This window comes from Brassica napus, chromosome C8 (genome assembly GCF_020379485.1).
Source record: "Brassica napus cultivar Da-Ae chromosome C8, Da-Ae, whole genome shotgun sequence".
NCBI classification, from domain to species: Eukaryota; Viridiplantae; Streptophyta; class Magnoliopsida; order Brassicales; family Brassicaceae; genus Brassica; species Brassica napus.
Window position 1 is genome coordinate 5,669,789 of NC_063451.1, and position 72,089 is coordinate 5,741,877.

Sequence of the window (72,089 nt, forward strand, 5' to 3'; positions counted from 1 at the left end):
TGGTAATTGCCGTCTTGGGCAGAAGCAGTTAGAAGACACCCAACATATTTTCCTCTTAAATGGGTTCAATCGACAACTAAAACTTTTCTCATGTACTCAAATCCCATAATAGAGGCACCCATAGCTAGAAACATGTATTTAAACATGTTTCCTATGTTGTCCTTGTATTCAGTTTCAATCTCGGCTAAGGTTCCAGGGTTTGCTTCTGCTAGTTTACGGAGGTAATCAGGAAGTAGATTGTAAGAGCCTCGTGAGTTTCCTTTGGCATATTCCAAAGCAATTTCCCTTGAACGCCAAGCCTTCCAGTAGGATATACGGAAATCGTGGTCTCCTTGCATGACTTGACGTATCTCTCCAGGCTTTGGACCACCGCCACTACCATAGAAACGAGCTTTCATTATCTCTCCAACAACATGATGTGTAACTTGAGACTGATAACCGGATTTATCGTCCAAGGAGCAGGTGTGAATGGGATCGAGTTTTCTTATCTGGTAGACGTCCGAGTCTTTTAACTTTGTGGCGTATACCCTCCACTGATAGTTGGAGCTAAAACACCTTAAAACCATTCCATTTGGTGCTGATCTGATGTTAGGAAACCGGAACTTCTTACTAATTGCATATAAGGCCATATGCAATTTAAATTCATTCCGGTTTGTAAATACCATTCCAACATAGAGTTCGTTGTGTTGGTTTGTTGTGACTCCTACATTAATTAGCACGTTCAGATCTTAGAGAATTAATATTGCAAAATCTCACAATATAAACTAATAAATGTTACATTGAAGATTAGATGAAACATATCCGTTGATATTAAACATTAACAAAAAAAGTATTAAACATATCAGTTGACGTTTACACATTACCAAATATTGAAACCGATCACTGTCCATGGAGTCCTCTGATGAAGAATCATCAAGATTGATCACCAGATTATCATCTGCATTAGCCGGATTAGGAATAAGCCTCACGGTTGCTGAGATGGAAGGCGAATTATTAGTTGTGGGAATAAGGTCGACGCTTGCGGAGTTCTAAGGCATAGTTTCGCCATTGTAGATCACGAGAGTATCGTCAAGAACACCTATATCATAAATAGGTTTTATGAATAAATCGAAATATCATTTCTTTTTAGAATAAATACATATAACAATAATACATACCTTCCGAGACAACGGGATTATCATACATTGGTTGGATGTTGGAAAGATTGTCTGAAACATTTTCCCAACTAAGAACGACATTGTTTACTTCATTGAGATCAGGAGTCGAGTCGGTCAACGAGTTGGCATGATCAACGTTGATGGTGCCATTTTGTTGGAGCTGCGAAATATTTTGAGACATGGGAATATCGAGATCCATCTCGTCGGAATGTTCTTCGTCCTTTACATCGTTGTCATTTTATGATGCAATAACTCCTTCCCAAAAACTAATGCCATCATCGATTGGAGGGGAACTTGGCTGGACAATAACCAAATCTTTATCCACAGCAAATTGGAGGGGAATCCCTTCATAGTATTCCATTGGTGAATCTAGAACAAAATTCAAAATATGTCATTTATAGCCGGTTAATTTAAAGATAATCCAGCAAAAGAAAAATTTAATTATATCTTACCGTTAGACACGTTAGGTTGAGGAATGTACTCGGAGTCTAATGCAACATCTGGTGATTTAAATCAATGAAACATTTCGTTAGACCATAGTTATTAAATGTAAGCTACATTTATTATAATAATATGTGAGATAAAAAATTAACATTTTGATATGTTGCGGTAGGTTTCTATATTTATATATTGGAGTAATAAACTATATTTTGTATTAACCGTTGATCTCGTTCGAAATGATGAGTCCATTTGTTGGGAAAGGAGATTCTTGATTTGACGATGAACCTATATCAACAACTCCATAATTAGAATGTTTATAGTGATATATAAACATGTATTCTTCTTACTTGTGTTAAACACGGTTATAGAGAGTTTGTTTGATCCTAATGGTTCGGTTCCGTCGCCGTCGGAGTCAGTATCATCTATGACAATTATTCCGTTGCCATGAACAAGTTCGTAACATCGTTGATTTTCCAAATCCAGTTTTGCTTTTTCCATTTCGAGGTGAACCCTATGAATGACCATCATCTCTTGGTCATTAAAGTACTCATCTAGCATCGCTTGACTTGCAACCACTGCCTCTCCTAAAAAGCCTAAAACAATTGCAAATAATGTACATTATTTAACGAAATTATTGATGAGATTAAACGCAATGTATGTAAAAACTAGATTCTCTCTAATTATAAACAAAAACAACAGAAAACTTAAAATTGACAAAAAGAAAAGTATCAATAAACTAGGATTTATCTTCGAACGACGGATCTTCGTTTCCGTTTCTGAATTTATAAGAAGAGGACCCAATATTAAAGTCAGCTCGGCAAAAGAACTGATAATGTGCAACATCTTCGGCTCCAATAGTTACGCAAAGAGCGAGGTCGGCGAACCAAGCTCTCACAGACATCATGACTTGAACGTCAGGTGTTTGAAGAATGGTTATCGGAGGAGTTTTATTACCATCCGGAATAAGCATCCACTCGGGAAGCCTATATGTCATCGAAATTGGTGTTTCGATTGCGAGGTTATATAGGCTTCGGACAATTCGTTCAAGCTCATCGAAAGTTTATGACGTTCGCACGATAGCTGGAAACCCAAGATCGTTTGTGTTCCTTTCAAAGCTCCACTCTCCATTTTGATGAAGATTCCAAGCTCCGTGAATGACTCTTAGAACTTGTCTAGAGTTCATCTGCAGACCAAATTAAAGAGAAAATTAGTAAACGATCGAACCCTAAAACAATAAACCGTATTAACGACAAACGATTCTGGATCCGTTAAATAAACGACTTCAAAAAGCATTTAAGAAATCATAGGCTTAGATATCAATAGAAAAGAATAAAATGATTCATAAATGTGGTCCTACCGACCGTTTGTTCCCATTTTGTAACCTTAATAGATCAAAAAGTTAAGACAAACCTTTACCGTGATGTTCGGTACTAACCGGATAGATCCGAGATTGTTCTTGCCTCATATGTCTCACCGGATGCTTCTATATATAGCAAAATGTCTTATTGTGCAAAATTGATCTCGTAACTAAATGTATAAATCTGCAAAAACTATATGTCTCATCGCAATTAATGTTGAGCCGGTTATTTTCTATATTTGTAGATATCATGATTCCCGACGTAAGCAGACACGCCGAATCTACATTACTCTGCCCCATAAAATTCTTGTACTTTCTGACACCTCACGCGCCTCAAAAATGCTGAATGTCCAAACGCGCAGGAGAGATTCGACAATTCGCATGTTTAATGTAACCGTTTGCCTAATTTCCAAATGTTATAGTTATTTGCCTAATTACCCGATTCTTCATGTATATTGATCATAATTTCTCAAAAACTTATCCAAACTGTATTCGGAAAATCAAGAAAAGCGATTTTTGAACATTTAATATTCTCAAACAACACTTGTAAGCTAAGAAAATAATTGTAGAAAATAATTTTAAAAATTCAAGAGGTACGTGATTTCAACCAAGAGCCCATGATAATGAAACTCCGGCCAGAGTGACCGCCCTGGGTTCGAGTCACTTTTGCTATCTTTTCACTTGTGCCCGGATAAAAAGTCTCGTAGAGATTAATTTGGGCTTACCGCCTGGAATCCCCACGGATATCAAAAAAAAAAAAGAAAAATGATGTACGTGATAAAATTGAATAACAGATATACATATATATAGGTATATCCGGTACAAAAAAATGGCCATAATAATGAAATTTGACAATAAATTTATGACGACAATTAACAACAATTTTTTTGTCGTTTCACAGGAGTAATCCCAGAATTCCATCTGTTTTTTGGGTTTGGAAAAGTACGAATTTTCAAGAACGGGAATCTTATGATATGTTAGGAATCACTTATGATAGCCATCCGCGGCTGAAACGGATCTTAATGTCCGAAAGTTGGATAGGGTGGCCTTTACGTAAGGATTATAACAACAAATGTTATGCAGAGAGTGAGTGTCAAGCCTGGTACAACGCAAATAAGATGGTGCCACCTATTCCACAAGATCACATTACTGAGGAACCCCAAATCTTAAGTTTGGGTAATATCTCTATTATATTATTTGAGAAGTCAGTTTCCTACGTGTCGCGTTCACGTTAACTCTCACGCTGGTTGATTACGATGATACTCTTAATGAATCAAATATATCTAATTATCATTATTAAATATTTATTCTATTTTTTTTTAGGTTTCCTTTTTCTTTATTTTTTCAAAAAACCAATATAATAAAGAGACTTTATAAATTTTAAAAACGAAAATATGTTTTTATATATAGTGTAATTCATAATAAGGAAAGTTCACAATTAATTTTAAAGTAAAGAAACAATCTTCCCTTTTAAAAGATAATCTTAAAAAATATAATATATATTTTAAAAGTATTAAGCATTTTATTTATATCAATCTATTTCTCAAATTATTACAAAATAATTTAATAACATAAATTAAGATATAGTTAATGAATAAAATTTAATTTAATCTTTCTTTTTAATTTAAGTTCCCTTTTATATTTTTCAAATTAACATATATGATAAATAAAATATTAATAAAATTTAAGAAGAATATATTTTTATATATATAATGTGATTTCATAAAAAGGAAAGTTAAGAAAATTAATCTTGATATCAAAATAAAGAAATAATCTTCCCTTTTAAAATTTATCGGTTATGTTTTATGTAACTTTGTACCTATCATCATTTTATTTTATAAATTTCTTTTTCCAAATTAACACATACTAAATTACTAAAAAATCAAAATATATTTACACATCTAAAATGAACAACCAAACTAATACGATGAATATAAATAGTTATATTTTAATTTGACGGAATATATGTAACACAATATACTCACAAAATGAGTAACTAGACCAATTCAAATTATTTCATACAAAGTCAAACATTAAATTAAAATAATATATTTTATTTATAGTAATTTTTTTATACATATAAATTATAGAACGGCTCAACATATTACAAATAAATATGAAATTTTCAAATAATATTATAAATATATATATTAACCAACTATTACAATTAAGTATTTTGTATAACTTATATATACATATGCATTATAAGGTTTCAAAGGACTATCATTTTTATATTTATTTATGTAACTTTGAATCGTCAACACTTTAGTTTACTTTTACTATTTGGTTCTCAAAACAACATATATTGAATTATACATAACCTTACTAAAATATGTTTACAAATCTAAAACAAGAATCAAACTACATCAAAATAACAAAATTAATCAAAATTTTAAGTTGTACAACAAAAATATTATAGTTGAATCGGAAAACTAAATGTTATCTAATATATCCAAATGATAACCAAACAGTAGAGATATTATATATCCAAAATTATATGTTGAATTAAAATAACCTAATGTTATTTAAAACAATTCATATTGATTACAATATAAATAATAGAATAATTAAAACTAAAATATTAATTAATTATTATAATATTTATACCCGTGCATGAGCACGAGAATATCACCTAGTATGCATGATAGATGGGTCTTGGACATCTACATCACAATTCAGTGGGTGTGGATGGGTTTGGATGGACAGCTTGGGAAAGATTCAACTTATGGAGACACGAAATTACCCACGGCGAGAGTCTGCCTTGCATTAAGAAGTGGAAGCACTACGATGGGCGATGGAGAATATGCTCCAGTATTCAACATGTCAGAGCTTTGTGACGGATTAAAGATCTGATCGCCATGATTAAGGAGCCCCATGCTTGGCCAAGCTCTGCAACATAAGAGGATAGAGACTCTGCAAATATGCTTTCTGGACTTCAAGATCATTCATATTCTATGAGCGCAAAATCATATTTTAGATTCTTTAGCTAGGCATGTGAGGTCTTTCTATAGAGATCTATGTTTTATTGGTTGTTCTATTCCGGTCTGGTTACCTAGACTACGTAAAGTTTGAGTAATAGAATAGCCTTTCGTTGTCAAAAAAAAAAAATTAAATATTGATGATTGGCTGGGTTGTAGTTTTAAAGTATTGTTTTGTGAATTTATGTGTCCATGACCTGCGACATGCGGCTAAGATTACATTCGTTTATGTATCGTGTGATCTGCAACTTGCGACTAAATCTGTGACAAGCGATTAAAATTATGTTTGTTTACGTGTCGCGTGACTTACGATCTTCGATATGCGACCAGTCGCGCGATCAAATTTTTTTTTTGATTTTTGGTTGACGTTTTTTTGGGCAACTTCAATCGATCTGCGACTGGTCGCGCGACATCAAAACTAACAACAACGTGCGATTTACGACTAGCGACCAATCGCACGTCGCAGATTACGCGACAACAAAACGAACAACAACCTGTGGTGGCATATTGCAGGTCGCGCGACAAGTAAATACACATGACCTATGTTCTGTAAATTTAGTCTATAATTTTTTTTTGTAACTGTATCAGCTCTACCTGTAAAATTAAATTAAAAAAGTAAAGTTACTAGGAATATAACAACCATATATTTTTCCTACATCAAAAAAAATACTGCTTTAGTAAATAAAGTAAATAAATAGTTTAGAGTTATTTTCTATATTTTTGATGTAGCTTTAAAAATTGTCTTAAAGCATTATTGATATTTTTAAAGGCTGTAAATAAAAGTTAAAGCTAAATCATGTATCTGCGTTCCAACCAATCACCCTCATTATTAGATTGTCGTCAACTAATAACAACTACGATAAGACCTGCGCCTTGCGCAGTGTAAATTTATATGAAAATTATTTAAGAAATATCGTATGGAAAAAAATTATATTATTGATCGAATTAATATATTTGGCCCTTAAACAATTTTTTAAATTTTTTTTGTTAATTACATAATTTGTTTACTAATGAACTGATCCCATTTTTAAAAATATTTTAGTTCAAAAAATTATTTATCGCATAAAAACCTAACGTTTAGGCCGAAGAATCTCATGCCTACTATTTGGTTACAATGAACCTATGCCAGCTCGGTTTTATATCATGATTTAGCAATTTAAAAGTTAATTATGGTTATGAGAAATTTACGTTCACGTGCCAATCCTATCTATCTTCGATGTTTTTCTCATTTTTGTGTCATTTTGGTTATTGTTTGATATAAATATTGATTTTGAGTTTATTCTCATTTATTTCTTTTAATATTAAAGAATTAAACAAAAATGATAAAAAGCATACAAATTATTAGCAAATCTTCATTATTTAAAATCATTAATTACTATATATATCATAATCACATTAGGTACTTCTGTAAGTTTTATTTAAGGAAATAATATATAATAAATAGCCACCTTACTTTAGTTAATATCATATGTTATCATATAGTTGGTATTAAATATTTCTAGTGAGATATAAAAAATGAATTGGACCAAAATGTTTTTCAATTTCAATGTGAGGCTGACACGTATGACTAATTAACTACCTAATTGATTGACACATAAGCAAGAGGTCTTTTTTAATTATTACAAAATTGAGGTTACATCTTTTCAAATGTTCATCAATTAATATATAGGGGATTAACAATGAATTTTATTGTCTGAATTTAATGACAAATTTCTGACTAAATGTTTTATATCCTCAAATCAAAGAAAAAAAACTTAGTTATCCCCTATATATTAATCGTGAAACATTACAACATATTTTCGAATCAACGTGGCATCACTAAGATGATTATTAGAATCCTTAGAAAAATAAGTTAGTCCATAAAAACATATATTTTATTTTTATTAAACTAACTATTAAATTGATTAATAGTTACGAAAGAATAATCTCAATTATTTCCTTAAATAAAAGTTACAAAATTACATAATATAATTAATATATATATGACAATCAATGATTATGAATAATCATATTTGATAACAATTTTTGTATCTTTTTTTTTTTGTTTTTTTTTGTATTATTAAAATAAATTAAACAATCAGATTAAGCAAATAATATAAAAACATAGATTTTTTCTTATATGTTATATTTTAAATTTCTTAAAACAACTATAAATTACTTAAAACGGTAAAATTCTCACATTGAAAATTTTGTAATCAATGGTTTAACTTTTTTTTGTTCAAGCAAGATTCAAATGATCATATATCGTATGAATATGAAATCTCATTAATAAATAAATAAATATATATATATATATATATATATATTAATATTATTAAAATTAAATTATATACTATATAAAATATAAAAATATGTTGATTTCAAAATTTGCATTGAAATATTATTGAGATCTTAATATTTTAATTTTGAAATTTGTATTGAAAAATTTCACATTAGAAATTTTGTGATTAATGATTTAAATTTTTGTTACAGAGAATATAAAAATGTTAATAAAATCATATGAATAGGAAGTGTTAGTATCACAAAATTTTAATTATATACCATATAAAGTAAATAAAATGATTGTTTTGATTTATTTACCAAAAACATGATTGTAAATAAACAAAAGATATTGGTTTTGATTTATGTGTTTATTCTAATGTATATACTTTTATGTATACACATTATTTTTAAATAGGTGGTTTCTAATATATTATTTGGTTCTGACAATCCCAAAAATACACTTCTTCAAATCGAAGTGATTTTTAATATTGGAATCACTATATATATATATTATTTCATCCAGACTAAATAAATTAGTCTTGATTTTTATTCCTAAAAAACTTTTAATGAAATATCATTACAAGATTCCAGTCACCTACTTTTGAGTTTGTACGAAGAATGAGAGATTTGCTCATTCGTCTAATATTTATTTCTCCCTAATACCCTATCTAGCTATTATAATTGTAAGAATGAAAGATTTGAACTATTTATTATAAGTTTTATAATTTATCATTTAATAAATCAAACAATTCTTAGTTTATACATAGTTTACATATACTAGAATGGTAAAGTATTGTATATATTTTTTATCGATATACTCTTAAGTAACTAAACCTTAAAAGCATAGGTTAATGAAATAAGTAATTTGTTTTGTTGTTCTAGAATTGAATGATTTTTAGACCGAACTAGTGAATATATACTAGACATACATTTATATTTCGAATCCGCACTTATTTTCTATAACAGCTTGATATATTAGATTTGAACACTAACCTATGAATAGGGTTTGCCGGTGATTTTCATCAAAAATTTGATTTTTAGACCAATATTTGTATTTGTCATTTTACAATCGATAAAGATTGCAGTGTTGCAAAATGTTAAAACCATATAATGAACAAACATTAGTCTAAAAAACTCATCCCGCACATGCGAACGGATTATCATCTAGTTGATCTAGTTTATCTATTTTAGGTGAATCTACTTGAAAGAATTTTTGGTGGAGAATCAAACCAACCTACATAAAAGAAATACTTGTAGCAAGGTATACTTTTTTATCACAATAAAGGTACAAAGAAGAATCTTAGAATGAATCCCCAAAGGACGAGTTGCGAGTTTATATCCAGTGTTGCACCACCATGTTAACATATGAGAAAACACGATTACTTGTTCGAGCTTTTCTTGCAAGGAAGTCCGCTTGATTGTTACTGGATCTGGTTTTATAAACCACTTTTCCATCGTTGGAGGACGCCCAAAGAGTTTTAAACTCAGTAAGTTCAGCTGCAAAGGCTGGCCAATCATCAGGTGTGGAGATCGTTTTGACTAATTCTTGGGAATCAGTAACAAATAATTACAGAACCATTGATGGGGAGATAAAAATTTCAATGTCCATACTAAGCTCTTTAGTTTAGTATGTAGTGGCGAAATTTACTTGTAGCAACCTTGGAGACCAAGTAGATCTATTGATCCATCTTGAAGCTGTAAAATCCATCTTACTCCACTCGTGTTTCCATAATTCTTCCATGAACCATCAACACGACAGGTAAAAAATAGGTAGGTCTGGTGGGTTCCTTGGTATAAGTTCTGTGACACTATCACTTGGGTCGATCTCCTCGTTGGCTAGAAACCAAGCTTTACATTCTCGTAGTGGTAGATAAATTGTATACACTGGTGAGAAGTCGCGACCATTATAAAGTTTTTTATTTCATGTTTTCCATATATACCAAATTAGCCAAGGGAAGACTCTGGTTGATTCCTCCATATTTCCACTGATATTGGCCTTTGAAAGAAGGTAGTTGATATTGGTGTAGAGATTTTCTGAAGGAATAATCCCTGGAGCCGACGGAATCGTTGAGAGGGTCCATCATTACATAGCTGGAGGTCATGTAAAAACCATATGATTAATTATTTCCTCCGCATGGCCACATCTTGGGCAGCTAGGGTCATTTCCAATATGTCTCTTGAAGAGCCTTTCTTAACTGATACTGCTTCTGATAAAATCTTCCATAGAAAATAGCTAAATGTTTTTACCCGTTTTGATTTTCCATATTTTTTTCCTTCAGTGGGTTGAGAGAAGGCAGCAGATTCTGAAATTAAATCTCACTATCTGGTTTGGACCTTGCAAGCATATAGTCTGACTTGACCGAATATTTCGCAGATATGGATTGATTCCAGCAGTACCCGTCTGGTTTGGGATTTCTGTTGAGATGTAAACTGTGAACCAATGGAATGTCGTTAGGGTACAGTAGGTTCCCGTGTTTATTGGTATCCCATTCCTTTTTCACAGGATCGATAAGGTCTCTAAGGGTTGAATCAGAGTATTGGGATATCGTAGGAGGTCTGGCTGTCTCGTCCGGTAGCCACAAGTCCTCCCAAACAAGTGTATGTTCCCCTGTTCCGATTGTGCGTCTAAGGCCTTGGTTAACAAGATCTTTTGCAGCCATAATACTTCTCCATCCGTAGGATGGTCTCGATGCTTTTGGTGCTTTGAAGGGATGGGAATTCCTGAAATACCTTCCTTTAAGAACTCTCGTAAGTAAGGAATTCGGATTTTGTTCTAATCGCCAAAGTTGTTTAGCCAATAGAGCTAGATTAAATTCTTCGATCGATCGGAATCCAATTCCTCCTTCCTTCTTAGAGAGACATAGTTGGTCTCATGCTATCCAATGCATACCTTTTGAATTAGAGCCAGAGCTCCACCAAAACTTTGATATTGCACTAGATATTTTTTTACATAGTCCTTTAAAGAGAAGATAACACGACATTGGGCATGTCGGAATAGCTGATGCTACAGATTTGATCATAACTTCTTTACCGGCTCTAGAAAGGTATTTTGCTGTCCAATTGTTAACCTTCTGGTGGAGGTTATCTTGGACATAAGAAAAAGCCTGAGTTTTGGAGCCTTGTAGTTGTTCTGGTATGCCTAGGTACTTGCCATTGCCACCTTCTGAAGTGATTCCTAATATGTTCTATAAATTTTCCACATTTTCTGGAGGTACTTTTTTCCCAAAAGTGATTGCTGATTTATCGAAGTTAATTCTTTGTCCAGAGGCATTTCCATATGAGTCTAGAGCGTTGAGCAAGCTGGTGCATTGCTCTGGAACTGCTCTGTAGAAAAAAAAGACTTCGTCTGCAAATAGAAGATGAGATATCGGAGGACTTGACTGGGCCACTTTGAGACCAGTGATATTTCCTGAATTATCAGCCTTTCTTATATTCGCAATAAGGACTTCTGTACAAAGGATAAATAAATATGGCTACAATGGATCACCCTGATGTAGCCCTCTAGAAGGAGTTATATGGCCCGTAGGGTTTCCGTTAATCAGTACACTGATCGTACGCATCTCATTATCTATTGGATCCATTTTTCCATGAAACCCATTTTTCTCATCATAGCTTCTAAGAAGTCCCATTCCACTCTACCGTACGATTTGCTCATGTCAGTTTTAATTTTCATGAACTCATTCTTACATTTATTATTAGTTCTAAAAGCATGAAAGGCTTCTTGTGCTATGAGAATATTATCAGCTATAGTGCGTCCTGCCACAAAGGCAGATTGAGTTTCCGAGATAATCTTTGGCAGGAACTGGCGCAGTCTCTGACATAACAATTTTAGAAATAATTTTGTAGCACACATTACAGAGATTAATAGGTCGGAAGTTGGTCATATCTCTTGGTCGTTCGGATTTTGGAATTTGACAAATATTAGTCTCATTTAATTGTGGGTCGAATGAATCAGAATTGAAGAATTCTTGAACCATCTCGATTACCTAGGGACCAATGGTGTTCCAATATTTCTGGTAAAAAGTGTTGTCATTCCATCTGGTTCTGGGGCTTTTTCGGGATGGATAGAGAAAACCTCTTTTTAGTTTCGGAAGGTGATATATCTTTACACAGGCTCTCATTCATTTCAGAGAGACAGATCTTTCCAAGTGGTTAAGCGAAACTACGATATCAGAGGGTGTAGATGTTGCAAAGAGTTCACTAAAAAACTCTACTGCAATTGTTTTGATTTTCCTCTCATTTTCACACCAAACTCCTCTGCTATTGTTTAACCCACTGCTATGGTTATGGTTTCGTGCACGCCGATTCTTGATTGTTGCGTGGAAGAATTTCGTATTACGTTCGCCTTTTTTGAACCAGAGATTTCGAATTTTTTGTTGCCATAATTCTTTTTCTTCTTCGTATGCTTTTTGCAACTCGTTTTGTATCGAGGATACTTCAGCTGCCGATAAGGACTGATCCACTTGACTTCTTTCAAGTTTATCTTTGAACTCTTTTAAACTCTTTTGAGTATTGTAATACTCTTCTCTACGCCAGCGAGCAATAGTCGAACGACATTTTTTTTATCCTATGATGTACCAATGGTATACAAGAACCATACTAATCTATAGATGATATCATGTTAATTAATGGCCACAAAATCGATTATATGGAGATTTCTTAAATGATACTAAATGGAAATATTTCCATATTTCAGAATATGGAAATATCTAAAGTAATTCCCAACTAAAGACAACCTATAAAGGGAAATCCAAACCCTAAATAAGAGATTGGCTTTCAAGGTTTCAACTGTAGAGTTAGGCGGTTAAAACTAGGCTTTTCGAACCAATACACTGTACTCCTGGCTCTTTTGATCAATAAAACACGTATTTAATCTTTGAACTTTGTCTTCTATTGCTTTTTTTTTAAGTATCACAAAAAACATGCAGAAATAACCATAACATTTTTAATAAAATAATTAATTTAAGTATAATTTAAAGGTGAGTAGCATTTTGTGTAATATAACACGTGATAACAGATTATTCTCAAATAGTGTTTCCAGTTTAATGTGATACGTGGGAACCGAAATTCGCACTGTCGATTTCCGTTGAATTAGGAAAATCAAGAAATCCTAACTTTCCCAGAGGTCCCGGATTCTCTGCGAGAGCCAACGGTAAGTGACCAAATAAATGCGAAATATATGTAAAAACAATAAACGAGTTTAAAAAAAGTTGATCTTATTTCGAATCCGCGTAAGAGCGTTGCGATCATTACAAAAGATGATAAAAGCTTTGGCCGCAAGAGCTGTCAGCGAGTTACATAGTTCTAGCAACCTAAAACTTTTAAACCTAGTTGAGTCGCAGCTCGATAAGAAAAGACGAAAAAACACATGGAAAAGGTTTTGATTTGATTTTGGATTTAACCTTATGAAAGGCTGCCTACGTACCCCTTTCGAGGATCAAGCCGAACGTAGTTCGATTGAAAGAGTAGAACAAGAGATCGAACTGCCTGGGCGAGTTCGTCTAGTAATCAGGTGTCAGTCATAGAAACAGAGAATGTCGAGAATAATGTCTAAAATTTTCTAAGTGCAGAGAGTTCTAAGTCTAAAAGAATCGTCCCATTGCCTCTTCAACCTCGACGTCCTTATATACTCCTCCTAGAGGCGGTTTTCTCTTTCCCTTTCTGCCCTTGGTCGAGTTTATCGCTTCGCGGGAATATTCCATTTTCCTTCGATCTTCGTGTTTATCTTTGGAAACTTCACATTTATCCTCTGCACTTGACATTTATCTCCTCGTACAGAATAAAAGATAAACCGTCATAACGATTAGGCTTAATTTTGTATAAAATCGTGAGTGGGCTTTTAGCCGCGTTCTAGACCCTTTCGGGCCATTTCCCGACTTAAGCGTTTTTACAGTTTATCGAAATAGCGCTCTCGAAACGACGACGATTCCGAAGAAAGCCTAGATTCCTCATACGATTTAGGCAGTTCAAGGTGTTTAGTTAACCGTCGCCGTTACATACGATAAATCCAAACTTCATACAAGAAAACGAGTTCTTGCGGTTTTAAAGTCGTAAAGTTCCAATGGCACCTCCGATCGAAGTGAGACAAGAGGAAGTTTGATAAAATTTCGGGGAAGAAGCTTTGCGGACGGGACGAGGACAGCACGATCGTTCCAGCTCGGCCATCCGCTTGGTCGATCCAGCTCGGCCATCCGCCGAGCTGGACGGTGTGCTCTGTCCACCCTTCAATAAAACATGCATAACTTCTGCTACATGATGCTGATTGAACTTTGACCAGTGGCATTGGAAAGCTAACTCAAATCTCTATCTTGTGTCAAAAGATGGACTCCATCCCACCATGGGAAGGTCTTCATCTATAGCTAAACATCTGATGTGTCTGTGCAGTTTTATTGACGAACTTTTGTCGAGAGTTTGTCGAGAAAGCTTTCGTACAGAAATTCAATTTTTAGACGTTTATTTCGAGATAACCGTTTTTGATCCCAACAATGTTTGTTTCTTGTTTTAGATATAATAATTCAAGAACTTTTCATATAACATTTTCAATAAAAATTATACGAAATTTTTATTGCGAGAAATATTTTCCGGAGACTTTCAAACATTGATTCCGTCGTGACCGATTTTGACCCCAACATGATAGATGAGATTTTGGTAAAGAACCCACGGCTTAAAATGCGAAGACCAATAAATTAGAATACGAAGGTGAACCTAAAGGAAATAAATGATCTACAAGTTGAAACATTGCTAGAAAGAAAGAAATCCCAGAGCAACCAAAAAGGTCAGACATTTCTTTGTCCATGAGTTAACTAAAGCAAGGTATCTTAACGATGTGTAAGTTCATAAGTGAATTAAGATCTTCTAGAGACCTAAGGTTATACATTTCTAAAGCAATTTCTTTGATTTAAGTATTCCCACTCTGCCTTAGTATTTCTTAGATATTATATATTAGAAGTTACGTAAAATGAGAGGGTGCCAGACAAATAGACCCAACCAGGTATTTAAACAACAATTAGTTTTAATTGGTTTGGGTCTATAATTAAAATCAGGGTTCTAAAAATCGGTCTAGGCGGCGCCTAGGCCCCCGCCTAGGCAGCAACTCGGTCCTATCCGAAACGATTTTCTTAAAATCCGATTTATACCGATTTATATGATTCAAATTGGTTTAAACTGTTCTAAATCGGTTAAAATCGATCTAAAATTGTCTATATATGTTAAATAAAGCAATAATATTATTACAAATCTACAAATTTGTCTACTTTCTTCTGTTTTGTATATCTAATTTTGATAATTCATCACAATAATTTTATAATTAAACTTAAAAACTAAAATATGTTATACAAATGTATAAAATATATAAAATAAATCAACAATTTGCTAACGCCTAGGCCTCACCTAGGCCTCGAATAATCCGCCTAGTCGCTAGTCCTCTATAAAGCGCCTAGTTACTGCCTAGCGATTTTTAGAACATTGATCAAAATACATGTAAATTACTTGTAAAGACCATAAAACTTAGGTTCGGATCGTTTCAGTTATTTAGAGCATGATTATCGGGAGGGGGGAAGGGGTTTTTAGTGGGGTTTTTAGGTGGGGGGGCCACAAAAAAGGAAAAAAATCGGTTACAGGAAAACCAAAATAAGGATAGCTGTTCGATGGGTTTTTGAACTGTTTGCGGGCCCCACTGACACGTGGCGGCCCGCGATTGGTTGGTCTTTAATTTTTTTTTTTTACTCAGACAAAAAAATAAAAATAAAAATAAAAAACCCCATGTGGGGTTTCAGCGTTAATCATAGCCTTAGGATTCGCAAGATCCAAAGATCCAAAAAAGACTTAAACCTCAAAAAAATAAGCAAAAGCCCCAATAATATATAAAATATTTAAATACTCAAAAAACTTTAAAATTTTATCTGAAAACTCTCGAAGATCCAAAAATACCCGTAATTTTATCTGAATATTTGAATTATATTTTTCTAATTCTAAAATTTTATCCAAACCTGGAACTATACACTAAAATCTAAACCCGATACTTTAAACAATATCTATATTACAAAATATGCCAAAACATCCAAATATACTTAATATTACTAAAATTTTTGGATATTTGAATATCCGATCGAGTCTCAGATCCTACCGGATCCAAACCAAGATCTGCTGATCCAAAAAATGCCCAATATATACTTTAGTCTACATCAAACCCAAAACTATATATTTTGGTTTGTTCCGGTTAAGTTTTCGGATCCGGGTAAAATGTCCATGCGTACACTAAAGCCCAGAAACTAATAAGCAGCGATTTTGATTCCTTATGTGATAAGTCTGAGCTTAATAGATTTTTTTTTTTTGGTCGAAGCTTAATAAATTTAAGGAGTGGAAAATAAGCACAAGAAAACTGACTGAACCAAAAACTGTCTATATAACACATTCATCTTGTATATTCAAACAGAAGTCACAACCTTGATTCATGTGTGATTTTTTAAAAAAATATACCTAAAGGATCTATTCCTAAAAAGTCATATTACATTTAATCTCTAATCTTATCATTTAAATTTTAGGTCTACCAGAACTTTTTATTGGCCTATCAATAATTGGATTTAAACAATAGATGATACATTGGATTTATAAATAGTATAAATTAAATAGATATAATTTAATGTTGTAATACTATATCTCCATATGTTAATTATTTCAATATTTGTCGATGTTAACTTTTAAAATTATAAAGATTTTTCTTAAAATAATAAAAATCATATTATCTAACAATGATTAATATTTACTACATTAAACCAAATAAAGCAAATTTTAAACTATACAGTTTATTTTAAAAATGAAACAAAAACTAAATGTTTAATTATTTACTCGATAATATAAATTTATGAAGAGAAAAGTTTAATTTTTTAAAAACTTTCTAAATTTGTGAAATGTTACAATATTTTTAAATATGACAATAAAACAATATTTTACAAATCCTTATATATATAATTATGATTTTAATAATGAAATAATAACCCAAAATATATATATAAAAGAAGATACAAAGACATGTGAAAATTTGAAACAATCTATTTAATAAAAAAATATACTGTAAACTTATTATGTTTTAAAAAGAGATATACTATATATTATAATATATACCAATTTAGAATTGAAAACAAAATGTTTATATAAAAATAAACGAAAACGAGATCTAGTTTAAAGTTACAATAGAAAAGAAAAGCGTCTCCTTCAGACAAAACTGTAAAGCTGATAGTGTAAACAACGCACAACAAGAATTATGAGAAATCAAGATAGCTTTCTGGAGAGATTAATCAGACCACTTCCAACGCAAGTGAGTATGACAGTTCCTGTCGAAGGATCAGGTCTGAAGCTAAAAGTAACTCCCAAAAACTCTTTTAAGTTCCGCAACGTCTCAACTCCATGAGGTGATAACGTTCCCACTCGTACCTTTGACACGTCTTGTTGGCATAGAGCACATAGTATAAACAACAATCCCTGTAAAAAAACGTCTCGAGAGTCAACAACTCCCACTTAAAAGTAAATGATCGAGTTTGGTGTTTATGGTAAGACCTGGTGTGTTGAATCAACAACTCCGCCTTTCTCAATCTCTTGGAGAAGGCATGAAGCTATCTCAACTCCTGTGTCTTCTGCTGGTTTTCTCTCTCGTCTCTCTACATCGATCTCTCCTGTTTCCTCTGTTCTTCCACAAGACACTGCTGTATCTGCAGAGATGTAGCACCCTGCTGTTGTTTCTGCTACCAATGATATTCCATATCCAGGTGATCTGCAATCAAGCGTGTTTTCAAAATGTTAAGCTCTTATTAAATCCAAAGTATATCTCTCACGATAAACCTGTTTGAACTTCTTACTTTCCAGCCGCAGGGCCAGACTTGTGATCGTTGAAAATGTGAACATCGGGCAAGAGGTTGTTAAAGATTCCACGAGCAGCGAATCTCATGGAATGTTCAAAGTTAGAAGAAACTCTTGCAGAGAAAGTCCAGCCACGTATCTTCTTCACCATTCCTTCTTCTACCCACTGGACCGCCTGAAGCAGAGAAATATAAACAGATAAGACAAAGCTTGCAGTAAGGAAAGAAAAGAAAATGAAGAAGAAAGTACATACGGTGAGAGACTGAACATTTGGAACTGTTAAAAGAACTTCTCCACCTCCTTCTGGAGCTACTCCACGTGCTTCGATTTTAAGATCCAAACCTTCTGAAGGGACTCCAAAACGCTTTAAAATGTGCAAAGTAGCGTTACGGATTGTGTCAACGCTCAGGTCTTTAGGATCATCCGTTACTCCTGCATAAGTAAATATTTGCTCGCTCCATCATAATGCTTCTAAAGCATAACTTTCTCCTTTTTCCAAAACTATTGTGCATAATAAGCCTACACGCTAAGCTTAATATGGTCTTCTTCGTAGAAAAATATTTACCTTTAAGCCTAATCGAAAGCGGTTTCTTTCCAAATAAGCCCAACACAAGCAATGGCTCCAGATAATAGCCCATGGATCGAGTCAGGGCACAACTGTGAACTAAGTTCTTCCCTCCCATTATTATTCCAGGCTTGTACTTCAATCGAGTCCCTGCGAAAGTAACATAAACAAAACTCAAAACTGAATGACACAAACATAGGCTCGCTAAATAGCACAATCCTAAGATCTTGACTCTGTCCTAATATGGTTAACTCTGAATTGAAGTTTTCTGTGGGCTGGGACTGAAGAAAGCAAACAACTTTTTAAGATGGGTAAGAACGTACTAACCCGTCTCGTTAACCTCAACGACGCAGTCATCGGAGACAGTCTCGAAGAGGCGGAGAAGAGACATCTCGTGACGGAGGAGGCCAGGAATCATGTCGTCGGCGCGAATCTCATCGATGATGATAGGTGTCGAAGAAAGGGTGGCGAGAAGTAGCCTCTGCCTGAAGCTCTGGCTTCCCTTCAATCGCTTGTACGTCGTCTTCCCCATACTCTCTCTGATCTCTCTCTCTCTCTCTCTCTTCTCCAACGTTTTTCTTAAACCCTAAAACTGAAGCAGTACACCTTTGTTTGGTGGAAAGAGTCTTTTTCAAATTCAGTTTGGGCTGCTTTGTGGGCTCAGGCAGTCAAGCCCTTTAACACTTATGTTGACAATTACTCTTATCAATATATAATATACTTCATTCATCATCTTTGTACTAATTGTATTAAATAAGATAATGAAATTCCACAAGGAAACAAAAGTACAACTGTCATCACTGTTGGGTATGGATATGATCCTCCCAAAAGGCCCACAGAATAGTTGATCATAGCCATTGGGAAGAGGTTCGGCTCGTCAGCTTGCGGACAGATCGGTCGGCTCGACCCGAGACCGCTTTTAGTCGATTGAACGAGTGACTGAAAGCGATCGACTCGACGGCTTGACGCAGCGGCCCGATCCGAAAGCTCGACGTCGGTTGGATCGAGAATCGGCTCTAGTCGGAGATCTGAAGCCAAGATCTCTTCTCGAGTCATCTCTTCGGAAACCCATGCAGGGCCGTCACTCGACGAACCGCCCAAATGACTCCCCCACTCAGATCCGATAGAGTCTTCATCCTTCTAGTCGCGTTAATCTGCTTATGCTCTGCTCTGGTGAATAAAGAAAGTCTATGTTTGTTACCAACCACTAACGGCAGCAAGTCCGATCTCCAGTCCCCTGCAGAAAGATCGACGAGTCAGAGCTTGATAACAATGAAAGAAGAGAAAACAAGGAAATATATAAACAAAAGGGACTTACTCTTCAAAATTTTGTCAATGACTCGAAGAACCCTTTCGATGGTAATGTTTTCCCAACACTCATGAGCAAGTGAAGCAACGGCGCGGGCGTTCGCCAAGAATTCTTCTGGATACACGGCTGTGTCCGGATGTTCAACTGCGTGGTAAAAGATAAAGCAACCAGAACAAGAAATCAAAGCGATTGTGCGCTAACAACTGTATTCTACCAAGCTCGGGATTCCACAGAACTCGAAATTTATCGCTTGGCGGATCTTCGAAGGCAAATCTATCCGACTTAATGAAAAAAATAAAAACGCTGCCAGTGCGGCGTCTTGTTGGGATGACCGGTGATCACATTGTAGTTTGGCCTCATCTGAATTGAAAATAGTCGATCTACCATCGGCTTGAGGTACGTCAACTCCTCGAAAGCTCAGACGCTCATCGACACGTCGATCTCTGCCGCCATCACCATTTAAGAACTGATAGACCGCAGCATCACGACGCCTCGCGTAGGATGTGATGAGTCAAGGGATCGGGAACCAGAGCTTCGTGTCGTCTTGAAAGTACGACTCGTACACGCACTGGTACCCTACCGGCGGAGACCGCGGTCTCTGAGCTTTTGTAGGAATGAGGAAGGTCACTCCAACGCCGTGACACTCCCTCAGAAGAATCTTCACGCTACTAAGAGTCGAGCGAGTCTCCTCTACGTTCGCCCAAGACTTTGCCCTCCACAGCCGAAGAGCATATCAATTCGAACGCCAGTGCTGGAAGTTCCTCAAAAATTCCCCCTGGTGGTAACAAGTCGGAACAGAATCAGGAGGAGCAATCTCTCCGTCTATCGCTCCGCCGTCTCTCGCGCAATCTTGAGCACCAGACGCAGTATTCTCATTTTCCTCACGAAGTTGTCTCGTCGACTCGACAACTAGAGCCCGCTGAGGCGTATCCATGTTCGTCGTATCCATCATGGCTTTACGATGAATCACGTCTAGTTCAGCGAGAGGATCCCTGGCCGTATCTCTTGCAGGACTTGATCCAGTCGCCACCGCCTTCCCCTTATGTTCTCGAGACAATCTTTCGCCCGAAGACATGACGATTATCGAAGAAGAACGCACATGTCTCCTAAGTCTACGATTAAAATCTAGAGAGAGAAGTAGAGGAAAGGAGAGAAAAAGTACATGAATCACAAGAAGAATGAATGAAATGAGAAGGGAGAGGGGTATCTATAAGGAAGGGGGCATCGCATCTCCCCGAGGCGTCATCATTAGGTCTAAACAGGCCTAGATGGGCCCATTAAAGCGCGTAAATACCCACGCTGTCTCGCGAAGTTTCGACTTCTCGAGGTAAACCGGGATCGGTTTAGACTCAAACCGGTGGTTACGCCTAAAACCGGAGAAAACCGTTGGTCCGACCGACCGATGAATTATGACGACTTGATGCTCGAAGAGCTGCATGCAACGATCAGTCGCAGGAAGACGCACGACGCGCCAAGCGAAGAGACAAACAAGAGTACGACTCCAGAGCATCTATTCTTCAGACCTAACTTCCAAATTCACTGAGTCGGTTACGCTACTCACCAGTGAACTGGGGGGACTTACTATTGGGTATGGATCTGATCCTCCCAAAAGGTCCACAGAATAGCTGATATGGCCCATAGCCATTGGGAAGAGGCTCGGCTCGTCGGCTTGCGGACCGATCGGTCGACTCGACCCGAGACTTCTTTTAGTCGATTGAACGAGCGACTGAAAGCAGTCGACTCGACGGCTTGACCCAGCGTCTCGACAGCTCGGCCATTGAATGAAGGCGAATTAGGTCATCGACTGGTCGTCTATATAAGGAGAGGTAGAGGTAACGAAAAATCGACTACACATACTTTCGGCGGCTAGAACTCGGGTTTCATTTCTCTTTTTCGCCAACTTGTATTTCCTGGCGAACTAGCTTTCGCCGATTTGGTTTCTACCGCACATTTCCTTATTTGTAAACTGACTAAATGTTATTTGATATAATAAACGTCTTTTTCTCGACCCACCGATGAGTTCTCGTCTCTTTTTTACTAGTTTCCGACAGATCTCGGTTCAAACAAGAACATAATAAATTCCGAAAAAATATAAAATGTTACCAAAATATTCCAAAAAAAATATTTGTTTGATTTGGGAACTAAATTTATTTTTTTTTACCTTTGAAATCATAAATATATTACTAACTAAAAATATTGGATATTTTCTTGTAGATTGGCTAACTATATAAAAATAATCATTTTTATATTGTGAGATTGGTATCAAATGTGGAATAAAATGTCAAAATTTGTTAAAATTCTAGTGTGTTTTCACTTTGATATGTTTGTCTATTTTTTTTTATGAGATATGTTTGTCTATTTGGTTATTGAAGAATTTAAAAAACAGTTGAAATTTTTTTTTATAAAAAAAAAAAGATAATATGACGTTATCTTCAAAAGTGAAACATAATATTAATTTTCACATTGTATGTTTATGCAAAAAAATAAGATGATGTCAAGTTCAACTATAAGTTTCTACGAATGACTTAGTTTTGTTCACTGACAAAAAAAACTAGAAAACAATAGAATCAATCACAATAAGTTGGCAATGGCTACTGGTTTGAAGATTCAGTAAATATTTGATTTATTATGATATGAAAATTCTAGCATATATTATATGATTTAGATGGAAAGAAGGGACAATGACAAAGAATTCATCATTTTATCATGTACACTTTAATTTTTCAAGTGTCATATTTGTGCAGTTAAAAATGTTGATTACATGTTATATGCTATTTTATTTAACTGGGAAATGGTACCCGGAAATTTAAATTGTACATGACAACTGATGCACGATTTTTCAATGGTCTATTAATTCCATTTAAATCAACAAAAGTTATTAAAAAGTTTATCTAATAATAAATCAAACTTTGATTGAAACTTTAACCCAATTACCAATCTCACAGCATATTAGCAGTAACATTTTTGTATGGATATCTTCTTTGAACAAAACCAAGGCATTTGCAGAAAAACTTTGTTGACTTAATTAACTCGTTATCATTTCTCTTTTGCATAAAATAGAACACAAAATTGCCAATATGTTTTTGCCTCTGGAACTGACACAATAGAGTATTCTACAATCATCTTACAATACCATTTAACTTAATCTTGTTTGTGGTTTAACATTTCCCTTATACAACAACGATCAGATTAGTCTTTGGTCATTTTTATTTGGTCACTTTTTACTAATATGCAAATATGTTTTATTAATGTTATTTTTTCGTCAATATTACATGCATTGGAAAGATTCAAACCATTTTTGTTGTAATTATTGGTTTACTTGCAGCGAGGCATTATGGCAGTTATGAGCAAGTTCATCATTCTTCTGCAACTCCAAGAACATAATCAAATAAAATGACTTTGATATGTGATCAATCAAATGATGCATATGATGATATTTTTTAGCGGCATTTATAATGATAATTACGTGATGTTCATACATGATCTTGTTAGGGTTGGAAATCCAGAGAATTTTGATCAAAATTCATTGTCCATCTTCTGAATTCTTTGAAGAATGGATTAGCTTCCAGGTCTTTGTTCCACCATCTTGCTGGGGATTTGATGAAGTTGAGAACATTTAGCTACTATTAATGGAGTTTACACATCAGTTTTCAAAATATAAATTTGAAGAAAAGCTTCTTTTCAAAGGAAAAAGTATTGATAGACATACTGAGCTGGCAAGAAAAAAGTTGATGTGACTAAGTGAAAAAATAAAGTAGAGACTGAAACTGAATGGGATGTTTTGTTGTTACTAAATGTTGAAAATTAGGGCCTGATAGTAAGTATATGCTGGTATGGAGACAGTAAGAACTACGGAAAGCTTATGGAGGTGTTGGTACTCATCTAAGATCATCTAAGTTTCTTATGCGGGGATCTACTTCGGGTAGGAAGCTTAGAAAATAATTCTTGAAGCCCCAATTTGTACATATGAAGCTGTTTAGTTGGAATATCAGAGGCGTGAATGGTAGTGGTCGTCAGAGGGTAGTGAGAAGTTGGTTGCAGAGTTTGGGGACGTCTGTTGGGGCCTTGCTTGAAACACATGTACAGGAGGGGAACTTTCTCAGTGTTTTAGGGGCAGTGGCTCCAGGGTAGAGGTTCGAGAATAATTATTCGGAAACCGCTGGAGGTAGAATCTGGCTTCTGTGGAGACCGTCTTTATCAGTAGTGGTGTATCTAAAAACGGATCAGTTTATTGTGTGTGGGGTGATTGATCCTGCGACCGGAGTAGAGTGCACAATAGCCTTTGTGTATGCGCATAATACAGAGGCAGAAAGAAGTAACCTGTGGAGAGATCTAGTTACGCTTTCTAGTAATCACTTGGTGGCTGAGTCTCCGCTAGTAGTAATGGGTGATTTTAATGAAATCTTGACGGCTGCGGAACATTTTTCTCTGCTGCCTTATGATCTACCGGTGAGAGGTATGGAGGAGTTCTAACAGTGTCTGCAACAGAGTTACCTTTCAGATTTGGATATCAGAGGAACTTTCTTTTCATGGTCTAACAATCGACCAGAAGACCCAATCCTCAGAAAATTGGATAGAGTACTGTGCAATGAGAAGTGGAGGGATTCCTATCCGGAGTCAGTAAGTGTCTTTGAAGCTCCTGGAGATTCTGATCATTCTCCTGCAGTAGTAGAGTTCTCTTCGGTTAACCAGGTCAGAAAATGTAGTTTCAAGTATTTCTTATTCATCTCAACGCACCCAAGGTACTTGGCTGAGATGTTAAGTTCGTGGGAGGAGCCCATTCCGGTGGGTTCAAAAATGTTTTCCTTGGGGCAGAGATTAAAGAGGGCGAAGGTCATTTGTAGGAGGTTGAACAAAGAAGGTTTTGGGAATATCCAACAAAAAGCCAAGGAGGCCCTAGAAGTTTTGAAAGCGGTTCAGCTGCAGTTGCTGACCTCGCCTACGGACGCTTTATTCCGCCTGGAATTTGTAGCTCGGAAGAAATGGCGGTTTCTTAAATCAGCGCAAGAGCTTTTTTATTGTAGGAAAGCTAGAGTGAGATGGTTGGATTGTGGAGATGCGAACACCAAGTTTTTTTATAAAGCGGTGGTGGCTCATCAGATGAGAAACTGTTTAAGCTACCTAATGGATGCAGGAGGTAATAGAGTTTTTAATCAGACTCAACTCAACGAAATCGTGGTGGATTTTTTACAAAATCTATTGGGCTCTGTAGACGGCTCTGTACTAGATACCTCTCTAGAAGAGTTGAGAGGCCTTATTTCGTATAGGTGCACTCAAGAGGTTGCTGTTCAGCTTTCTTCAATACCATCAGAGGAAGAGATCAAGACAACTCTCTTCGCCATGCCAAAGAACAAAGCACCCGGGCCAGATGGGTACTCTACGGAGTTCTTTTGGGAGACGTGGGAGATAGTTGGAGCGGATGTAATAGGGACAGTGAGAGAGTTTTTCACAGCCGGTAGATTGTTGAGGCAGTTTAATACAACCACTATCTCTCTGATTCCTAAGGTGGTGGGAGCCGATAGTTTAACACAGTTTAGACCAATATCGTTATGCTCAACGATCTACAAAGTCATGGCTAGGCTACTGAAGAAAAAACTGAAGTTGTGTGTCTCTGAGATTGTTCAGAGGAATCAAGTGGGTTTTGTTCAGGACAGGTTGCTGTGTGAAAACGTATTACTAGCGACCGAATTAGTTAAGGACTTTAATGATCAGGGTCCTACGACTAAGGGTTGCCTTAAGATAGATATCTCAAAGGCTTATGACAATCTTCATTGGGATTTTCTTCTGAAGGTTTTGACTGCTCTCGATCTGCCAGAGATGTTCGTGGAATGGATAAAGGAATGCATTTCTACTCCCTCCTACAGCATTGCGATTAATGGAGAGATGAAAGGATTCTTTCCGAGGCAGAAAGGACTTCGACAAGGAGATCCTATATCATCCCTATTGTTTGTGATAGTTATGGATGTGCTCTCGAAGATGTTGGACAGAGGAGGCATTGAAGGAAGATTTGGAATTCACCCAGAGTGTGATGCGCCGCTGATTACTCATCTTAGCTTCGCTGATGACGTTCTGATCTTCTTTGATGGCTCAGAGGATTCTCTCAGGGGTATTTTGCAAATTTTGGAAGAGTTCAGATTGATCTCGGGTCTGAAGATTAATAGACAGAAGTCGGAGCTGTTGTTGGATGGAGGAAGCTCGAGTAGGTGTCGAGATTTGGCGAATGAGATTGGTATCTCGCAAGGAGCTCTACCGCTGAGGTACTTGAGTGTGCCTTTATCTCCAAAAAAAAATGACCCGCTCGGATTTCCAGCCTCTTTTGGATAAGATAGCAGCAAGATTCAGTTCATGGACTGTCAAGCACTTATCCTTTGCTGGACGGTTCCAGTTAATTCAAGCAGTGATTTATTCAACGATTTCCTTTTGGGCATCAATGTTCATTATTCCGGTGGAGTGTGTGAGTATTCTGGAGCGAATGTGCGGGGCCTTTCTATGGAGTGGAGCCCCTAACTCAGCCAGAGGAGCAAAGATTACATGGGATTCAGTTTGTACTCCCAAAGAAGCTGGAGGTTTGGGTTTGAGGCGTCTAGCAGATTGGAATAAAGTGCTAGGTCTGAAGCTGATTTGGCTTATTTTTACTGCTGGAGGTTCATTATGGGTTTCGTGGGTGAGGAGGAATTTAATTGGAGGTGAAAATTTCTGGGTCTTGGATCCAGCTAGGAGAAGGAGCTGGATATGGCGTTCCATTTGCAAGTTGAGACCTCTTGCGAGACCAATGGTGGTTTGTGAGGTTGGATCAGGTATTACCGCCAGTTTCTGGCAAGATAACTGGACCTCCTTAGGACCTTTGATTGATCTAGTAGGAGAAAGGGGGCCGCAGGTGACGGGATTAAGTATAGATGCAGTGGTGGCAAATGCCTTAACGGCTGAGGGATGGTGGTTAGATCGAAGTAGAAGCAGGAGTCCAATAATTTCCTTACTAAAGGAGTGTTTGCCTAGTGCACAGGAGATTATGAGCTCTGAAGTGGATGATTCGTACGTCTGGTACCCGGAGCCGGGGAGAGGTACGGGTACGTTTTCAGCTAGAGATACATGGAGGGCCTTGCATCCTTATCCAGTAGAAGTAGTATGGCATAAGGCAGTGTGGTTCTCCGGGAGAATACCGAAGCATGCTTTCATCTCTTGGGTAGCAGCAAGGGATAGAATGGTTACAAGGGATAGACTCTTGAGATGGGGCTTGACGGTTCCTTCTGCCTGCGTGTTATGCATTAGAAACCAAGAGAACCGCCAGCACCTGTTCTTCGATTGTGCTTATAGCAATCAAGTGTGGGGTTTCTTTGTTTCACATTTACAACTGAATGCCCCGCGAGGTTTTGAGGAAGTGTTGAGGTGGTTGGTGGCCCCGTCGAGAGATAACAATGTGACCATGATGATTAGACTCATCTTTCAGGCAGTAGTGTATCTGGTTTGGAAGGAAAGGAACAAAAGAATACATTCAGCTGTGGAGAAGCCTCCAGGTACTCTTATTAGTGAAGTTCAGCAGATAGTGAGACTCCGTTTGGATCCACTGACTCGTAGACAGGTAGTTCCGCCGGGACAGAACTCATTGCTTGCAGCTTGGTTCTTGTTCTTTGATTTTTGATGAAGTAGAGTGCTTGGAACTGAGTGAGAATCAGGTTTGTTAGATGGACCGTCAGTGGCTTTATCAGGTCTGGTTGTTTGCTTTTGTGTTGGGGCGATTTCCCAATTTTGTAAAAAAAAAAAAAAAAAAAAAAAAAAAAGGTCACTACCATTAGATTAAGTGACACCATCACCACCATTGCACTATAGACGAGCAATGGTAATTATACGGCCGGTAAAACACATATTTATTTTGGGCCCGAAGCTCCAGCTTCTAATGCTTGGTATCAGGGCTGCTACGGCTTAGATGTTATAATTGACTATACGACATGAGTTTAGATCGGACCGCCATGAGATCAATGATGATGATCGCACTTACCATGAGAATGTAATTGTCGCCAAACTTCAAAACTAGTTTTATATTCACGTTACTAAAATCAATAAAGGAGTCGAGGATAACTAAAAGCATGGTGAAAAATGTCATATACGTATCATCTAACGTGGCTTGGTCGAGCAATGTGGTTCAAGTGCTAGAAGACTTGCCATGTGGAAACAGGGCCGGCTTTAGGGTAGGGGCAAAGGGGCGTGGGCCCCGAGCCCAATTTTTTTTTGCAAAAATAGTATTGGAAAAAAAGTCCAATTTTTTAAAAAAATTAGGAATAGGGGTCCAAATTTTTTAAATTATCAATAAATACATGTGAAAAAATATTTAAATTTATTTTGTCCAAGGGCTCATGATGTCTTTGAGCCGGCTCTGTGTGAAAACAAGGCACATATCATCTACAATCATCATTTATAATTTTTCTTTTCATAATTTTGAAGTGGCAAAAACTTAACGACTTTAAGGACTAGTCTAGATTTTGATCCATAATTTTTTCCTAATTACCAAAATTTGTACTTCTTATATTTTTTTTTTTGTAGAAACAAGTAATGTATGTTAAATGTTAAGTGGAAATTATAAAATGAAACGAAAAGAAAAGGAGACACTAGTCCTTTGCTCTTGACTAGGCCACACCACCACAATTGTACACAATTAAAATGCTATTTTTTTTTCCTAAATATTACAATTCTTTGCTTCACACATTCCACTAAAACTTAGGCCACCTCCGACGGAGTGTTAAGGAAGTATATAGAATTCTAAGGACCTCTATGTAAATACTCATTAGTGTTAATACCCTACGTGTATCTTGTATAAATACCTTCCGTATACTTGATAATAAAGCTATTCAGCCTATTCTCTATATGGTATCAGAACCATCATCATTAACCTAGCCGCCTCTTCTCCTTTCAAATTTTTCTTCTACGTCGCCTCTAACCATGTCGGACACAACAAACTCTCATGCTTCAGCCAGCGAGACCATCACCGTCTCGGCTACACCAACTCTTCTCAATGTCAATATGACAAATGTAACAAAGCTCACTGGATCCAACTTCCTGATGTGGAGTAGACAGGTCCACACTCTTCTCGACGGCTCCACCGTCGTACCCTCACCAACGCTCACCACTGATGTAGGAATCGTCCCCAACCCTGAATACACTATGTGGAAGAGACAAGATCGCCTTATATACAGCGGTCTTCTTGGCGCGATCACCATCACGATCCAACCAATCCTGTCAACGGCTTCGACTGCGACAGAGATCTGGACTACTCTCTCAACAACATATGCAAAACCGAGTAGAGGGCACGTCAAACAGCTTCGTCAGCAGATCCAAAACTGGAAGAAAGGAACTAAGTCCATCAACGAGTATCTCCAAGGGCTTACTACTCGATTCGATGAACTTGCCTTGCTTGGGAAGGCACTGGATCATGAAGACCAAATCAAGTTTATTCTTGATGGCCTGCCCGAGGAGTATAAAACAATGGCTGATCAGATTGAAGGACGTGACACGGCTCCTTCTCGGTCTGAGATTCACGAGAAGCTTCTCAACCAGGAGGCAAAACTTCAAAGTGCTCTTCCTCCGACAGAATCCACAACCGTTACCGCGAACTTTGCCAACTCCAGAGGCTCCGGAAACAATCGCAACCACAATCAGCGGCGTGGGGGCTACCGTGGGAACCAAACATGGCAACAACATCAGATGAGCCCCACCTCTACTCAGTCCACTCCACGAGGATATCAAGGGAGATGTCAAATTTGCAGTGTGTACGGCCATAGTGCACGCAGATGTCCTCAACTCCATGGCGCTGGCTCGACGCACTCGGTTCAACAAGGCTACTCCCCGACTCCTCAACTGTGGCAACCAAGAGCAAATGTGGCGCAAACACCTCTGTATAATCCCAATGCTTGGTTGCTTGACAGTGGTGCAACCCATCATTTAACATCAGACTTGAACAACCTCGCTCTCCACCAACCTTTCCACGGAGGGGAAGCAGTCTCGATTGCTGACGGCTCAGGTCTGAAAATCACACACATTGGTTCATCTTCTCTACCTACAAACTCAAAAACTCTGACTCTTAAAGATATTTTATGTGTTCCAAGTGTGACCAAGAACTTGATATCTGTTTATCGTCTTTGCAATGCTAATCAAGTTTCTGTGGAATTCTTTCCTGCTTCTTTTCAGGTGAAGGATCTCAACACGGGGGTCCGGTTGCTCCAAGGCCGCACGAGGGATGATTTGTATGAGTGGCCGGTGTCTCCAAAACCCACTGCCTATGTTACTTACCCAGACACCCGAACCACTCTGTCTCAATGGCATCAAAGACTAGGCCATCCTTCCACCTCTATCTTAAAAGCTGTTGTTTCTGCATTTTCGTTACCTTGTTTTAGTACCTCCTCTGTTCTTTCTCCTTGCAATGATTGCCTACTTAATAAAACTCAAAAACTTCATTTTCATCAAAGCTCTATTGTTTCCACTCATCCTCTTGAATATCTATTTTCTGATGTATGGCAATCTCCTGTCATCTCAACTCAAAACTATCGCTATTATCTTGTCCTATTTGACCACTTCACTAGGTATACTTGGATGTTTCCTCTTACTAAAAAGTCCCAAGTCAAAGATATATTCATCACTTTCACAACACTTGTAGAAACGAAATTCAAAACCAAAATTCGACATCTTTACTCTGATAATGGTGGAGAGTTCATTGCTCTAAGCCAATTCCTCTCTTCTCAGGGTATCTCTCACCTTACCACACCACCACACACACCCGAACATAATGGCCTCTCTGAGCGTAAGCATCGCTATATTGTGGAAACTGGTTTATCACTTCTATCCTCAGCCAAAATTCCTTTATCATATTGGCCATTTGCGTTTGCCACAGCCATGTTTCTCATCAACAGGTTACCCACACCTGTGCTCTCAAACACTTCTCCTTTTCAAAAGCTTTTCAACTCCACACCAAACTATCAGAAATTGCGAACGTTTGGTTGCTGATGTTTTCCTTGGCTCCGGCCTTATGCTCCAAATAAACTCGAAAACAGATCCCTTCCTTGTGTCTTTATTGGCTACTCTCTTACTCAAAGTGCATATCAATGCCTTGATCTTCTTACTGGTCGAATTTATGTCTCTCGCCATGTAAGGTTCAATGAAACCCACTTCCCTTTTCCCACCATGACCAAAAAAACCGTCCCAAACCCGCCTGATCCCACACCTATCTATGATAGCACACCTGTTACCATCATCCCATGTACATCGCCGCTCATACAATCGTCTCCAACGGCTGCTAGCAATCAACCTCTGTGTCCTGGTCCTTTGCCTGCGATGCAGCAACCACTGCCAGTCACCACTGCTCAACCAGAACAGGCAAATGTGCAAAATGTTCAACCTGCAATAGTTGAGATGGAAACTACTCAACCGGCTGTGGCATCTTCAACTCGCGCACCTGCAGAAACCTCCACTCAAGGAACTGCAGCTGTAGCGTCTGAAACTCAAGCAATGGTCACAGAAAACAGACACTCTATGACCACTCGCTCCCGGAATAATATAGTGAAGTCGGTGGCCAAATATAATCTCAGTGCTACACTTGAGTGTGATCCATACTGGATACCGTCGACTTGGCAGCAAGCAATGAAGCATAAACACTGGCGAGATGCTATGTCACGCGAATTCACGTTAACAAATGAGAACAGAACTTGGGATTTGGAAGAAGCTTCTCAACATATGAATGTTGTGGGCTGTCTGTCACGCACTGATTTCTTCACGGTAATCAGGACGTGCGGCCTTAGCAACTTTCGCGCTTATGAATTGCTAAGTCAGCCTTTCGGACAACTCGCTCAGCACTTAGAGAGAGAGTATGGACGTTTTAGAGAGAGAGTTTGTAGAAGTGTTTTCTTATTAAAACTTGGTGTCTTTACAAGTGAGGGGTGATCCCCTTTATATACACTTTCTCTTCCTCAACGAACGGTTCAGATCAAACCGATCTAACGGTTGTGAAACTTCTTCTCAAGTGTTCCACAACCTTCTACACTTCTCTACACTTCTCTACACTTCTCCATCCCTAAGATATTTTACAAAAGACTTAAAGCTTAAGAAAATACTTAGTGGAGTGGGCTTGATTCCCCTTTGGCCCGACCCGATCTTTGGTTGTCTTCAAGGACGTTTTGGGTCAAAACGGGCCGTGACATCCTCCCCCACCTAAGCCGGTGACGCCCTCGTCACCGTGTATGCCTTCAGCATGTCCCGGAATTGCCACAAGTCTTCTTCTGGTTCCCATGTTGCTTCTGCCTCTGGAAGTCCCTTCCACTTGATGAGAAAATGGTTCTGTCTCGGGACTCCCCGCTTCCTTACCTCCTTGGACGCCAGAACCTCTTCGATCTCCTTGTCATAAGACTTAGTCACCACGGGTGGTGCTCGAGTCGAAACCCTTCGGGTTTGGTCATCCTCATCAGCGTGGTACGGTTTCAGCATGCTAACATGAAAGACCGGATGGATCTTAAGTGTATCCGGTAGGTCGAGTCGGTAGGAAACCTTTCCCACCTTCCCAACTATCTCGAACGGTCCTTCGTACTTCCGAATTAAGCCCTTATGCAGGCTCCGGAATGCCTTGAACTGTTGTGGAAGTAATTTCACAAGTACAAGGTCGCCCACTGAGTACTCCGAAGGCCGTCTCTTCTCATCTGCCCATTTCTTCATCCGTTTTCGGGATTTCTCCAAACATGCTCGGGCAAGGTCAGCATGTTCTTCCCACTGTTTAGCCATTATGAACGCTCCGGGACTCTTCCCTTCAATCCTTGGCGTGGCCAAGGTGTGCGGAGTCAATGGCTGCTGTCCCGTTGCAAGCTCGAACGGGCTCCGTCCTGTCGCCTCACTGCGTTGAAGATTGTAAGAGAACTGAGCTATGTCCAGCAACTTCGCCCAGTCCCGTTGGTTAGCGCTTACAAAGTGACGGAGATAACTTTCAAGTAAATTCACCCTTTCGGTCTGCCCATCGGATTGCGGGTGAAAGCTTGTTGAGAAGCTCAGTTCCGTCCCAAGTATTTTAAACAGTTCGGTCCATAAGCGCCCAGTGAACCGGGGATCCCGGTCGCTAACAATGTTCCGAGGCAGTCCCCAAAGTTTTACCACGTTCTTGAAGAACGCCCTGGCTGCCTCTTCCGCAGTGCAGTCCCGATCACAAGCCACAAACGTCCCATATTTAGAGAATCGATCCACAATCACCAGGATGGATCCAAACCCTTCGGACTTAGGTAACGCACTGATGAAATCAAGCGAGACCGAGTCCCATGGTCGCTCCGGGATGGGTAGTGGTTGTAACAATCCTGCGGGCTGCTTGTTTTCTGACTTGTCTTGTTGGCAGACTAGACAAGTTTTCACATAAAGCTCCACGGTATCCCTCATCCGTGGCCAATAGTATCCAGCTTCGACGAGTGCCATTGTTCTTTTCTGTCCCGGATGGCCCGCCCATCGCGTATCATGGCACTCCCGGATGATATCTCGTCGAAGACTTTCCCACTTAGTCACATAAAGCCTTCGACCTTTGGTGTAGAGTAACCCGTCTTCTACCCAAAATCGATGCACCTTCCCCTCGTTGGATAGCTTCACCAGCTCCTTAGCGACTGGATCACGTTCTAGCCCCTCGCGAATTCGAGCCATGATAGTCCCCTTGACTTGGCTCATCGCTGCCAGCTCTGCCTTCCGACTTAGTGCATCGGCCACCACATTCACCTTTCCTGGCTTGTACTCCAAAGTATAATCGAACTCAGCCAGGAAGTCTTGCCATCTTGCTTGTTTCGGAGACAACTTCTTCTGGGTCTGGAAATAACTCGTTGCCACATTGTCCGTCTTGACCGAGAAATGCGCCCCAAGAAGGTAGTGTCTCCAAACTCGCAAGCAATGGACTATCGCGGTCATCTCTTTCTCTTGGACCGTGTACCGCCGTTCAGTCTCATTCAGCTTACGGCTCTCAAAAGCAATTGGATGCCCATTTTGCATGAGCACTCCCCCAATGGCAAAGTCAGAGGCATCCGTGTGTAACTCGAAAGGGAGGCTGAAGTCAGGTAAGGCAAGGACAGGTTCTTGGCTCACCGCGGTCTTTAGTCCCTCGAAGGCTTCTTGGCACGGTTCGGACCAGTCCCATGTCTTCCCTTTCTTGAGAAGGTCCGTCAGTGGTGCCGCCTTTCTTGAATACCCCTCGATGAACCGACGATAGTAGTTGACCAGACCAAGGAAAGATCGCAACTCCGTTACCTTGGTCGGGGCCTCCCACTCCATAATTGCTTTGACCTTCGGTTCATCCATCTTCAGCTTTCCATGGCCGATAACATGGCCAAGGAACTGAACTTCCTCGGTGGCAAAAGTACACTTCTCTCGCTTCACAAACAACTCATTCTCACGGAGAACCCGGAATACGGTCCGCAAGTGATCCACATGCTCCTCCATCGAGTTGCTGTAGATAACGATATCATCCAAGTATGCCACCACAAACCGATCCAAGTAGGGCTGTAGGATCTGGTTCATTAAAGTGCAAAACGTGGCGGGGGCATTTGTAAGACCGAATGGCATTACCATCCACTCGAACGACCCATACCGTGTTATGCACGCAGTCTTTGGCTCATCCCCTTCCGCTATCCGGACTTGGTAGTATCCCTTCTGCAAGTCCATCTTCGTATAGACTTTCGCCCCACCAAGTCTATCGAATAGATCAGCAATCAACGGAATGGGATAGCGATTCTTGACCGTTACCTTGTTAAGGGTCCGGTAGTCCACGCACATCCTTAATGAGCCATCATGCTTCTTTTGGAACAGAACCGGGGCCCCATAAGGTGCCTTCGACGGTCTCAGCTTCCCCGTCGATAATAACTCATCGAGTTGTTTCCTTAACTCCTCTAGTTCGGATGGATCTAGTTCGGATGGAGCCATTCTATAAGGCGCCATAGATGGTGGTTTGGCTCCTGGCTCCAACTCGATCTGGTGGTCCACCGCCCTCCTCGGTGGTAGCTTCTCTGGCAACTTTGCCGGCATAACGTCCTTGTTCTCTTCAAGGACCGTTTTGATGACTTGAGGGATGTCCTCAACGTTATTGGGCTCATCCTCAACCTTCATCATGGCCAAAAACGTGGGTTCACCCTATTTCACCCCCTTGGTGAGCTGCATCGCCGATAGTTGCCTCGTCCCATCAATTTTCTCTTCCAAGGTCGGAATCATGCACGGTGAACCCTTCTCGAGGATGCAGACCGAGCTCAATGCAGGCATGGGTATGGCTGAGACTTGTCTCATGAAGTCCATACCCAAGACTACCTTGAAATCGTCCATGGGAATGACTGAGAAGTTCACCGGGCCGCTCCAGCTTCCCAGCTTCATCCCAACACCTCGAGCTATACCATTGACAGGCTGAGCCCTTGCGTTCACCGTCTTCATCCAACCATCCTTCTTGGACCACTTGACGCCAAGCCTCACAGCTTCGTCTGTCGCCATGAAGTTGTAAGTGACGCCCGTGTCCACCATCACTCGGGTCGGCTTATCATTGATCCAGGCTTCCACGTACATGAGCCCTTTGCTCACCGGCTTCACTACCGGGTTAGCCTTTAGGGCATTGAGAAGTTGCAACGACCCCATCTTTCCTGGTTCCCCTTCTGGAGTCTCGGTGTCCCGACTCTCCATGATAGCCGATAAAGACCCCATCTTCGGGCAGTCCTTCATTGCATGTGGCCCCTTGCACACAAAGCATCCTCCCTTAGGAACAAAGGACTTTTTCCTTGCCTCGAAGTCTTCCCGACGCACACCCTTCTCAAAAATCCTTGAGTTGGATGGCCGGGCAGTATCCCGTTTTGCTCCCCCACCTTTGGCCATGACCTGCTCCTTCTTCTTTGAGGACTCGGACGGACTAGAGGTACGGAAGTCATTTAGCGACTCGGCCACCGCGATGGCTTCGTCCACCGTCTTGACTCCCCGACGCTGCAACTCTTGCTTGGCCCAAGATTGCAGTCCATCGGTGAAGTAAAACACCAGATCCTCCGCGGTCATATTCGGAATCTGAAGCATGAGCGTTGTGAACTCCTTCACATAGTCCCGGATCGAGCCACGCTGTCGAAGTTCCCTCAACTTCTTGCGGGCCTCATATACAACGTTCTCCGGGTAGAACTGCCGCTTCAGTTCCTTCTTGAAATCATCCCAAGTATCGATCCGGCATGTTCCTTGCTCGATCTCAGAATGTTTCCTTCGCCACCATAGCATGGCTGTGTCCGACAGGTAGGACGTCGCCGTCTTCACCTTCGCATTCTCAGCCACCACACTGAGATTATCGAAGTATATCTCCATCTGCCAAAGGAAATTCTCGACCTCCTTGGCGTCCCGCACACCGTTGAACCGGTTTGGTTTCGGCAGCTCAACCTTACCGAAACTGGTTCCGCCAATGGCTTCAGCGTTTGCGCTTGCCCTCTTGACCAGCGTGATGTCTTCCTCCATCGCAGTAAAGCGTGCCTTCATCCCCTCGATGTCATCACGCAAAGCCTGCATGGATCCCGTCACCAGCTCCTCGAGCCGAATGAACCGAGAGTCCAAGTCGGCAGCGTTTTGCTTGACTTCCTCAAGCCCACCGAACACCACACTCTCCAGCTCAGTGACGGTATGCTCGACCCTCTCGAGCTTATCACCCATCTCGCCCACAGCCACACCCAAAGCCTCACGGGAAACACTCTTTTCCCGCTGGGTGCCAGCACGTGTGGCCGTGGACTCCCTTCCACGCTCCTCCACGCCGGACTGTGAGCTCCCTTCTTTTGGTCTATCTCCCTTAGCCATTTTCTCCGTTCGGCCAGAGTTTCCCCTTGTCTGGATCGTAACTCGGCTCTGATACCAACTGTCACGCACTGATTTCTTCACGGTAATCAGGACGTGCGGCCTTAGCAACTTTCGCGCTTATGAATTGCTAAGTCAGCCTTTCGGACAACTCGCTCAGCACTTAGAGAGAGAGTATGGACGTTTTAGAGAGAGAGTTTGTAGAAGTGTTTTCTTATTAAAACTTGGTGTCTTTACAAGTGAGGGTGATCCCCTTTATATACACTTTCTCTTCCTCAACGAACGGTTCAGATCAAACCGATCTAACGGTTGTGAAACTTCTTCTCAAGTGTTCCACAACCTTCTACACTTCTCTACACTTCTCTACACCTCTCCATCCCTAAGATATTTTACAAAAGACTTAAAGCTTAAGAAAATACTTAGTGGAGTGGGCTTGATTCCCCTTTGGCCCGACCCGATCTTTGGTTGTCTTCAAGGACGTTTTGGGTCAAAACGGGCCGTGACATGTCGCTGGGTATTGACAATAAAATACAATCCTGATTGAAGCATAGACAGATATAAAGCTCGGATTGTCGCCAAAGGTTATCATCAGCAACAAGGTATTGACTATGACGACACCTTCAGTCCAGTTATAAAGTCTACTACAATTCGGATTGTTCTTGGTCTTGCGGTGAATCATGACTGGCCAGTAAGACAAATTGATGTCAATACTGCCTTTTTACAAGGTCATCTTCACGAAGAAGTGTTCATGTCACAGCCACCAGGTTTCACAGATTTGGATCGACCAAACCATGTATGCAAGCTTCGGAAAGCTCTATATGGCTTGAAACAGGCTCCTCGCGCCTGGTACTCAGAACTCAAGACATTCCTCATTCGCTCGGGTTTCAAGAACTCCTTGGCTGACACATCTCTGTTCATCCTCAATCACAAGGGTCACTTTGTCTACGTCTTAGTGTACGTTGACGATATCTTGGTTACGGGTAGCGATCAGAATCTGGTTCAACAGGTCATCACTTCCCTAGCTTCACGTTTCTCCATCAAAGATATGGGTCACCTTAGCTATTTCCTTGGCATTGAGACAGTACGCACCTCGCAGGGTCTTCATATGATGCAGCGAAAATGTATCACTGATCTCCTGGTCAAGGCAAATATGTTAAATGCAAAACCTGTCTCCACTCCTCTAGCGACTCATCCGAAACTTACTCTCAATACCGGCGCTCCTTTGCCTGACCCATACGAGTACAGACGTGTCGTTGGAAGCCTACAGTACCTCTCTCTAACTCGCCCTGATGTTTCGCATGATGTTAACAGGTTATCACAGTTCATGCACAAACCGACGACAGAGCATTGGCAGGCGGTTAAACGTGTTCTCCGTTATCTCTCTGGCACTTTGACACATGGAATCTTTCTTCGCAAGCAGGCCAAGCCGACTTTACATGCATTTTCAGACGCAGAGTGGGCAGGTGACTCAGATGAATATGTCTCCACGAATGCCTACATCATCTTCCTCGGCTCACAACCGATCTCTTGGACATCTAAAAAGCAGAAAGGCGTCGCACGATCGTCTACTGAAGCTGAATACCGCTCTGTTGCAAACACTGCTTCCGAACTCCGATGGATTGTTTCTCTCCTCATGGAACTCGGAGTGTCTCCTCCATCCTGCCCTACAATCTACTGTGACAACATTGGTGCTACTTACCTTTGTGCAAACCCGGTTTTCCATTCTCGGATGAAACATATAACCATTGACTATCATTTTGTTCGAGGTCAGATACAGCATGGTCTCTTGCGTGTCACACACGTTTCTACACATGACCAGCTTGCGGATGGTTTAACCAAACCACTCTCACGAACACCCTTTCAGAGTTCACGAGTCAAGATTGGTGTTGCTCCATCACCACCATCTTGAGGAGGCGTGTTAAGGAAGTTTATAGAACTCTAAGGACCTCTATGTAAATATTCATTAGTGTTAATACCCTACGTGTATCTTGTATAAATACCTTCCGTATACTTGATAATAAAGCTATTCAGCCTATTCTCTATACGGAGGCTCTAGCAAAGGGTTCTAAGAAAAAGAAGCAAAAAAAATAAATCAAAAATGAAATGAAAGAAGATAACCGGTGCTTAATCTAACACTTTAAGGATTGCTAAGCACCCCATACGTGGTTCTTTGTCATTCGCTAAAAAAATTGCTTTCTCTCTCTTCTTCTTCCTGATGTTTTTTTTTGGATCGAGACCACCACATCGAGCAGTCTGGATCAAGCTCATCGTTCACTTTGGACTTCACGGTTCATGGACTTCAGGCTGGGTGTCGAAGGTGCGGGATCGAGCGGCTCGTCTTCTCCAAGCGGTCGCTTCGTCAGGTTCGAGATGGAAGGTGGGAGCTTTGAACCGAGCGCGAGCGAGCTGGAGAACATGGATGTCAGGTTCCGGATGGAAGGTGGGAACTTTGAACCGAGCGCATCAGATCGAGCGAGCATGAGACCATGGATCCAGAGCTTCGCTTCTTCGTGAGAACAAGATCCATCTTTTGCATATTTGTGCAACAGGTCCCTGAGATTTGTGACTTTCGGTTTGACCCCGAAACTTTCAAATGGACATATAACCCTCTATTTTTAAGAACTTACCATTTGACCTTCTTATATTACAATAGGTTCTGAACTTTATAAATTTCAAAATTTACAATTAAAATAGTAATTAGAACCCATCAAAGGTTCTTACCAATGGACATGGTCTTACAAATCCAATCATTCCAAAGTGCAATTTCTTTTTTAAGGCTCGGAAACTTTGTAGATTACTACGAAGCAGGGAAGTATAGCTTTGGGATTAAACACAACCAAGTCATCGAGGTTTGTGTAGACCCCCGCGGGCCCCGCAACAGAATCATACGAGCCAGAACCATTTTCATCTTCCTGTGCATCGCTCTGCACGCGCCTCACTCTTCCGGCAATCACACGACAGACAAGCATCGCTCTCCTCTGGTCAAAGCACCTCGATGCATCGTGTGCTCTTCCGCTGCTCGCCGTGGTCCTCACTCCCTTTATCTCATTGGCCCCACCGCCTAAACGCAGCGTTTTGGCGTGGAAGCCGTGGCGGATAATGGTGCAGACACGGCAGCCAGGAAAGTTGGAGCATAGAGATGTTGAACCGCGGGAGCCGAGCGAGCAAGAAACGGTGGTGCACTGGAAACGGAGTAGCTCGTTGCCGTCGGCTGCTGAACGAGGCTCTTTTCTGGTGGAGGCATGTGCATGGGATTTGACCGCGTCCCGACAATCCTCAAACCGTTGGATCGTGCGCTGAGTGTTGTGGACTTTTAATATCCGCTCGATGTTGTAGATTGGACTGTCCTTACGTAACCAGCTAGATTTGAAGATGATGTCCACTATGTTTCGTCCTGAATCCTCTGGCCCCAACTCCGACACTATTGTCAAAGTTTAACAGCATTGCAAAAAGATCTTTTACATATTGTTTTGTCGATATATAAGTGGATATTTCGTTAAATCTACCTCAAGTGGAAGGAATCTATTTTAGCAACAAAAAAAAAAGTGGAAGGAAACCATGATTACAAAACGTTTTCATACTAAAAGTCTAAAAGCCTAGTCATATTTTCAATCTGGTTTGCTTTATTTTAGTTTTGATCACTATTTACCTCTAGGATCTTAATATCTGCTTGGTTTCCAAATGTCTTTTTTTTTGGACAAACACGAAAACATGTATTTTTCTCTGAAAATACCAAAACTCAAAAAAAATAGAGAATAGAACCAGAGAATGGTAGATTAGGGATGATGATAATGATGTTGTTTGTCGCCTAATATGTCACTAAGACATAAATTATTCTAATCGTAGTACAATATATGTATTTATATAGTATATACACATGTTGCTGTACATACATATCCAAAACAACAACCCAATTACAAGAAAAACAAAATAAAAGACAGACCAACACATATTTTAACCTTTTCGAAACTAATGAAAAGGGAAACTGCAAACGATGGTATTTTATATAGAAAACAAACACATATGGTAAAAGGATCGAGTATAATTGAACTTTAGATATGTATAATTCACAGTGCTTATGAGGGCTCATATTTTTTCTTTTGGGATTTCGACAGTTAAAACTCCAATCACTGGGCACCATATATAATTTAAATATATATATATATATATATATATATATATATACAAAAAAACAAGTTAAAGGGAAAATATACCGGCATGACGAACTGCTTGATGATGCTCTAGAGTTTCAAGCTTAGGGAAAATCTCCCCACATTGTGGACATGCACATATTCTTGGTGAAACTGGATACCTACGTCATAAGTTATATATATAACCAATCATTAATTAATTTCTCTCTCTATTAATCCTTTTTGTAACTATTTTTGTTTCTGGTAAAAATGTTAAGTCCTTTTTGTAACTATGATTTCCAATTATTTAAGAAACCAGCATATTAATTATTCAGAAATGAGGTGTAAGAATATTGAACCTGCTTGGATCAACAATCATGTGGCACTCATAGCAACCAGAGAGTTTTCTGAATTGCATGGCTTTGGAAGAGGAATATGACGTGTAAGCTCCACAACCGTTAGATATAACCGTTGAAGAAGATCCACGGGTGACAGGTTTTCGGGTCAACAGTCCGGCATCCTGACCCAGATTGCTACTCTCCGGCGAGTGATCTGAGCGATGAATCACGCGGGCGTTACCGTAACTAACATCACTAAACTTACATAGAGAAGAGCCGCAAGATGATGACGTAATCTTTGATGGTTCGTGCACTCGTGGCCCTTCTATTTGTTTGCAACTCAAAAGGTTCTTTATCTGGCTCCATGACGACGATGATGACTGTACCGTCTTTTTCTTCAGAGTTTGCGTTTGTGTTTGTGTCTGAGGGAGAGGAGTTTGCTTCTTTCTGCTCTTCTTCTTCTTTGAGTCTGAAGAAGATAAACGCGTTTGCGATTGGGTTTGGTTCGGTATTAAAGGAAGAGGAGCCATGAAAGAGAGAATATCGAAAGACAGTGGAAGTTAGATTACACCGTCGAATATATATATAGTATACAACACGAGTAGAGAGAAAGAGAGAGACTCTTGTTGTTTTGCTAATGTGTTTTGGTTGGAAGGTATCCGAGAAGACAGTATGATCCAGTGGGAACAAATGATACATCTGATACATATATCTGATCACATACACAAAATTTGGTTATTTACACCAACTCTATTTAATATTCATAAGTGCATAATATTTAGAGGTAAGTGCCTGGGCTACGAGAGGTGTCAGCGAGATTCCTAGTTCTACAACCCTAAGACGGCAAAAACCTAATTGAGTCGCAGCTCGAATAACAAAAATGGAAAAGTGCCTAAAATCGCTCTAAGTGCTAAGTTTGATGTGTCTCCAATTCCTCCCCTTATACCTCTCGCCTAAGACTCCTTATATACTGGCTCCAAGGTCGGTTTACTCTTTTCCCCTTCTGCCCTTAAGCCGCCATAGCATAAAAATGGAGATATTCTATTTTTTCCGATCTTCGTAATTATCTTCAAAATTTCGTATTTATCCGCGGAAACTTGACATTTATCTTTCCTCGCGAACTAAGCGTAAACCGTCATGCGGCTTACGGGCTGTTGGTTAAGAAATCGTAAGTTGGGCCTCGAGTCATGTCTTAGGTCCCTTTGGGCCGTTTTCTGACTCGAAGCGTTTATTACGGCTTCTTTCAATAAAGAATGAACTTTCCGCGGTTTTTACGGCAAAGTTTGATCGATAACTTAGAATGGCGGGGAACGTGAAATGGGTTCGCTACGGTCTTCGGGAGATAGCATCGAAGGGTAGACGAGAATGCATGGACTAATGTCGTATCGACGTTTCGGAAGAGCTCGGTCGCTACGTAGAGATTGAGCTTCTGCTAGCGACCAAGCTTCTGCTCGAGCTCGGTCGCTACGTAGCGACCGAGCTTCGGCTTGAGCTCGGTCGCCACGTAGTGAACGAGCGGAATGGACGCTCGGTCGCTACGTAGCGACCGAGCTTTGGCTCGAGCTCCGTCGCTACGTAGAGACCTAGCGGAACACACATTCGGTTGCTGCGTAGCGACCCTTTTCGAGCTCTTGTCCGATGACTCGCGTTTCCTCCGCAAAGCTTTTCGTAAAGAAGAATCTATTCCGAAAAAGTATTTGTCGAAGAAGGTTTCTACGTTTTCTTCTTCGGGGATTTGGACGTTAACTTCGTCGCAACCGTTTTCGACCCCAACAGTTAGCCCCCCAGCTCGTTAGAGTCGAGACTCTAGCGGGCGGTTTGACGATTTTGGCAAAGTTAGGCGTATTGAACGAAGTTTACTTCAAACTCCGCGTAAGAGAATTCTCGAGAAAGTATTTATTAAAAAATATAAAATTCCGAGCCCATACTTCTATAAGTAGTGAGCTCTTGTCATTCATTTGCTTCACACATTCCCTTCTTCAAACCTTCAAAACCTCTCTAGCTCCAAATCTCTTGTTTTTAACATGTCTTCTTCCCATGGTGACAAGCGAAGTTCCGATGTGGAGATGGGCGAGGTCACCTCTCCGGCGCCGATTCCGACTTCTCCGGTCGAAGCGCCGGCTTGCGTTGCCGACCATCTCTCCTTTCGAGAGAAATTAGTTCATCGCCAAGCCGAGAAAGAAGAGGTTCGAACCGGCGCCAAGTTACCGTCCTCTTCTGCATTGGCCGTTGCTCCGGGTCATGGGACCGAGGGCGTAACTCCGTGAGATACGGGAACTCTCGCAGGCTCGGTCATTCTGGATGCTTCGGCTTTACCTGCTGGATCGTCCACGACTCTGATTCTCGTCGAAGATAAGGAGAGGGCTGCTGACTCTATGCCTCCTCCTCCGGCCAGGAAGGAGATCGTTCTAGCGCTGCGCGCTCCTAGTGTTGTTCCGGTTGCTCAGCCTAAGGGCCGGAAGAGGAAGTTTACCAAAGGCGGTGATGGGGAATCTTCTCAACAAGGAGACTCGAGCATAGCGTCTGGGCTTCGTGGAAAGGTTTGTCGCTCACTTACTTTCTTGATTGTTACATATTTCTCTAAAAGACAAAGAATCCCTAACTTTCTTATCGTTTCGCAGTTCATGTCGTTGATCGACGGGATGATCAGCGAGTGCGGTTCTGAGACCAGTCGCCTTGCCGGGGAGTTGTTGGAGCTGCAGGGTAGATTGTCTGAAACCGAGGCCATGCTGACGGCTGTCAAGGATTCTCACTCCGTGAAAGTGTCGAAACTTAAGGTCGCGATAGGGGAGCTCGAGAGGGACCTCGGGAAGACGGCGAGTTCATTGCTTAAGGAGAAGAAAGCCAGGAAGGCCAAATCTTCGGAGGTGCGTCGTCTTCAGCGTCAGATCGAGGGCGATGCAGGATTAGCGAGCCGCGGGATTCGAGAGGCCAAGGACGCTCTTCGTTCTGAGTTTCAAGCTCGCTTGGCGAAGATCTCCGCCTTTCTAGGCTCTCTCGAATGCATCCGGAACATGGATTTAGCCTTGGCGACGATTGAGGGCGGGATGGCCGTGGTTCAGTCGTTCCAAAGTGAGACTCCTCCGGCCTTAGAGGCCGAAGAGGCCCGACTGTCCGGCTGCAAGGGAGATTTGCCAGTCGTGGATGGAGATTTTGATCTCATCCTTGCTGACCTGAAATCCGCGTGTTTTCTTCCGACGTGTTCAGAAGGCCCGAAGGGGAAAGATCCGGTGCTCGGAGAAGGCGGAGGTGATGCAGCTCCAGGCTTGGACGAAGCGACGGGTGAAGAGGGAGCGTGAGCTCTGAGGGTGACATTGGTTAGATCTCTTGCGGGAGATTTTTTTTTTTTTATGTTTGATGTTTCGGCCTTAAATGGCCTCATTTCGTATTTCGGAACTGGCCGTATGTGGCTTTGAATCCCTGCCGCTCTGCGGCTTTTTTTATGACAAGAAGGTCGAGTTGCATTTTTCATAAGCTTATGTATGGCGTGGAAGAAGGGTGATGAGTTTTCGTCTTATATCCTTCTTCGATGTGAAATGTTTTGTTCGAGATCTGTTTCGAGAGTTTTTCCGCGAGATATCGACTTTGCGGGATATCTGAAGATGTCGAATATAAACATAGAGGCATGGTTTTGGGATCTCGTATCTTTTGGATATCATGCCATGAGATGTTAGAGACCAGTGCGATGGGTTTAGGGCAAGACCTAGGTTTATTTTCGGTTTTAAGATTTTATGCGGTGACTAGCCGGCTATCGATTTATCTGTCGCGATTTTAACCTGATTCATACCAATTTAAAGTCCGCGATAGGTTCTCGGCTTATATGACTTGTTAGATATGAATCGAGCATCTCTCCGGAGACAATTTTTAAGCCAACCGGAAGTGCTGGACCAAAATTTCGGGTTTCTTTTATAGCGCTATTATCCTTGTGTCGGATGTACGAGAGTCATCTTCGTGAGATGGCTATGTCTGTTTAGGACGTTCAAGAGTTCGATGTGATCAGCACCGAACTTGGCGGCAGATGCCGTCGTTTAGAGTTTTTGCGCAAGATATGTGTTAAAATGTTCATCATTTTTTTACGGAGTGTCCGTTTTCGTCTTTCGGAAGAAGTAACCCTCGAGACATTTCTCGCGATGTTTCGCGATGCCAAAGGCTGCTTCTCCCTAACGGCTGTTTTATTTTCCAATAATTTGCTTGGTTAAGATATGTCGGAAACATCGAAGGCGTGGTCGGATGTTTTTGAGTTTGAGAGTATACGAGGGGGGACCGCTGAATTTGCCTTTCGACAAACTGCCTACGTACTCCTTATGGAGATCAAGCCGTCTCGTAGTTCGGTCATTGTGAGTTGGTTTGTTTAGTGATAGTATTTTTTGAGATGCATCGCGTTCCAGGTCCTTGGAATTTTTATGCCTTGCATGTTGGCTATTTCGTAGGAGCCTGGTCGGACGACTTTTTCGATTTTATAGGGTCCTTCCCAGTTTGCTCCGAGTTTTCCCGCGTTTCGTTCAGCGTGTTTTGGAAGCCTTTGCGAAGGACTAGATCTCCCTGATTAAATCTGTGATTCCATACGTTGGAATTGTAGTACTTTGCGGCTGCGTGTTGATAATTTTGGATTCGGATGAGCGCTCGATCTCGGCGCTCGTTAATGAGATCGAGATCGTCGAGGAGCATTGCGTTGTTGAGCTCCTCTCGTTCGGGAAGTAATCTTCTTCGAACACCGGGGAACTCTACTTCTGCGGGAATCATGCATTCCGTTCCGTACACCAGAGCGAAAGGGGTTTCTCCTGTTGCTCGCCTCGGGGTGGTACAGTGGGACCAGAGGACTCCCTCGAGTTCGTCGGCCCACCTGCCTTTTTTGGCCTCTAAGCGTTTCTTCAGTCCGTCGAGAATGGTTTTATTAATCGTTTCAGCTTGTCTGTTACACTGCGGATACCTGGGCGTTGATTTGTTAAGTCGTATCTTCCATTTTTCGCCGAACGCCTCGAACCGTGTGGAGATAAAATGAGATCCGTTATCGGTTACGATTTCGTAAGGAACTCCATGCCTACAGATGATGTTTCTCCATACGAAACTTTCGACTTGGACATCTTTTATACTTGCGTACGAATCTGCCTCTACCCATTTTAAAAAGAAATCGGTGAGGACTAAAAGGAAACGCTTTTGCATTGAATTATGAAGGGCACCGACGATGTCCATGGCCCAGCGCATAAAAGGATAGGGCGATGTGATGGAGAAGAGAACTTCGGCTGGTTGTCGGATGGTTGGAGCATGCCTCTGGCATTTTCGCATTTTCGTGCGAACTTCTCGCAATCTCCGGTCATCGTTGGCCAGTAGTATCCATGGCGCTTGATTTTCACTGCCAGTGATCTTCCGCCGGAATGATTGCCACAGGACCCAGAATGTACTTCTTCCATCACTTTTTTCGCTTCTTCCCCTTCCATGCACGTCATGAGTGGTCCGGAGAATCTCCATTTGTAAATTTTGCCGTCTACTGTTACGTAGCGCGCGGCCTATGTTCGGACTTTGCGGGCTTCCCATTTCTCGGTGGGCAAGTGTCCGTCGATAATGTAGTCTCGAATTTTCTGCAGCCATGGGGTATCGCAGCCGTAATCAGATTGCTCTGATTGCGGTCGTATCGTAACTTCTTCTTCTTCGTCATCATGACCTTCTATGAGGTTGACGACGATTGGTGGTCCGATGCTCGGATGTTCGATGAACTCGACCGGAATTACCCTTTTAAGTCCTGGATCAGAACTTGATGCTAAGGCCGCGAGAGCATCTGCCTGGACGTTTTCGGAACAGGGAATTCGCGTAAGGGCAAAACAGTCAAACTTTTGAGCTATTTTTTGGACCAGTTTGAGGTACGCGTCCATCCGTTCGTCCCTGGCTTCATACTCTCCGCTGTACTGACTTGCCACTAACTGGGAGTTGCAGTAAGCGTGGATGTTTCGTATCTTCAAGCCGTGAGCCAAACGCAGTCCTGCGACGAGTGCTTCGTATCCGACTTCGTTGTTTGAGGCGTGGAATTCCAGCCTGAATGATTGCTCTAAGATCTCGCTCGTTGGAGATGTGAGGCGAATTCCGATGCCTGATCCTTGCTTGGACGAGGATCCGTCGACGTGAAGGAGCCAAGTGGAATTTGGTTCCTCGTTGGTTATGGTCTCTATCAGTAATTCGACCAAGAAGTCCGCAAGCACTTGTGACTTTGCGCTTGTTCTTGGTCGGTACTCGATATCGTACTAGCTCAGTTCGACCACCCATTTGGCCATCCGGCCCAATTGACTCGGGCTATGCAGAATCGTTCGTAGGGGAAAAGTCGTGAGGACGACGATCGTGTGGGATTGGAAATATGGTCTTAGTTTTCGGGCCGATGTTATGACCGCGCATGCTAATTTTTCCATTAGCGGGTATCTAGATTCGGCATCTAGCAAGGTTTTGCTTATCTAGAAAATAGGTTTCTGTTTGCCGCGTTCTTCCCTGATCAGCACGCCGCTCACAGCTGTTGCCGATACAGCGATGTACAAGAAAAAAGCTTCCCCCTCCACGGGTTTTGCGAGGACTGGAGGGGAAGCTAAATACCGCTTCAGCTGTTGGAAAGCGTTTTCGCATTCTTCTGACCATTCGAATTTTTTATTTCCCCGTAGGACATCGTAGAAGGGCAGGCACTTGTCTGTCGATCGTGAAATAAACCGGTTAAGTGCCGCGACTCTACCGGTCAGCCTTTGGACTTCCCGCTTATTCTTCGGTGAAGCCATCTCGATCAGTGCGTTGATCTGTTTTGGATTAGCTTCAATGCTGCGGAATGTGACTAGGTAGCCGAGGAATTCCCCTGATGCCACGGAAAACCTGCACTTTGTCGGGTTGAGCTTCATGTTATGGGAATTTAACTGCGCGAAACATTCCTCGAGATGTGATACGTGATCCTTTGCTTGGAGGGATTTGACGAGCATGTCGTCGATATAAACCTCCATCGTTTTACCGAGTAGTTTAGAGAACATACGGTTCACGAGTCCTTGGTAAGTTGCGCCAGCGTTTTTGAGGCCGAAGGGCATTACCCTGTAGCAATAGGTTCCGCGATCGGTAATGAACGTAGTCTTCTCGCGATCGTCAGGGTTCATCATAATCTGGTTGTAACCTGAGAAGGCGTCCATGAAAGACAGAAGTTCGTTTCCCGCCGTTGCTTCTACTAATCGATCGATATGTGGCAGAGGGAAACTATCTTTTCGACAGGCCTTGTTTGGGTCTGTAAATCCACGCAAACTCGCCATTTTCCGTTTTTCTTTCTGACTACCACAGGGTTAGCGAGCCAGTCTGGATACCTCACTTCCGTTATTGACCCGACTTTAAGCAATTTTTCGACCTCGTCGTTGACCGCGGAAGCCCGTTCAGGTCCTAGCTTCCGCCTTTTTTTTTTGACGGGTTTGAAGGTCGGATCGATATTTAATTCGTGACACGTTATGTTAATGTCGATCCCTGGCATATCTTCCGCGGCCCATGCGAACGTATTGAGGTTCTTTTTTAGACAGGTTATGAGTTCTGTCCTCAAAGGTTCGCGGAGATTAGAGCTGATCTCGACGCATCGTTCCGGAGATGCTTCGTCGAGACAGACTGTGACCACAGGTTCGCAAGTTGGTTTGCATTTTTCCTCTAGGGCCGTGATGTTACGGGACTGCTAGAAGAGTTCAGCCGAATCTCGACTTCGCGAATCCTGGTCGGAGACCTTTTTCTCCGTTTTTCTTGGAAGTGTCTCGAGGTCTAGTCTTTTTCGTTTTTGTTCTGCGGCGTAACACAGCTATGATACTCTTGGGTTTCCCCATATTACCTCGACTCCGTTAGGGGTTGGAAACTTGAGGCAAGGATGGTATGTTGATGGGATGGCACGCATGGTGTTCAACCATGGCGTTCCCATGATAACGTTGTAAGATGCGGGATGGTCAACGACTAGAAACTCTGTGATTCTTGTCACGGTTCCGGCTTTGACTGCGAGATTAATCGACCAGTAGGCCATGGTCGTTTCTCCCGAAAGTCCCAGTAGCGGGCTAGGGTATTTCACGATTTCGGATTTATCGATCCCCATTTTCTCGAGGGTATCTTTGAAGATGATATCGGCCGAACTTCCGGTGTCGATTAGCACCCTAGCGACGTCGATATCTCGGATAGTCAGTTCGATAACAAGGAGATCGTTTCGAGGTTTGGCTCGATCGACCGTTGCTCCCCCCTTGAACGAGATGACGTTCGCGCACGTTGAGTCTTGCATATCGTTCCTGATCGTTGAGTGGCTTTTGCGGGTTAGATTGATCTGTACCCCCCCCCCCCCTCCTTCTAGCGCCAAACTGTGGGAACCGAAATTCGCACTGTCGATTTCCGTTTAAATTAGGAAAGTAGGAGAACCCTAGTTTCCCAGAAGTCCCGGATATCTACTAATACCATACGCCAAGCAATCAGAACACGAAACGAGAACAGTAATAAAATAAGAAATCGAAAAAGAGAGCAAGATAGTTCTTATTCCGAATCTGCGTTTGAGCGTTTACAACAAGGTAAGTGTCTGGGCTACGAGAGCTGTCGGCGAGATTCCTAGTTCTAAAACCCTAAGACGGCAAAAACCTAATTGAGTCGCAGCTCGAATAACAAAAATGGAAAATTGCCTAAAATCGCTCTAAGTGCTAAGTTTGTTGTGTCTCCAATTCCTCCCCTTATGCCTCTCGCCTAGGACTCCTTATATACTGGCTCCAAGGTCGGTTTACGCTTTTCTCCTTCTGCCCTTAAGCCGCCATAGCATAAAAATGGAGATATTCCATTTTTTCCGATCTTCGTAATTATCTTCAAAATTTCGTATTTATCCGCGGAAACTTGACATTTATCTTTCCGCGCGAACCAAGCGTAAACCATCATGCGGCTTACGGGCTGTTGGTTAAGAAATCGTAAGTTGGGCCTTGAGTCATGTCTTAGGTCCCTTTGGGCCGTTTTCTGACTCGAAGCGTTTATTACGACTTCTTTCGATAAAGAATGAACTTTCCGCGGTTTTTACGGTAAAGTTTGATCAATAACTTAGAATGGCGGGGAACGTGAAATGGGTTCGCTACGGTCTTCGGGAGATAGCATCGAAGGGTAGACGAGAATGCATGGACTAATGTCGTGTCGAAGAAGGTTTCTACGTTTTCTTCTTCGGGGATTTGGACGTTAACTTCGTCGCAACCGTTTTCGACCCCAACAGAGGTGTTAACCTGAGCTACAAGACCACACCCGACACGGCGAGTGAAGGAAATTTTGTCACTAGGAGCCCCGAAGATGCTAGACGCCTTATCAAAAATGTAGCAACGGGAAAATCCTATGAAAAGATGGATGAAGAAATAGGAAATTCGATAAATTCAAAGGATAATTCTGAATTGGAAGAGATCAAGAATTCCCTCAATTCACTCCACTCTTTTCTTCAGAATCAACACCGATCTGATATAGCCCAAGTCAAAGATGATGCCTTGTCTGATATGGAAAATCAATTAGAAGAAGAGACAAACTATTCAGACCCCTTTCCCGTGTTTAACATAGATAGTTTCACTCAAGCCTATGACATTGCTGTGAAATCACGCACTGGAAAGGAAAAGTTCAATATCCGACAAGCACTCACTGGCAACCGTAAAGCAAAGTCAAATTTTTACGGAAAAATAAATATGGTTTACGGAAAGTTAATGGAGAAAGCAGATTCTTTGGGTGAACTTATCCGAAAATTAAAAAGTCAAGTAGCTGAAATTGCGACAGCCATCAAAAGCGAAAGAGGACGTCTTCCCGGGAGAAATGATTTAAACCCGAGACGTCAAGTCAGTGCCGTAATGTTGCATAGCGGAAAACGTCTCGCAACAAACATGAAGAGCAACACCGAAATTGGCAATTCTGCCAATGCTGATGAAACAGGCAAGAGCGATTCTCAGCCTATACTTCTTGATGACCCTGACCCAAAACCTTCTCGCGAAAATGGGAAGTCTACCGCTGAGATTAATAAGGAAAAAACTATAGACTTAGAAGTAGAAGAAGATTCGGAAATTGAGGCCGAAATCGATCGACAGTATGGCACCCACGTCGATCGACCAGTGGATCCTGTCGTCGATCAACATCCGAGTAACCCTATCGATCGACGTCCCACTCGGCCCGGACCAACGATTGAGGGAGTCTATAGAACCCTACCCCCTTATCCTCCAAAAACGCAGACTAAGAAATCATTAGAATATGCGATCTGCGAGAAAGCATTGGATAAAATTACTGTGGAGATGTCCCTTAGTGACGCTATGAAAATAGCACCTTCGATAAAGAAGTATGTGAAGGATATGACGTCTCCAAATTATCCAACAGCTGAACATAGCGTGATGATGGTGTCAGAGGAAGTAAGCGCCATGATTCAAGGAGAAACTCCAGCTAAGAGACGTGATCCTGATATTTTCGTCCTAGATTGCAATATACATAACACGCGCTTTCCTCGATCACTATGTGATCTTGGCTCTAGCGTAAATCTTATGCCTTACTCCGTTGCAGTAACCTTGGCATATAACGACTTTATGACAACTCCGATAACCTTGGTTCTAGCTGATCGATCTATCAGGGTACCTGAAGGAATACTCGAAGATGTTCCCGTAAAAATTAATAATTGTTTCGTGCCTACGGATTTTGTTGTGTTAAAATACAGACAGGAACCAAAAGACAACCAAAAGACCCCCTCATTCTGGGGCGGCCATTCCTAGCTACAGCTGGAGCGATCATTGATGTGAAACAAGGACGGATAAATTTGAACATCGGGGACATCTCGATGATCTTTGATATGGAAAAGCTAATCAAGCAACCCTTGATAGATGACCAAGCCTTTATGTGGAAGAATTTCTGAGCTGGAAAAGGAATCTTTCATAGACATGTGCTCAGACGACCCCTTAGAAAACGCTCTTACCCATGTAGAAAGGGAGATTTTCAGTATAGATAACAGAACAGACGATTACGTGCGACTGATGGATGCAAGTATCGAGGTTACAAACATCGAAGAAGATGATGACTCAGACATTATCGCCGATCGACACCTCATAGAGGCCGTCGATCGACAACCATACTCATTATCAAATTGGTCTAAAGATAAAGCATCAAAAGTTGAATTAAAACCCCTCCCCAGTGGTCTTAAATATGCATTCTCTATGACCAATCCTATCCTGTTATTGTCAATGCTAATCTCACTAGCGGAGAACTTTCGTTATTATTAAATAAACTACGGAAGTACAGGAAAGCAATCGGGTATTCTCTCGATGATATTCCTGGTATTTCTCCTGATCTCTGCATGCACCGCTACTAGGAAAGATCACTTTCCCCTGCCCTTTATTGATCAAATGCTGGAGCGTTTAGCCAATCACCAGTATTATTGTTTTCTTGATGGATATTCCGGATTCTTTCAAATTCCCATACATCCGGACGATCAAGAAAAGACAACCTTTACATGCCCCTATGGAACGTTTGGGTATCGCAGAATGCCATTTGGTCTTTGTAATGCTCCCTCCACCTTCCAACGTTGCATGATGTCAATCTTTACAGATATGATCGAGGACTTTATGGAAGTCTTTATGGATGACTTTTCAGTCTACGGATCAAACGTTAAGAGTTGCCTCGATAATTTATGCAAGGTATTGGAAAGATGCGAAGAAAAGAACCTTGTCCTAAATTGGGAAAAATGTCATTTTATGGTTAACGATGGCATCATATTAGGACATAGGGTTTCCGCCGCTGGTATAGAGGTAGATAGAGCTTAAATCCAGGTGATGACCTGTCTACCAGCACCCAAAAATGTAAAAGACGTGCGAAGTTTTCTCGGACACGCCGGATTTTATAGGAGGTTTATACGAAATTTTAGTAAAATCGCTAGAACTTTAAATAACCTCTTGTGCAAGGAAGTAAAGTTTGACTTTACCCCAGAATGCATGGAAGCTTTCGATGATTTAAAAAAATCCCTTATAACTACCTCCGTCGTTCAAGCCCCCGACTGGAATCTCCCTTTCGAGATCATATGTGATGCGAGTGATTTTGCGATAGGAGCAGTTTTGGGCCAAAGGAAAGATAAAAAGCTGCATGCCATCTACTATGCTAGTCGTACGCTTGATGAAGCGCAACGGAATTATGCAACAACAGAAAAAGAACTACTCGCCGTAGTTTATGCATTTGAAAAATTCCATCAATATTTAATTGGCACACATGTGATAGTTCACACTGACCACGCTGCCATTAAATATTTGATGCAGTAGAAAGATGCAAAACCTCGACTCATACGCTGGATTTTACTACTCCAAGAGTTTGATATTGAAATTAAAGATAAACGAGGAGTAGATAATGGAGTCGCTGACAATCTCCCTCGAATCAGTATAGAAGATAACGTCCCAATAGACGATTTCTTCCCAACATAGAACGTTGCACACATAGGTTCGTAGGTCAAATATCTCTCCCTTCCGATGAGACATCGATCGATGCGAAGGAAAACATATCGATCAATTTAAGTAGTGATACATCGATCGATAACGACAATATCGCAACACCTCAAATCCCTTGTAACCACATTCACAGCACCTCATCTATAAAAATAAATATTGACATAACGGTCAACGTTGCGGGTGATAATATAAATCTCACACCCAATGAAGAAACGCAACGTGAGGTGCACGCAATTGGTAGAAACTCACAAGATCGACCCTGGTATGCTGATATAGTCAACTATTTGGCAGCCGAAGTCGATCCTGAAGAACTCAAGGGATATATGAGGAAGAAATTCTCCAGAGACGTTAGAAGATATCATTAGGATGAACCATACCTCTACAGGCATTGCTCTGATAGGATATACAGACGATGCGTATCCGACGCTGAAATCCTGGACATTATATACCAATGTCATGGATCTGACTATGCAGGACATTTCGCCACCTACAAAACGGTTTCGAAAATCCTTCAAGCAGGATTCTGGTGGCCAACGACTTTTCGCGATGTCCATGCATTTATAACACAATGTGACAGATGCCAAAGACGAGGAAAAATCAGCAAAAGACACGAAATGGAACAAAAGTTCATTCTGGAAGTAGAAGTCTTTGATTGCTGGGGGATAGATTTCATGAGTCTTTTCCCATCCTCATACGGAAACAAGTATATACTAGTCGTTGTAGACTACGTAACCAAATGGGTTGAAGCAATAGCTTCCCCAACTAATGACGCATCTGTTGTTATTAAGCTTTTTTAAAGCATCATCTTTCCACGGTTTGGAGTTCCTAGAATAGTCATCAGTGATGGTGGAACCCATTTGATCAATAAGGTCTATGACGGATTGCTTAAAAAGAACGGTGTTCAGCATAGAGTAGCTACTCCCTACCACCCACAAACCAGTGGACAGGTAGAAGTCTCTAATCGGCAAATCAAAGAAATTCTAGAGAAAACTGTGGGAATTTCCAGAAGGGATTGGTCTAGGAAACTAGACAATGCACTTTGGGCCTACAGGACCGCCTATAAGACACCGTTGGGAACAACACCATTCCACCTCCTTTATGGCAAATACTGTCATTTACCAGCTGAACTGGAGCATAAAGCAGCTTAGGCTACCAAACTTCTAAATTTTGATATAAAGCCTGCTGCTGAAAGGAGACTCATCCAGCTTAACGAGTTTGATGAAATCAGACATTTAGCCTATGAGAATTCAAAACTATATAAAGAAAGGACTAAAGCGTACCACGATAGGAAGATCTTATCCCGACACTTTGAACCAGATGATCAAGTCCTTCTTTATAACTCTCGGCTAACGTTATTTCCTGGAAAGCTTAGATCTCGTTGGTCCGGACCATTCATAATAACTGATGTAAAACCCTCCGGAGCCATAACTCTAAAAAGCGATAAAGGGGGCGAGTTTACAGTGAACAGTCAACGAGTGAAACATTATTGGGCAAAATCGCCAGCGAATCAGCCCATTATTCTAAGAACCCCTGATAACTAGTTTATTCAGGAAGTCGAGCTAAAGACTTTAAATTTAAGCGCTGAATGGGAGGCAACCCATTTTCTAATATATATATATATATATATATATATATATATTTTATTTTCTCGTAATTTTATTTATATCTATATTTATATCTTGCTATTAGTAAAATATTAGGAGTAATAGAAATTAGGAGTAGTTTATTTGGAGAAATATCGATCGATGTAGCTGTTCTGCTACCGATCGATGCAGACATATCGAGGGTTAACCTCATTTAACTCAACATCCGCCTCTTTCTCCTCTCATTCGCAAAACCCTAACGAAATCAAAACCTCTCTTTTCTCTCTCGATTCTTGACGGATTTCTTCCGTTTCTCGCCCTAATCCACTCGATTTCTCATTCTCTATCTGTTTAGTTTATTCACTCACCCGATCTACAAGGTTTGACTTTGAAATTCTCTTTTATTGGGAATTTTTAGAGTTGAGCTTTGAGATGAACTAGAACTTATGATTAGTCGTGAATTTGGGATGGTTTTGAAGTTTCTAACGATTATCTAGTGTTAGGATTGTGAATCTTGTGCTATTGATACCTTGAAAGTACGATTTGGACTTGAGTGATTTTTGCAGGTTTCGCGTTTCGACATCCATCGACGCGAATTCTATAGCATCGATCGATATCCTTATTATCGACTAACCCTTAATGACATATATCGATCGATGTGTCACATACTTCATCGATCGATATCAAAATATATCGATAACACTATCTCACTCCTACTCTCTTTTCTGTTTGTTTTTAGATGAACTTAGACGCAGCCGCAGAGAGACGTGAGAGGAAGATGAAGAGGAGATTCGACGAAGCTAGAACCTCCGTATAGCACCGCGGACCTTGGCCTCGTGACGACAAAACACCCATCGATACAGTCGAGGAGTTCGCTGACCCGAAGAAAGCGGTCAACAGCAAGGAGTGCATCAATCGCGTACTCAAAAACGAGTGGGACGACTATGACAGCTTGTTCTACAATGCTTGGCTTGGCGTCTCTATCGAGCCCACACGGTTCATCTACCCATACATCTTACGGAAGCAACAGATCGAGACAGACATCGAAGAGATGATCACGTAGCTCGGACTTGGCACCATGGCCACTCGCGCTTACGATCTCCACGTCGACTTGGTCAGACAATTTATGGCCACAGTTGAGTTCACCTACAGCACATCGAGGGTGAGGGTAGCAGGAGATGGTACACTGACCTTCTTCGCCAGGGGGGGTTCGATACATGATCTCCATCCCCGAGCTCTGCCGCATCTACGGTTTCGATGAGACTGAAACCCAGAGAAAGCTCCCACCCTTCCTAGGCCTCAACAGTTTCTGTGAGATAATAGGCAGGAGAGCGTGGGACTCCAATTCCGCCACACAGACAGATATCCGTCACCCTACCCTCCGGTACTTTCTACGGGCTCTTGCAAACACGTTGGTTTGCAAGATGGAGCCCAACAAGGTGAGGATACAGGAGCTTACACTACTCTTTTGTGGAGTAAACGGCTTGGTGGACCTGACTCATCTCGATGAGGCCAACGACGTAGTGACTCCAAACCTTGGAGCCACTTTTGCTGCGCACTTGGTGGAATTGAAGAAAAAGCCCTTCATGGGCAAAGGCAGGAAGAAGGAGACGGTTGGGAGTTTGCTGACACCGATCTTTGAGTATCTAGGCATCCGCCAAGACCCGAGCACAGCCGACCGCTCCCACCACTTCTTGGACGAGCCACACCTGATGAACTCAGGTTGGCTCAAGGAGGAACTTCTCTGGAGTTTCAGGATCGAGAACCAGCACCGCCTACTACAGATGCCGAACAGGATGATCACAGACTTCGATTACAGTGTCGAGAGACTCTGGTTCATGCTCGACGCCCAGCTACTCCGCGATCTTCCAGCCATCCCGCGCAGACCTACCAGAGTGCGTCGAGCCAGAGCTACACAGGGACCACCATAGGCACCTCTTCCTGACTTCCCGAACATACCAGACATCCCTATGCGCGATCAGGGAGACTTTCAGAGGGTAGTTGTGGATGCTCTTCGTGCCATATGGGCTAGAGTATCTTGCACGAGCAGGAGGACCATCAGAGCTCACTCACCAGCAGCAGCAAGACGTTCTAGGCAGCGCAGAGATCCCTCGTCCAAGAGCGACGTTGAGACCAGAGAGGACACCGACTAGTCCTCCCATTTCTATCTCTTTCCCTTATGAACTTGTTTGTCTATTTTTCGAACTTGTAGGATTTATATTTTAGACATATCTATGCTTTATGTTTGAGACTGTTTACTTATTTCTTATGTTTGGAGTGTCTAACAGAGCTACCCACACTGACAGATCACACGAGTTAGATTCCAGACATGATGCAGAATCTTCTGTTATGTGCCATCGATTGACACGGAGTGGATGGTATCGATCGATGTGCGGGACAGATAGGTACGACACCTTGCTCTAACATCTAACTTTGCTTCTCACCGCCTTTGGACACTTTACACCAAGACGGTGTAATTTTAGTCTGGGGGAGGTAGTACTAACACCATCTTCTTGAGTTTTGTCAAAATCTTTTCAAAAATAATTTTATTTAGTCAAGAAGGGGACTATGAACTTATGATTTTTACTTGAATGTCTAACCACTTTTTAGCACCATTCTAGATTTACTGATTGCAGATAGTAATAAAGATGCTAAAGTGGATCAACTTGTCAACTATACACACTTGCCTAGCTTGTTTGAAAGAACCAAAGCTAACGTCCAACACTAACCTGACACTACTGCTTGTCTTGGGGCTTGGTATACATGGGATCGGATTCTTCAGACAAAACTGGAAGGTAAACCCTTATGTAGATTTATATATCACATTTTCTCTCTCTATTTCGACCTTAGAGTAGTTATTTAGTTATCTAAAAAAAAAAAAAAAAATTTATTATTTAAATAGGACTTAGGATTTAGTTAGGTGGAATCCGAACAGGAATTGGTGGCTACAACCATTAAAGCTTGCTTCACAAGGATTCCAACAAAAAGAATTCGAACGGGACTTGGAGGCAGCAATCTTCAAGGCTCGCTTCACAAAGAATTCTTGGATATATGTCAAAAAGAAGTGAACAGGACTTGGTGGCAACCACCATTAAGTCTTGATTCATGGAAGTCTGTCCAATCTTGGTCAATGATCTTGCAATATAAGCAGACTTTGACTCAAGAGAGAAATTAGAGAGAGAGAAATTAGGAACTAACTTTTACCTGAAAATCCAGAAACTTGTTTGAGATCCTTGCCTCCTATGATCGATACTCCCAAGGTAAAGCATGCACTTTGTTTTTATGCTAAGAAATGAGGTTAGTCAAGGGGAATATCAGATAAGATTTGCTGAGTTCTGGCTAGATAAGTTTGGTTGCTAAGCTAGGATATTACATAATGTGCTTTTTGATTAGGACCTTTTAGATGTGGATTGCAATATTGTAGAGGTGATGACTTCTATGTTTTAAATATGTGAGTCCCTGATGTTTTCAAACCTCTTTCAGAGAGACTGTCCGTTTGTTTTGCTTGAGGACAAGCAAAAGGATAAGCCCGGGGGAGTTGATATACCATGAATTTCACCCATTTTTAGTCATGGTATCTTAGTGTTTTAAGATCTATTTACTATGTTTTAGGGTCTTTTCAAAGCAATTACAGGTTCAGTTACTTGATAGAAGGAAATGATGCTTTTGGGACGCTTTGGAGTACTTTTACGGGTACAGCATCGATCGACGCTTGAAGGCAATATCGATCGACCAGAGCCAGTTAAAATCGATCGACAACCGTTGAGCACCATCGATCGATGTTGGATCACCCGAGGATTAATCACGAGATTAGAAGATTTCATTTCCTAAAAATTTATTAATTGCAACCTAAGCCCTTAGCCGCCGGTGAGGCTATATTTACTAGCGTTTTGTATCATTTTAGAGGAGACTGGCCTAAAGACCTAGCTTGGAGAAGAAGCATTTTTGGCTACTTTGAGGAGAGCTTAGGATTGGAGAGATAGATCTGAGACTGCATAATAGAGAAGATCTTGAACTCTTTTATTTCTATTACTCTTACTTTCTGTGTTTAATATTTCATTTGAGTTTTATTCAAACCATCATGACTTTGTCTCTCATGAATATGTCAGAGTAAACCCAATTGTTAGATTTAGGTTTCTCATAAAGGTTGAAATATGTGCTGCTAAATTAGACTATTAAAAAGGTGTTTTGATAGTTCTTTCATGCGTGTTGAACTTAATGCTAAAATTAGGATTGATCACCCTCATTTTAGATCTTAGGATTAATTGAGATAACCAACCGTTACCTTCAATACCTGAAATAGCCAGCGTGATCTAACTGACTAGATAACAACGAGAGTTGGTCTAGAAGGTTAGGGAACAGATTCAAACCCGCTCGCAAAGCTTGCTAGAAGAACTGTCGATCGACGCGACTATCGTTGTGTCGATCGATTGTTTGAAAGGTGTATCGAACGATGTGCATAAAGTCACATCGATCGACTCTTTCTCGAGATCAATAGAAGACAGTTGAGATCCGAGATCTAGTAAAGAAAACCTATCTGGTTCACCATTGTTTGAGTTCATAAACCTTCAAACCCTTTAGTCTAAACTAAGTTACATGCTTATCATACCTGAGAATTTGCCTAAGTCTAGCTGTCTTCCATCCTTAAAACAACTTCATTTTAAACCGCCGAACAATTACCTTGTTCGACTCGTCATTTACTGCTTTTAAACAAATAAACCTCTTGGTCTATCTTTATTTCTAATCCCTTAGATCTGTTGAGTAATCCTAGAGTCCTTGTGAATTCGATCCCTAAGTACTACATCTGAACCTCTTATTTGAGAGAGTAATTCACTTCTTAGGGTAATTTGAGTGATATCAACCCTGAAAACAGAAAGGTTAGTTTATCTAGTTATTTGGACATAATAGACGGATTGGAAGATGGATGCAATGCAAGATCTTTGTATGGACGACCTGGACCAGGGAAGTAACATGGACCAGAGAGTGGATTAGGTTGAAACAAACGTGCAGCACTCTCTTGGAGGTAAGTGTTATCCCTTGGTGGCCGTTCAAAACAAGTGAGCATATGTGGTGTTCATGTTGATTTAAGGAAGACACTACATGGCTAATACGAGTGAGCTTGTGATCAGATGGATCAGCTTGGACTTGGTATAAGTCAAGGTAGGATTCCTTAGATCAAGTTGAATGGAATGGACCAATTCCAAGAAGAATTGGAAACACGATGTTAAGTATCTTAGTATGATGAGGTTTGAGGTATATTATAAACACTCTTGTGAATGGTATGGGACGTTCACAGAAGTGTGACGCTTTGGAGAATGGTATGGGATGTTTTCCAAATGTGTGATCAAACCGAGATCCTAATCATCTAGGTACTTAATGATCGGTGGTGTGGAAACACACGTACTTTTCGATACTGGAGCTACACATGGTTTTGTGCGTCCAGGGAGGATCGGAAAAGGGAATGTTCCGGGTTGGAACCTTGGAATGGTCCTGACAAAGTGAGTACGGCCGGAGGGCAGATTATGAACTCACTAGGTCTGGTTAAGGACATCCCAGTGATGATCCTGGACAGGTCGATGCCTGTGGATCTGATTGTCGTCGCCCTAAAGAATCATGAGGTGATCTTAGGTATGGACTGGCTTGGAAAGAATCGGGCAACTCTTGACTGTCACCGTGGAAGGGTGCAGTTTGAGAATGAGTTTGGACCCCCGATCAGGTTCCAAGATATTAAGCCGACCTCTTGTTGTTTAGTGGTTTCAGCAATCCAGGGGAAAGGATGCTTGGAAATGGTTGTGAGGCCTTCTTGGCTACCATTTACACTAATGAGGTCATAGGGGGTGGTGACCCGGATGGGATACCGTTGGTTCAGGAGTTCAAGGTTGTGTTTCGAGCGCTACAGGGTGTGCCCCCTGGCAGGGCTGACCCGTTCATGATCGAACTCGAACCTGGAACGGCCCCAATGTCCAAAAGTCTGTAACGTATGGCACCAGCCGAAATGGCTGAGTAAAGAAGCAACTTGAGGAGTTGCTTGATAAGGGTTTCATACGCCCTAGTGTATTGCCTTGGGGAGCACCAGTTCTTTTTGTGAAACAGAAAGATGGTAGCTTCAGGCTATGTATTGATTGAGACGGTTGAGTCCCTAAGTGGACCAGAACCATAATATGATCAAGTCCGGTAAGGGACGAGGATCAGGACACGACCTACTCGGAGATGGACCTATGAGAATGCACGGTCGAGTCCCTGAGTGGACCATGACTGGAATATGATCACGTCCTAAATGGACCAGGATCAAAATATGACAAAGTCCAGTGATGGACAGAAGTAAAGTTGAGGCGGTTTAGTCTTGTAGAGACTAAGATCGCAATATGGCCAAGCTGGAAAAGGTTGTGGCTGGTTAAGGAATGATGCAATAATATGTGGCTGGAATTATAAACCTTAGTGTCCGGGAAGGACTTAAAGAAACAGAACAATGTGTTAGGACTCATGGTAGAGTTAGCAGCCTAAAGATTGGGACATGTTCGCTAGGACTTGGCTGGTGCATCGAGTGGCTTGGAGATTGGTTGAATCTACTAAGACTTGAGTACGCAGTATGTTCCTAGGGACTGAATTTGATATAGTCATGGACTAAGATCCAAAAAAGAATAAAGTCTAGAGTAGACGACATTGTAAAGAAAGATACGGACTTGGTGTCTACTAAAACCGCACCTGGAGAGTTGGGTCAGTGACACAATTCATGTCTTTGTATGAGTGCTTGACAGAACCTCGACTGTGGTCGAAGTAGCCAAGTAAGGGTGCCATAAGCAAAACCAGATGGACCCCTTGATAAGATTTTGGGTTAAATCTCTATCAAGTGGGGGGGGGACTTGTATATATGATGATCAAGACGTGATCAGCGAGAAGGAACAAGGAGGGAGATGCAATGAATTGGTTAGAAAGAACCAAACGAGCATGCTCCATGTTCTGGATGCAAAGAGTTCGGTTGGAACATTTTTTCAATGAGACAAGATGTTAACACCACTGGATTCGAGGACGAATCCATCACAGGTGGGGGAGACTTGTCATGTCCCCGTTCCTGGAACTTGACATAGGGTCTAGGCGTTGCAACAGAAACGGGACTGCTTTGGTTCAGATCATGGGAATTGATCGTGAACAAGCTGTAATGAAGTGAAAGATCATAATGAATCATGTGAAAACTAAGTCTAGGTCTGTAAATGGACCAAGGGACTTAGAAGGATTGAATAAGATGAAGGAAGCTAGCTGGACGCAGTGTATGACAGCTAGGAGATGCAAGGAACAAGCTCAACCGGCTGGACGAAGCTCGGTTGGAGCTCAAGTAGAGTGTGTTAGCTCCACACTCACTGGTCAGCTCACACTATCTGAACTACTAGCTGAATCAGCTGGGTCAGCTTGGAATCAGCTCAATTCAGCTGGACTGAGTGTTCAAGTCTTGGGCAGTTGGGCCGGGTCCAGACAGTGACCGGGCCATGTGGACGACCCATGTGTACCGATGGGCCGGTGGGCTCTTGTGGTTGGACCATGGGCGTGGGCAATCATTTTGGGCTTGTTTTGGACATGTCCAGGGGTGGTTTGGAAGGCCCAGGACGTGAATTTAAAATGGGAAGAAACCGCCAAGAGGCGGTTACGGGCGGTCGAGAAAAGGGGTAATTGCTCCTTTTGGGCTTATTGATTGGTAACTGCCTCTCAGGCGGTTATGGGAAGTTAATGATCGACTTCTTCTTCATTTTTGGGGTTTTTCTGTGGAAAATATCATTCTGAGACAGAGAAAAAAGAGAGAGGTGGTCGGATTCAACAATCCAAGACCGAGATGCATTCAAAGGCAGTAAAGAGGCAGTTTTGAGAGTAATCAAGAGGGGAGTTGAGAACGACTCTTTAATGAGTTTTGATTGTTGTTTGCCACGCCATGTGCTTCCTCTACATCCATACAACACACTCAAATATCCAGGAGAGAAGATAGGAGACCGGATCACACTTCCAATGGCTGAGACAGTCTTGAAGGCAGATGTGTGTGGAGAAGCAGGTTCATGGGCAACAAAGGGGGGAGTGATGCACGACCTTTGGGTGGGTTTTTATCATTTATGAACACGCCCTAGGCTTCCTCTACACCTTGGGAACACACGCAAATGGTTAGGAGAGAAGGGAGTAGGCCGAACTTCACTCTCCATAGCCAAGGCAGCCTTGTAGGAGGATGCAGTACAGAAGCTGGTTTCATGGAAGTTCCATGGAAGGGATGATGGGTGAGAACCATGAATGGATCTTATCAATACTGGAGGTATGTGATAAGACCTGATGGAGGTGCGCTGTGGAGGATAATGATCGCCCTTGATAAGGTAACAGGTGTGGACTGCGGACCATCGGACATAGCCGTATGGGCCGACCTGTTCCTGCAGTTGCACCTTACTCTGTTTAATGATTATTCTTCATATTATTTCTTTTGTTTATGATTGAGACTGATGATAAGAAATGGAGGCACTGAACCATGGCCTTGGCCGGTTCAGGAAGTGGATGTCTTTGGCCATCGGCCGGACTGACTAAAGTCGGGTTTCAAATGATCTGGACCTCTGGGTCGGATTCCGACGATGGGAAACCTACTTTGGGGATTTATAATGAATTATCATGAATTATCATGAATTTTATTTAGTTTTTGGGAATTGATATGATGATGTCAACTTTTGACCGGTTGGACTGATCATGATCAGAATCCATATGGTATGGGTCGATTCATTGGATTCTGATCATGGGAATCTCTTAGTGGGGAATTATCAGGAGTGTTAGTGAATTTTAACTAATTTTTGGAGCAGGTTTGCTTGAGGTCGAAATTGCACCTGAGAGTATATTGATGTCGGATCCTTGTGTTAGGTTATCTGATCATATGCTTGTGTGTTGTGATATGTTTGTCACTTATGATATTGATCATAAGGAATGTTAGTTATCAACCTTGGTGTTGGTTAGCTATGTGCAAAGCATTGGCTGAGAGCCATGAAGAGGAGTATAGCTAGTACCAGATGGCGTGGACCATAAACGCTGAGCTTGGGTGTTATTATTCAAGTAAGGCCGTGTGTGATCTGATCTTGGGCAAGGATGGACGACCTGATCCTTGGATGATGGATCAAGGTGTCTGCTCTGATTGATCAAAGGACGCACCGGATGTAAGAGAAAGACTGATCGGGTGCATTGGGACATGGTTCCATGGCCGGTTGGGTGCATTGGGACATGGTTACAGGTCGTGCGTTCGGTCCAGCTCGGCCATCCGCCGAACTAGACTAGTCCAGCTCGGCCATCTGCCGAACAGGAATGGTCCACCTCGGCGGATGGTCGAGCTGGTTTCGTGTTTAATCCAGCTCGGCCATCTGCCGAGCTGGACTGTTTGTTTTAGTTCTGGGGTTCGTCTCTCTTTGAAACTTACGCTCGGGAACTTTTGCCGAGAGTGTGTCGAGAAAGTCTCTGCGAGGAAATGTGATTTTAGACGTTGATATTCAAGATAACCGTTTTTGACCCCAACAGTTATCCCCCCAGCTAGTAAGCTTTGAGTTCGAATCTTGCGGGCGAGTGATGGTGTTAATCGGAATCCGCGGTTAAAATTGATTTGTCCCGAAAGATTTCTTCTGATTGTTTTAATTCGGAAAAAGTTACTTCAACTCTTGATTTCCTATAAGTAGTGACCTTCCTTCTTCATTCTCTCCACATTCTCTCAATCTCTCAAGTTCCCTTTGCATTTTCCCTCAAAGAAATTTTTTTTTACTAAGATGTCTTCTTCCAACAATGTCTTGAGGGATGGAAATGTCGAGATGAGCAACGCCGCTGGTGTAAGTCCGTCGGTTCTCTCTCCCGCCGGCGAGAATTCGTCGGCTCTCACTGCTGACGGGGCTGTTCTGGCTCATATTGCGGAGCTTCTCTCTTTCTAAAGTGAGATGGCCCGTTGCTGGGCGGAGGAAACGGCGAACCCCACACATGGCGTACCTCGACGACCTAAGGTTCCAGTCGAGGCCTTAACTCCCGAGGTTCTCCCTGTGTGTGACACCGTCCCTGTTGGTGGGGTGATCGCCGTGGAGGTGTCAGCGCATGCGGTCGAAATTCAGCCGTCGGGTTCCTCTACGACTTCGGCTCGTGTCGTTGAAATTGGACCGGCTCAAGAGTCGATGCCTCCTCCGCCGGCCAAGAGGGAGATCGTCTTAGGGTTTCCTGCTCCGAGCGCGACTTTGGCCGCTGCCCCAAAGAGTCGCCAGAGGCCGAGTGCTAATCCAGACGCGGCCAAGAGGAAGAGATGCACCTGGTGTTTTGCCTTCAAAGGCGTCTGGTTCGGTTTTTCCATCGCGACATCGTGCTAAGGTTCATTTGTCGCAAAGAACTTCTCTCTTTCTTAGTGCGTTCGTGCTTGATTGCTTCTTGATCACTCATTTTTGTCTTTTCTGTTTGTTTCGCTGATTGACGGGATGATGAGTTAGTGCGGATCTGAGGTCGAGCCTCTTGCTAAGGAATTGGAGGAGTCGAGAGAGAAGTTCTCGCAGATCGAAGGGAAGTTAAAGGTCATCGAGGATGCTCATTCCCTCGAAGAGGCTCGGGTTGAGTCTAAGATCGGTGAGCTTGAGCGGGACCTTGGGAAGACCGTGAGCTCTTTGCTTAAGGCGAAAGAGGCAAAGGCATCCAAGTCTTTGGAGTTGCGTCGGCTAAAGCGCAAGGTTAATAGTGGAGAGGGATCAATGGTTTGCGCGATTGGAGAGGCCAAGGAGGCCATGCGCGCTGAGTTCCAGATCCGTTTGTCGAAGATTGTCGATTCCCTTGACTCCTTGGCGGCCGTTTACGTTAGGGATTTGGCCTTGGCGGGAGTCAAGGGAGAGACAGACGAGGTCGGTGAAGCACCTCAGCCTCCACGAGCCGAAGAGGCCGCACTTTCCGTCCGTAGAGCTGAGCCGGTGGATGCGGAAGGAGAGTTCAACCTGATTCTCGCGGGCCTGAAGCCCGAGTGCGTTCTTCCTTCCTGCTCAGGTGAGCCCGTGGGTCAGGATCTCGTAGCCGAGGACGCAGGAGCGAGCATGGCTCCTAACCCAGAAGGGGTGATTGGCGAAGGTGAGGCTCCGCGTGCGGAGGATGATTGGGTTTATATTCTTGCGTGAGACTTTTGTCTTTATGTTTTTGTTCCGGCCAAGTATGGCCGCGTTTTTATCTTGGGACTGGCCGCTTGTGGCTTTGAATCCCCGTCGCTTCTGCGACTTTTAAATGAAACTTAGTTTTTGGCGTTTTTAAGATTTTATGGAGTATTTGTATGGGTGTAAAGGGAAGACTACGTGTTGTCATCTCGTAGGCTAACTCTGGGTGTACTGCTAGATTCGTGATCTGTTTTGAGAGTTTCCCGTAGTGCGAAGACTCGCGGAATTTTTGAAGATGCACGAATACTAGCCAAGAGACAAATTTTGGAATCTCGTGTTTGATATTATGCCTAGAGATGTTAGAGACCAGTGTGCTGGGTTTAGGGTAAGACCTAGGTCTAATCACGGCTTTAGGGGGGGCAATAACAACTTCGACTTACGTTTCCTGTATCGTTTTCGACCAGATTCCGTCCCGCTTTAAAGTCCACGATATGTTCTCGGCTTACGTGACTTGTATGGTAGGAATCGAGCATCTCTTCGAGGACAATTTTTAAGTCTCCCGAAAATGCTGACCAAAATTTTTTGATTTTTTGTATAGCGCTATTACCCTTGTGTCGAGTGTACGAGAGCTATCTCTATGAGACAGCTTAGTCTGTTTAGGACGTTGAGAGTTTGTTGTGATCAGCAACAAACTTATCGGTAGATATTGCTGTTTTAGATTCTACGCGAAGGATGTGCGTTTTATAGTCGTGAACAGACTGTCTTTTAAAGTAAGAGTTCCCTCTTGGAAAGTTCTTGACGAAAAAGAGTCCTTCGGGCATTAGCGACGTCTCGCTTTGCCGAAGGTTGAAGTTTTACGTCGTTTTTTTATGGAGTGTTCTGATGACATTCGGATTTTGGGATGTTTTCCACTGTGTTAAAATATTTTTTTTCAAAAATATCGAGTCTGGGATCGGATATTTCTTTTTGGGAGTATACGAGTATACTTATACGTACCTGCTCCCCCCCCCCTCTTTTTTTCAGGGATCAAGCCGTCCCCCCTCATTTTTGTCGTATGACGAATTGCCTACGTTCCCTTTTCAGGGATCAAGCCGTCTAGTAGTTCGGTGCGAAGTGTTGCTTAGTCGTAGTATTTCTTGAGGTGCATCACGTTCCAAGTTCTTAGAATTTTGCTGTCCTACATATTTGCGATTTCGTACGCGCCTGGTCGGACTACTTTTATGACTTTGTAAGGTCCTGCCCAGTTAGTTCTGAGTTTTCCGGCGAGTGGTGTTTTGGAAAACTTTTCGTAAGACTAAGTCGCCTTCTTAGAATTTGCGGCTGCGTACGTTAGTGTTGTAGTACTTTGCAGCCACTTGTTGATAGTTTTGAATTCGTATAAGGGCTTGGTCCTGTCGTTCGTTGATTAGATCGAGCTCATCCAGTAACATTAGATTGTTCGAATCTTCTCATTCTAGGAGTAATCTTCTGCGTACTCCGGGGAATTCGACTTCCGCAGGGATCATACATTCGCTTCCCTAAACGAGAGCGAATGCAGTTTCCCCCGTTGCGCGTCTTGGAGACGTGCGATGTGACCATAAGACCCCTTCGAGTTCTTCAGCCCATCTACCCTTTTTGGCGTCCAATCGTTTCTTAAGCCCATCGAGGAAAGTTTCGTTAATCGCTTCGGCTTGGCCGTGGCATTGTGGGTATCTAGTAGTCGATTTGGTCGAAATAAATTGGGATCCGTGGTCCGTTACGATTTCGTATGGGACACCATGTCTGCAGACGATGTTTCTCCACATGAAACTTTTGACTTCGGCATCTTTGATGCTTGCGTAGGATTCGGCTTCGACCCATTTTGAGAAAAAAATCCGTCAAAACTAACAGAAATCGTTTTTGCTTTGACCTGTGCATGGGTCCAACAATGTCCATCGACCATCGCATGAATGGATATGGTGCCAAGATCAACGAGAGAACCTCTGCCGGTTGATGGATAGTAGGAGCATGCCTCTGGCATTTTTTGCATTTCCGCATGAAGTTCTCGCAATCTTTGACCATCATCGGCCAATAATGTCCGTGGCGTTTGATTTTGATCGCGAGGGATCTTCCGCCCGAATGGTTTCCGCATGATACAGAGTGGACTTCTTCTATTATCCTTAGTGCTTTATCTCCTTCTACACAGGTCATGAGTGGCCCGAAAAATCTCCACTTGTAGAGTTCTCCTTCCACCAAGACGTATCGCGCGGATTGGGTCTTAATTTTTTGGGCCGCCCATTTTTCCGCTGGCAGTGTCCCGTCGGCGATGTATGCGAGGATCGTATTTGTCCAAGGTTTGTAGAATCCATACTCTGACTGTTCTAGATCCTTCGTTGCCTGGTCATCGACTTTGTCTGGATCAACGTCGGGTGAATCGATTAAGTTTATTATGACGGGTGGCCCGATGCTAGGGTGCTCAATGAATTCTACGGGAATCACTCTGCTCAGACCCGGATCCGAACTAGATGCCAAGGCGGTTAGGGCGTCGGCCTGTGCGTTTTTGGCACGAGGGATCCGGGTTAGAGCGAACTGATCGAAACTTTGAGCCAAGTTTTGAACGATTTTTAAGTAAGCATCCATTCTCTCGTCCCTTGCTTCGTATTCCCCGCTGTATTGACTTGCGACTAGTTGGGAATCGCAGTACGCGTGAATGTTATGTATTTTCAGGCCGTGAGTTAGTCGTAAACCCGCGATTAAGGCTTCATACTCGGCTTCGTTGTTTGAAGCGTGGAAAATCAGTCAAAATGACTGTTCCAGTACTTCCCCCGTTGGTGACGTGAGTCTGACCCCGATTCCAGAGCTTTGTTTGGAAGAGGATCCGTCGACGTGGAGGGTCCAGGTCGAATCGGGCTCTTGGTTAGTCGTGCACCCTGTAGGGAGTTCTACTAAGAGTCTGGCGAGTACTTGCGATTTCGCGCAAGATTTTGCTCGGTACTCGATGTCGTACTCGCTCAACTCGATTGCCCATTTTGCTAACCTTCCAGGTTTACTGGGGCTATGCAGTATTGTTCGTAGTGGGAATGATGTGAGCACTACGACTGTATGGGACTGGAAGTACGGCCTTAGTTTTCGTGCTGACATTACGACTGCAAGCGCGAGTTTTTCCATCATCAGATAACGTGTTTCTGCGTCGAGCAAAGTTTTTCTTACGTAAAAGATGGGCTTTTGGTCGATACGTTCTTCTCGGATGAGGACGCCGCTCGCAGCCGTGACTGACACTGCTATGTACAGGAACAGTGGTTCTCCTTCTACGGGTTTTGTGAGCACCGGGGGAGTGGCCAAGTAGTGTTTCAGCTGTTGGAAAGCTTTTTCGCACTCTTCGGTCCATTCGAATTTCTTATTTCCCTTCAAGGTGTCTGATTAGGCGTTTAAGCACACACCAATTAACCTAATGTGCCAACAATACCACAATCGAATGGTATGTCATTGTAGCATTTTAGGATCGAATCCACAAGGAACTAATGATCTATAACACCAAGAATATACAAACTTCCTTAATCTAAGAAAACAAGAAGATGGATGATTTGTAACAAGCTAATATCCTAGATATATAAACAAGGTGATCTCAAATCCAATCAAAAAATAAGTGCAAGAATTCGATCAAATGCTAAGGATGGATCCATGGGCAAAGATAATTGATATAAGGTGATCAAGGTTCAATCAAGGATGTTCAAACAAAACAATCAACAAGTCTATAGGTCTAGATCTCAATCAAAATAGATTAATCTACTCCCGTGATAATAATCCCTATGCTAGTCATGCATCAAACATCAACTCACGTTGGCTAACACATTCAAGCATGCATAAATCACAAGTCTACTAATCACTTAAACATCTCGGACATCAACTGCCGTTGGCCAAATATGTAAAAGACAATGCTAAGTTCATTCAAGAATTTTAACAAACACCTTCCAGGCGTAAAATAGCTTAAGGTCTAGATGAGAGTGATCAAGTCTAATCTAGCATTAAGAACACTTAGCAAGCATAGAACATTGTAAATCAAGCAATAAACATCCTAAATATCCACTTAATCACCATAATCTATCTAACCCATGAATCACATGGTCACTACTCACTAATCTCCATTAGAAACCTTAAATTCATGTAAGGATCAAGGCTAATCATGTTAATGAGCAAGAGAAACACAAATATAAGATGAAGTTCTTCCTTAGATTATCAAAAGATTCAGGCTTTTACAAGTTTAGACAAAGTCTTCAGAGAAAATGAGATAAAAATTAGGTTTTTAGGTTTAAATCTATTTATAGACAGTGAAACTCGAGCTGGTTTGATAGAATTAAATTGGGTCAAACCGGATTAAACCGGTCAACATGGTGAAATCGCATCTACAGCGGCCTTTGCATCCCGCTCTAGCAAGCCGCTACGGAGCTCATTTTCTTCCAAGTGGTGTCAGCAAGTCGCTGTGTGTTGCCCGCTACAGCACTTCACCGTTTTGAGGTCGAGGATGCTTTGACCTTGTAATCACAAAGTTCCCGAGCGGGTTCATCTTCCCGCTCTAGCAGACCGCTGTGAACTACGCTCCAGATACAGCGGCGTCTCTTCCCCGATGCAACACACCGCTGTAGCCCGAGCTTCGAGTGGAGACTATGGTTCGTTGTCTCTGTTCTACTCGAGCCTCTCCTCTCCGGCCATCAAACAGCTCTACTCGAGCTTGACTTCTTCTTCCTCGCCTTGACCAAGTCGTGACGGCGCCACCGTATCATCGCCTATGGGTTTGAGCTTCTCTCTGACGTGGCTCTACTTCTCCGGTTGACGTGTCTCTGTGCGTCTCCTCTTCCTCGCCAAATAAAACTCGAGCCCAAGTCTCCAGCGTTAAACAAGCTTCTCCGGCGGTTGCATCAAGCTCTCCGGTCGCAACTCGTCATCGGCTTCTCCACCACGGGATCAATGGTCCAAGTCATCTCCTCCCCGCCGTGATCAGCTCCCTCGTCGTCGTTGTGCTCCGGATCCGGCGAGAAGAAGATCGAACAACTCCAATGGTGATTTCCAGAAGTTTGCAAAACAAGTCCCTCAACTGCTGGTTACTTACAAATCGGCCCAATACTTTGGAATGTGCAGAAATGACCTCACGAATTGACCCATAGACTTCAGATTGTGCAATCAAGACCCTCAAGTTTGCAGAATGGTTCCCTGACTCTTGATGGTTCTCAAACTGGCCACAAACTCTGTAATTTGCAAGTATAACCTTGCGATTTTGCCCCAAACTTCTCAAATGTGCAATCCAACCCCTAATACATACAAATGAACAAATATATGCAATGTAAACACCTAAATGCAATTCAAAACACAAGTATGATTAAGAAATAGATGCTAAAAAATATGAAAATCATGAGATATCAGTGTCGTAGAAAGGCAAACACTTATCTGTTGATCGCGAGATAAAGCGGTTGAGCGCTGTGACTCTTCCGGTCAATCTTTGTACCTCTTGCTTCGTTCTCGGCGATGCCATTTTGATTAGCGCGGTGATCTGTTTAGGGTTGGCCTCGATTCCATGGAAGGTGACGAGGTATCCCAGGTGTTGGGGAAAAATACCCCGGTATCATTTCCTCCAGCCTCCAGGCAGGACCCAGACCCTCGGGTCCCCGATAAGGAAACGCTCCGGGTCCCCGCTAGGAGGAACCCCGAGCTCGGTCCATGGAACCGAGCTCCCTTCCAAGGAATGGAAAACTTCCGACAAGGAAAACCTTCCATATTTCCGAATATGGAAGAGTTTAACCTAATGAAACCGACTCCTAGACG

At 41.9% G+C, this 72,089-nt stretch overlaps 5 protein-coding genes across 5 annotated transcripts in view; 1 reads left to right on the forward strand and 4 right to left on the reverse strand.

Moving 5' to 3' along the window:
* LOC111206832 overlaps window positions 1–629 on the reverse strand; it is a 3,184-nt gene extending 2,555 nt beyond the window's left edge. Inside the window, exons 1-2 of the mRNA XM_022704235.2 lie at window positions 97–629; window positions 1–54 (exon numbers count right to left, since the gene is read on the reverse strand). The exon at window positions 1–54 is cut by the window's left edge and continues 151 nt beyond it. Coding sequence (XP_022559956.2) covers window positions 1–54; window positions 97–629 — 587 coding nt within the window. The remainder of the gene's footprint in view (window positions 55–96) is intronic.
* Window positions 630–10,504: 9,875 nt separating this feature from the next.
* LOC106369455 lies at window positions 10,505–10,855 on the reverse strand. The gene has a single exon (XM_013809607.1). The coding sequence runs from the start codon at window positions 10,853–10,855 to the stop codon at window positions 10,505–10,507; it is 351 nt and encodes a 116-aa protein (XP_013665061.1).
* Window positions 10,856–17,328: 6,473 nt separating this feature from the next.
* On the reverse strand, window positions 17,329–19,225 carry LOC111206781 (probable RNA 3'-terminal phosphate cyclase-like protein). The gene is made up of 6 exons (XM_022704131.2): window positions 18,943–19,225; window positions 18,616–18,765; window positions 18,304–18,482; window positions 18,050–18,225; window positions 17,751–17,964; window positions 17,329–17,675 (listed from the first exon to the last, which is right to left on the reverse strand). Exons 1-6 carry the CDS (start codon window positions 19,145–19,147, stop codon window positions 17,466–17,468), a joined length of 1,134 nt encoding a protein of 377 aa, XP_022559852.1. The 5' UTR covers window positions 19,148–19,225; the 3' UTR covers window positions 17,329–17,465.
* Window positions 19,226–39,325: 20,100 nt separating this feature from the next.
* Window positions 39,326–41,924, reverse strand: LOC111197799. Its single transcript, XM_022705202.2, has 3 exons — window positions 41,205–41,924; window positions 40,930–41,027; window positions 39,326–40,136 (listed from the first exon to the last, which is right to left on the reverse strand). The coding sequence occupies exons 1-3, from the start codon at window positions 41,711–41,713 to the stop codon at window positions 39,487–39,489; spliced, it is 1,257 nt and encodes a 418-aa protein (XP_022560923.1). The 5' UTR covers window positions 41,714–41,924; the 3' UTR covers window positions 39,326–39,486.
* Window positions 41,925–50,518: 8,594 nt separating this feature from the next.
* LOC106453512 lies at window positions 50,519–52,050 on the forward strand. The gene is made up of 2 exons (XM_013895755.2): window positions 50,519–51,802; window positions 51,856–52,050. Exons 1-2 carry the CDS (start codon window positions 50,519–50,521, stop codon window positions 52,048–52,050), a joined length of 1,479 nt encoding a protein of 492 aa, XP_013751209.2.
* Window positions 52,051–72,089: the final 20,039 nt, after the last annotated feature.

Coding starts and splice junctions, on each gene's coding strand:
- LOC106369455 (XM_013809607.1), bottom strand. CDS start 10,855: ATGGCTGCAAAAGATCTTGTTAACCAAGGCCTTAGACGCACAATCGGA.
- LOC111206781 (XM_022704131.2), bottom strand. CDS start 19,147: ATGGGGAAGACGACGTACAAGCGATTGAAGGGAAGCCAGAGCTTCAGG. Junction 18,766..18,942: donor CGTTGAGGTTAACGAGACGG/GTTAGTACGTTC, acceptor TTACTTTCGCAG/GGACTCGATTGAAGTACAAG. Junction 18,483..18,615: donor GCTTTCGATTAGGCTTAAAG/GTAAATATTTTT, acceptor TTACTTATGCAG/GAGTAACGGATGATCCTAAA.
- LOC111197799 (XM_022705202.2), bottom strand. CDS start 41,713: ATGGCTCCTCTTCCTTTAATACCGAACCAAACCCAATCGCAAACGCGT. Junction 41,028..41,204: donor ATGATTGTTGATCCAAGCAG/GTTCAATATTCT, acceptor CTTATGACGTAG/GTATCCAGTTTCACCAAGAA. Junction 40,137..40,929: donor TCAAGCAGTTCGTCATGCCG/GTATATTTTCCC, acceptor CTTTGACAATAG/TGTCGGAGTTGGGGCCAGAG.
- LOC106453512 (XM_013895755.2), top strand. CDS start 50,519: ATGGATGAAGAAATAGGAAATTCGATAAATTCAAAGGATAATTCTGAA. Junction 51,803..51,855: donor GAATACTCGAAGATGTTCCC/GTAAAAATTAAT, acceptor GTTAAAATACAG/ACAGGAACCAAAAGACAACC.